This window comes from Mesoplodon mirus, assembly GCF_964341445.2.
Source record: "Mesoplodon mirus genome assembly, chromosome: 14".
NCBI lineage: Eukaryota > Metazoa > Chordata > Mammalia > Artiodactyla > Ziphiidae > Mesoplodon > Mesoplodon mirus.
The window spans coordinates 14,726,386-14,787,333 of NC_138990.1; the positions used below are offsets into that span (position 1 = coordinate 14,726,386).

The 60,948-nt window shown below is 55.9% G+C and overlaps 3 protein-coding genes across 3 annotated transcripts; all 3 read right to left on the minus strand.

Moving 5' to 3' along the window:
• Window positions 1–11,048: 11,048 nt before the first annotated feature.
• ADRA2B (adrenoceptor alpha 2B) lies at window positions 11,049–14,140 on the minus strand. Its single transcript, XM_082642516.1, has one exon. The coding sequence runs from the start codon at window positions 13,901–13,903 to the stop codon at window positions 12,560–12,562; it is 1,344 nt and encodes a 447-aa protein (XP_082498642.1). The 5' UTR covers window positions 13,904–14,140; the 3' UTR covers window positions 11,049–12,559.
• A 7,845-nt stretch (window positions 14,141–21,985) lies between these two features.
• On the minus strand, window positions 21,986–37,672 carry ASTL (astacin like metalloendopeptidase; the record flags this gene model as incomplete). Its single annotated transcript, XM_082643008.1, has 12 exons — window positions 21,986–22,317; window positions 27,828–27,982; window positions 28,077–28,158; window positions 30,828–31,009; window positions 31,778–31,895; window positions 32,320–32,410; window positions 33,667–33,728; window positions 35,659–35,784; window positions 36,476–36,595; window positions 36,702–36,805; window positions 37,361–37,458; window positions 37,571–37,672. 12 exons carry the CDS (start codon window positions 37,670–37,672, stop codon window positions 21,986–21,988), a joined length of 1,572 nt encoding a protein of 523 aa, XP_082499134.1.
• Window positions 37,673–40,292: 2,620 nt separating this feature from the next.
• Window positions 40,293–42,609, minus strand: DUSP2 (dual specificity phosphatase 2). The gene is made up of 4 exons (XM_082642403.1): window positions 42,113–42,609; window positions 41,913–42,025; window positions 41,242–41,461; window positions 40,293–41,121 (listed from the first exon to the last, which is right to left on the minus strand). Exons 1-4 carry the CDS (start codon window positions 42,498–42,500, stop codon window positions 40,907–40,909), a joined length of 936 nt encoding a protein of 311 aa, XP_082498529.1. The 5' UTR covers window positions 42,501–42,609; the 3' UTR covers window positions 40,293–40,906.
• Window positions 42,610–60,948: the final 18,339 nt, after the last annotated feature.

Sequence of the window (60,948 nt, forward strand, 5' to 3'; positions counted from 1 at the left end):
CTGCCTGGCTGGCGTCAGGATAACAGCAGGGCCCTCTTAACACCCTCCAGGGCCATCCTGAGGGAGCTTCCCCAAGGATGAGACCCAGACCCCAGTATCTCCCTGAAACAGCCCCTAGAACCTGGAAGGGCTAGCCAGGGCCGAGGCCTGACCCAGGTGGGAGGGGAGAGAACCAAGGGGCTGGGGGCTCCCAGAAGCTGCTTACTGCTGTGGAGTGGATCCGTGGGGGAGAAGGAGCGTGTGTGTGTGTGTGTGTGTGTGTGTGTGAGAGAGAGAGAGAGAGAGAGAGATCACTAAGGGAATTGACTGCAGTTGGTGAGGCGGGGCTGAGGATTTTAAGCCTTTCTAGAGAATTTATCAACAGACTTGACAAAACAAAGGAAAAGAAGAGGAACGGGACGAGGAGGAGGAATCAAGAAGATAGAATAAAGGGGCTGATGTCCCTGCACGGGGGTCCCTCTAGTGCCCCCACCCACCATGCAGGCCCGTCCCTACAGGTGCAGGTGGCACAGAGCCTGGCCTGGCCACCTAGGGGGCTCACGGCACTCTCACAACTGTGACGGGGGGCGGTGGGGGTAAGGTGAACAGCCCCAGGCACCCAGGGGAGCAAGAGCGGTCCTGCATGGAGCTGCCAGGGCAAGTAACTTCTGCGTGGTCAGGATTCACCCCAGCGGAGACTTGTGAGTGAGGATGAGAAAGGAGGATGGGAAGGGAAGCGGGGTGTACTCGTCACTGGCTGGATCCTAGTCTAGGGGAGTTGGTATACAGAGGGGGGCAAGGAAGCCTGGGAAGAGTAAGAGGGGGCTGCATCTTCTGAGTCCCCACCCCAGGCCAGAGGTCAGGGCACCCAGAGTCAGGACACGAGGGGCTGCATCCATATCACGCCAGTGAGCCCTGCAGCCAGGGTGAGAGGTGGGCTCCACACTGTCCTCGCCCCTGAGCCGAAGGGCCGAGGGCGCCAGGCTCACCAGGTTACCCCTCGGCATCTGCAGAGCCACTCCCAATCCCCAGAGGGCAGGGTAGAGGGGGATGCGTGTCAAGGACAAGCCAAGCCCTAGAGGGGTCTGGAAGCCTGGCGGGTGGGCTGAGGTGGGTGTCATGTGAACCCTGATGACTTGTGGGGCGGTTGGTGCCAGCCTGCCCTCAAACCTCCACCCACACACACCGGCCTGGTACCACGACTGCGGACCAGCCCCTCCTCACTGCCTGCCCCGTCCCTGCCCCTTCTCTAAGGGCACATGGGCGGTGGTTGTGCCGTATCTGAGCTGAGCTCCAACCTCCACAGAGAGCCATGACCTGAGTTTGGGAGACCTGCTCTGATTGTGGCTCCAGGCATTGCTGGCTACGTGATACTTCCTAAACCGGCTGGCCCCATTTCTGCACCTGCAGGACAGAGGGTAGAGATGAAATTGACACCCCAGATTCATTCTTTTCCTCCTAACAGGGTCTTTGTAACCTGGTCCCTTTCTCCTTCCTTCATCCACGCAGTTCCCACCTCCTGGTCTCCACTGACTGGGTCTCAAAGGAGTACATGGGAAATGGGGTGCTGGGCATGCAGCCAGGGGTCCGGGGACACCCACAGGCCCACAGAGACCAGTGACACTCACCCAGACCCCGGGAGCAGTGGCCTGAGGGACTTCTGGGCCGAGAGAAGAAAATAACCCAGCCTGTGAGCTGCCTCCCGCTGTGACTGTGTCTCCCTCCCTTTGCCTCCCCCTCCCCGTCCTCCTGACACTCATCTCTCTTCCCCACTTCCTGGAGCCAGGACACCCGACATCCCTACTTATTTTTAGTCCATGGCCTCTGGAGCAGGGCTGTTGGCCCCAGGCCGCCCCGGCCCTATCCCCTGCCCCTGGGGGGCAGCCTGGGGGGCAGCCTGGGGCCAGAAGGCATCTCAGAGCATGAGGGAGCACACACCCAAGCCATAGGCTGGACAGTACCCCACCCCTGCTCACTCCCTCCTGCACCCCCCTCCTGCCTGAGAGGGCAGCCACTGGTCTTCTGTGGAGTGTGGCCTCCAGCAGGCCTCCTCCCAGCTTCCTGCCCCCACCAAGGCTCAGCCCCTGCTGCACTCGGTCCCTCAGTGCTCTATAACCTTGTACTGGAGACCTGTCCGTTGCCCACTGGACCCCTACACACACCGCCGCTCCCAGGGTTCAGGGTGGTGTTCAGCCCTTCAAACCTGGTACAGAGCTCAGCACACTGGACAAGCAGGGCAGGAAGGAACCCAGATGTCCAGGCCGGCTCAGCACAGGGCCCTCCAAACTGCTTATTTTGGACTGTCCATCCCAAGACCACAGCCAAGATGGTTATGGGGGGCAGCAGGCATCACCGGGGGCAGCCTCTGTCCACCTCCACAGTCCCAGCAGTTCCCTTCGGCCCCAAACTTGCACACTCCACTCACAGCCAGCCTGCCCAGCTCCCCAAAGACGGCTCAGCCAATGGCCCATATCTCTCTACTATTCTTCCCTCCCCAGGAGGAGTTCCAACAACTATAGCTTTCTCCACGTCACCACATCTCCAGGGACGCTTTAGCACCCTGGAGACTGGTGTCAGGGCAGCTGACCAGCCAGCCCTTACATCTTCACTATTTGCCAGGCACTGTCAGTCCTGGGATATGTAGTGAAGAAGACAGACAAATAAATATTCCAGCCCTGGTGGAGCTTATCGTCCAGGAGGGGACAAAGATGAGGAAGGATAGGTAGGTGAAATAGCTACTATGCCACTGGAGATACGTGCTGAGGAGAAAACCTATAGCAGAGAAGTGAGATAAGTGCTTGGTTGGGGAGGGGGCCGGGAAGGTGCAGTGGGTAATGATGCTCATTGATGCATGGGGACTGCCAGAGTGACCCATTGCTGTGGAGCACTGTCCTGGTGAAGAGAATTGAGGCTCAAATTCCTCTCCTGGAACACAGGGAGCAACAACATCTGCTCAGACCAGGTGATCAGACTCACAAGCACCACAACAGGCCATTCAGCTACTGGGGCTGCGTGACTCTTGAACAATCCTTGCCTTACTTTATACACTCCTGAGCGAACAAGACCTCCAAGTGCCCCCAGCATCCCTTTCCCGCTCTTCCTGCCCATCTGCCGCCCAGGTCAAAGTGTGAAGGCCCAGTGGTTAGGACTCGGCACTTTCACTGCCAAGGTCCTGGGTTCGATCCCTGGTTGGGGAACTAAGATCCCACAAGCTTCAAGGTGTGGCCAAAAAAAAAAAAAAAAAGTGTGAAGGCCCAGGAAGTCCCCAGCCTCACCCAATCCCCACCATGATGCCTGGCCTTGACCCCGGCAACCTGCCCCCAGACTTTTCCTCTGCTGGAACCTGTGTTTCCATACGCAGCTTTCTCGGAATGTCCGGGGTCCCCCTGGGAGCTGACATTTGATACCTGGGTACCCCCTACTGCAGCAGCAATGCAGGAAGCCTAGAGGTCTCCAGAGATGTGACTCCTTTTATCATCGCCAGTAGCTCCCCTCACATCACACTGGGTGGCCCAGTCCCCCATGCCCACAGAGGACAAGGCCAGGACTCCCCCTAGACCTAGCTGCTAGGTTTGCACACTAGCTGCTGCTATAGTTTGAGAATGCCTTCCTGGCACTCCCTATAGCCTCATCTCAGCTCATAGAGAGAGTTCTGGCCTCTGCTACTGATGTCTGCCATAGGCACAGTAGTAAGGGTGTAGACACAGATGTGGTGTTTTTGACATTTGCCTGAGAACACTTCCCTCCCAGCAACACACGGAAGAAAGCCTGGCAGAAGCTCATGGAAGCATGGGGTGACAATAGGCCGGTAGAGGAGATTCCATACACAGGATGAGGCCATCTTCCAGGGCAGAGTTCACCCTCCTTCTATCAGGCCACTGAGCAGTGAGTCAGGGGACACCTGGGAGACAGGGGCTTCTGCCAGCTCACCTTGGAGAGGACCTGGGCTTGAGAGGAGTAATCATAACGGCTCTGCCATTTGCGGTGCCCTCTCTGCGCTCCCACACTCTACTAGGACATTTTAGGTATTATCTCTTCCTCTCAACACACCTCTCCAATCTTAAGGTAGTTAGCTTTATCCCATTTTAAACATGAGGAAATGGAGGCTTGGAGAGGTTATGCGCTTTGTCTGAGGCCACATGGCCAGTAGGCGATGGAGCCAGGTTTGACTGCAAATCCAAGTACTGCTTTCATGCTGCCACTGGGATGACCCAACCAGGCCCTCTCCCTGCCTGTCACCTCTCTGTCCAGCCCCTTCTACTCATCCACACTCCGGGATGGGTCCCTGCTATCACCTCCCGGGACACCCCGGTGCTTCCCCAGCTCTGCGGGACAGTTCTCCCGCCTGTAGCTCAACCAAGGCCAGGATGGAATCTTCCAACAGAATTTCTCTAGGAAACTATGGGAAAACAAAACAAAACAAAGCAGAAAAATTAAACACCAAATCAGAGATGCATTCCTGGAGCACACGGTTCCCAGCCTTAGGTGGCTAAGGCCAAGGCTGTCCCAGATTGCTGGGAAAACTCACTCGCTCAACAGATGTTCCTGTGTGCCTGCTCTGTGCCATGCTGTACCTTTAGGCGAGGAACAGGCACCAGGCAGAGGAGTCCCTGGTGCACATGCGGCCACAGCAGGGGTTACTTAAGAACCACAACTTCTCCTTGTGTCATTCTAGGCCATGACCCCATGGGAGCATGTTTTCCCCAGGAGGCCCCCCTCCCCTGCCTGCCCCTCTTGGAGGACCTCAGCTCACTTCCTCCTCCATGACCCCCCAACCCCCAGCTCAAGTCCCCTTCCAGCATTACTTTACACACAATGTCAAGCACAGGCTCACTGCTGCCGCCACCAGGCACACGCCCACCCCTCTGTTCCACCAGCCCCCAGCCTGCCTTGGGGGAATATCTTTCAAGATGGCCCTTCTGAGGGCTCCCCTGGTGGTGCAGTGGTTAAGAATCCGCCTGCCAATGCAGGAGACACGTGTGCGAGCCCTGGTCCGGGAAGATCCCACCTGCCGCGGAGCAACTAAGCTCAAGCGCCACAACTACTGAGCCTGCGCTCTAGAGCCCGTGCTCCGCAACAAGAGAAGCCACTACAATGAGAAGCCCACGCACCACGACGAAGAGTAGCCCCCGCTCGCCACCACTAGAGAAAGCCCGTGCGCAGCCACAAAGACCCAACACAGCCAAAAATAAAATAAATAAAAATAAATTTATTAAAAAAAAAAAAAAGATGGCCCTTCTGAGACTTCCCTGGTGGTCCAGTGGTTAAGACGCCGCGTTCCCAATGCAGGGGGCCCGGGTTTGATCCCTGGTCGGGGAACTAGATCCCACATGCATGCTGCAACTAAGATCCCGCATGCCGCAACTAAAGGATCCCTCATGCCTCAAGGCACAACAAGACCTGTCACAGCCAAATAAATAAATAATTTTTTTAATTAAAAAAAATAAAAAAGATGGCCCTTCTAAGGTTCATGCCACCTAGATTTCCCTGGGACACAGATGTCATGGACAGGACAGGGAGGTGGCTGAGGGGTGTTACATGAGCCTCAGGTGGGAAGAGGATGGAGGCCATAAGTGCCAGCCGAGGAGGAAGCCTGGTGGGCAGGTAGGGAAGCCGCTTCCTCAACAATACACAAGCAGAAAAAGACAGGGGTGAGGTGGGGGCCAGAGACCACTGACTCAGTTCCCCCTCCTCTCTCTGCCCCCGCCCAGGGGATCCTGGGGAAGCACCCAGGACATCACTTGAACCATGCTCTAGTCCAACTCCACCAGACAATGAGGAATTTGAAGCTCAGAGAGGTGAAGGGATTTGCCTAACATCACACAGCAATTTGGCAGCCTGGCTGGGACCATGACCCGAGCCTCTGGACCCTGGCCAGTGCTTCTGAACCAGCTGAGGAAATCCTTCAAATAGCTGCCAGCCCTGTGCCCACCCTAACTCCAGAAGGGGGTGGAGAGGCCACAGCTGGGATTTGCAGCTACGACAGCTGTGTCAAAGTAGTACCTGACAACGGGCCCCTAGGGACTTAGTGGGGCCTGCTGCCTGTGACCACCCGGCCCAGCCCTCTCCTGCACTGGCCCAGGCAGGGCCGGGTTTAACCCTCGCCTGACCCCAGTGTCTAGGGACTCCAAGCAGCAGGCTCAGGCAGCCTCTCACGCTCCCTCCCTCCCAGCTGCAGCTGGGCTGGGGTGGGAACTGGGATGACACAGGGACACCCGGGCTCCCCATTGCCAGAGTCCAGCCCTTTTCCTTCTTCAAGCAGCCCAGGTCCCCATCCAGGTGGAGGTAGTGGCAGTCCATCTGAGCCCTGGCTGCTCTGAGATCAGAGGGGCCCACCCCCGCCAGCTCCAGAAGGGGCATGCCCCCTCCCCAGGGAACTCAGAGGTCAGGGCCTTCACACCCTTGGTTGGGGCCCAGCATCTCCTCTGCCTGCCGGGGAGCCAGGAGCCCCAGAAGGCTGCAGCAGGGCCAGAGATAGCCCCGACTTGCCAGGGAGGGAGGCTCTTTTTTGGTCCCCAGTGTGTTCCGATCCCCTTGCCATCACAATGGTCCACGGAGCCTGCCGGCCCCAGGAAGAGTAAGGACAGTCCCCAAAGGAGAAGCAGAAGTCAGAGGGCCAGGAGGAGGAAGAGGGGAGGCTGAGAGAAGGGGGAAGGAAGGGCCAGGGGAGGGGAAGGGAGGGGAGAGAGGGGAGAGAGGAGGAAACAGGGGTGGAACCCCAGGGGTAGAGGGTGGGTGTTAAGAGGGGTCGCCTCTCCCTTTGAAATCACTGCTATCACTGGATGGTCACAAGCCAAGCCAAGGGCAAGAGACTTTGGCCAAGGGCCAGGCGAGGGTGTAAGAAGATCAGAGCCAGCAAGCCTGGGGAGGGTGCAAACTAACCTCCAGACTTCTTCCAGCCCTGGCCTTCTGACAACAGCCTTCCTCACACTGCCGCCACTGCCGGACAGAAGGACAGACAGATGCGGGAGCGCAAAGAATCCCAGAATCTAATTTTAGCTGAGTGCCCCCACCACCCCCAATAACAGCCAGCAGAGCCTAGAAGGGTGGGAGCTCCACACCACCTGCCCGGTGCCAGCAGCAGGGAGACTGCCCCCAAGCCGTGGGGTCTCTGCAAATGAGACCCTCCAGCTCACACAGGGCAGGGACTTTGTTGGGCTGGGGGCCCTGGGGCCTGCTCTCCTGTCTCACTGGTGAGGCCAGTGAGTGCCATAGTTGAGAGTAGGTTGGGTGGGTTTGTGTGACGGCTCTGGATGACCTCAAAAAAGTCCCTCAACCTCCCTCGGTCTCAGTTTCCTCACCTGTCAAGTGGGTACAGCAATCTCTCCAATTGATCTCAGATGATGCATGTCAGGCACTGGCCCTAATGACTCAGAGTGGTCATTATTCCTCTCGCCACTGCCTGACTCAGGGGGCCCTGAACTGATCGGTCATTCCAGACCCAGTCTGCATCTGCACTGAGGTACAAAGGTGAGGAAAACAGACCTGATCTGCCCAGGAGCCTGACTCTAAGGACAACTGATTAACTCCAGGAATCTCTATGTCCAGACCTTCCTGGGAGCTGGGCTGGGGGCGGGGCAGAGATAAATCCTCAAGCTGGGGAACCCGGGGACCACTGGGGTAATCCCTTGTGGGCAAACAGGGACACTGAGGCTCCGAGAGGGACCCGGCCCTGCCCGGGGGCAGCTAGACAGATGACGGCAGAAGCAGGGTATGACCCCGGCCTCCCCACCACCTCCCCAGTGATTTTCACTGGCATGGAAATCCCACCCCAGTCCTGCCGCCCACAGCGACCAGGCCCTCTGAGCAGAACTCCCGGCCTGCACAAGGAACACAAAGTTGCCTAGTGTCAACCCCAGCTGGGTAGATGCCTCCTCCCCAGCCAGCATCAACCTCATTTGCAAGTGGTAGCTGGACAAGGTCTCACACCCGCTTCCCAGCAGCCCCCCACCAAAACACACAAGATGGAGATCATGCGGAGGAAGGGGAGGTGCAAGGGCCTGATGAACCCACAAGCCCCCCTCCACCTTTAGTCTTACTGGCAGGTCAGTCAGGCCCTCCTGCCACGAGTACCTTCTGAGCCAATGGGTCAGGAGTGCATCTTGCAACAATGCTCCAAAGAGCAATTCCCAGCACCCTGATTTCTCAGCAGCTGGCCTGAGGCTGGGGCTGTGTCTGAACTCTGTTTCAAGGGTACCCCCTGTGATCTAAGACCCAGATTCCCACAGAGTGGGTGCAGTTGAGGGGAGGGGTCTTCCTAAGCCCTCCCCTGCCATGTCTTCTCTAATGGCGCCTCCGCCTCCCTTTGGTCAGGGACATCTTAAGAAAGGGGCCTCCAAAAGGTAGAAGTGCCTGGCCAAGACGGCTCACCTGCTGGCTTTCTGTCCCAGCTCTCACCTCCAGGGCTTTCACCAGGATTACTCCTGGGAGAAGGAGGGCTGCATCCTCACCCCATATCTCTGCTGATCTGAGCCCAGCTCATTGACCCACTAACTCTCAGATGGGCTCTGGGGGAAATCAAAAGTGGGTGCTACTTACACAGAACAGCAGGAATGGGCTGTGAGAAGAGAAGGCCAGAGTGGGAGCCGGGGGTCCTGGGATCCAGATCCACCTGCACCACATATTACCCTGGGCAAGTCCCCAGGACTCTGTATCTCAGTTTCTTCATCTGAGAACTGAAAAAAGTAGCAAAATGGGGATGAGCCTAGCACAGGACCTGGCATGCCACAGATGTCAGCAGATGTTTCCTGAATGTGAGCCTGTTATTCTTTGAGTCTGGTTACAATCCCTTCAGTATGAAGCTGTGGTATGGTGGGCACAGAGTCAGACGACCTGGGTTCTAGACCCGGCTCTCCCACCACGTGGCTATGGAGTAGGGGGTGGGGAGGTCCAAAGCAAGTTATCTTTTTCTGGTCTTTTTCTCAGTCTCTTCTTTAATAAAATTCAGGGATTGGACTGAGCTGTCAGGAATGGAAACCCTGTGACACACATACCATCACTCACTCATTCCCTAGCAGTGACAGACATGAGCAGTCTATCACAGCACTGCTGCCAACTGAATCCATCCAGATGCAGCTTCAGAATCCCCTAACACCCAGCGCCAGCCCCAGTTTCCTCTTCTGTAAAATGGCCACACCCAGGAGAGTTAGGAGGACCAAACAAGACATATATTCAAAATGGACTGCCAACAGCTCAGCTCTAGCAGGAGTAATTTTCTGCCACCATCTCCGGAGATTGGGGGGTGAGCTCTTCTCCCATGCCGACAGCAGAGAGTGTGGTCCAGTAAAAGGAGCTTGGGCATGGATGACCTCAGGCGAGCCCTTGCATCCTTTTAAGCCTCCATTTCCCTGGAATAAAATGGGCTGATACTTACCTTATAGGATGAGCATAAGGATTAAATGAGGTAATCAGAGGAAGCAAAAGAAGATCCAAGGGCACAGTAAACGAGAAGACGTGAGCTACCTTGATCCGCCCTCCTCAGGCCCGGGGCCTTAGTGGTGGGTGCACAGGCTGGTGGGAGGCGCTGGGAGCTCCTCAAGGCAGGGCCTGGCTTCCTTGTAAAGTCCTCAGTGAAGCCCTGTGTCCCCAAGTCCACCAGTGATGGTGGATACATTGGAGTCTCTGGTCATTGCCTCTGGCAGAAGCCACGGCCCCCTTCAAGTGTGAATGCTTGGCTGTGGCGGGGGTGGCCTCCCCCCACCGGATCTGGGCCCTCGCCGCCCGGGCTTCATCCTTCCCTGGGGTCTGCCATTGGCATCTGCCCTACCCCACCCCCTGCTGCCTGCTCCTGCCAGCAGCCTGCTGCCTGGCCTCCCCTGCCCACAGAACCAGGCCAGCCTTGTTCGGGGGCCAGAGACTACCTTCTCTGTGGTGACAGGAAGCCCGGTGGACTCAGCTCCTAACCCAACTTACAGGGTGCCTTTGGGGCCTCAGACCCTTCACCTGGGAAGTGAGGAGACTGAGAGGAACTGTCTGCAGGCCTTCCAGCTCTGAATCTTAGTGCTGGAGAGCCTGACACAAAGCATCTCCATCCCACTCTCCTGCCCCTTGCTGAAGGCAGCAGCTTAAAACATTCCTCAGAGTGACCCTCCCTCCCCCCTCCCCTCCCCCTCCCCCGTTCCCCTCCCCCTCTCCTCCTCCCCTTCCCCCTGTTCCCTCCCCCTCTCCTCCTCCCCCTCCCCTCCCCCTCCTCCCCCTCTTCCCCCCTCCCCTCCTCCCCCTCTCCTCCTCCCCCCTTCCCCTTTCCCATGTTCCTCCCATCCCATGTGGGTGGTGTCTGACCACCTCTGCCGGCCCCCAGCTGTTGTGCCTGCCCGCCCATCAGGGCTGGCTTCAGGCTGACTCTTGAACTGCCACAAATTCACCAAACACAACAGGTTTTGCCTATGCTTTCTCCCGCCCAGAATACCTTCCCGTCTTCCCTCTTGGTATACTCCTGATCTTCCCCCAAGACCCTGCCCAAAGGCCATCTCCTCTGGGATGCCCTCCCTTCCTTCCCTTCCCGGGCAGCCAGTCTCAGGCTCCCCTGGCGACTCTCGCCCCCACTGACTTGTAATGATGGATGAGGGATGCTGAGTGGACAAAGCAGGCAGGCAGGTGTGTGGGTACCAGCCAGCCGCACCCAGAGGAGGAAAGGGCAACTGGCCCTGGGAGGGCGCCCATGCCCAGGGTCTACTACTCAAGTAGGTGAGGAATAGCTACTCCTGGCAGCCCTTGGACAATGAGGACGCAGCTTGCTTATTACAAAATATCCTTTATTGATAAAATAGCTCAGACTTAAAACAAAAACCCCTGCATATCACAACGAGGGAGTCACAGGCAACACTAGCAGGGGTCCCATGGGGCCCACACAAGGCCAGTCAGCAGATGTCATAAGCCAGCCCCTCCCCTGGGCCCAACTTCCCCAGCCCTGCCCAGAGGCAATGCACTGGCCTCACACTGAGACCAGGGAGTGAACTGGACAGCCTCCCGCCCCAGGAGGGACTCTCTTTGGCCCCCTCCATCCTCTCCACCCCAGAAAACCCCCTCGGCAGCCCTCCCGGTCTAGCCAGGCCCACCAGCGTGTGCCTGTGCTGCTCAGCCCCGCCCCCAAGACAAGATGCTCGCTGGCGTAATGGTGAAGCCAGGCACTCACATGGGGAAGACTGCAAAACATCCTCCACATGCTCCCAACTGTTCCAGGTGCCGGTTCTGTGTGGGGGAGGGGACCAGGAGGGAGAGGCCCCTGGAGGCCCATCAGTTGGGTGGAGCAACATGGCTGGGTCTGAGATGGACAGACGGTACCCACCCGGGGTGGAATCAGTTATGCATCAAAGGGGTCTATTTGGGGCTTGGAGCCCTGCCCAGGAAGTCCAGTGGGAGGCTCCCCTGGGAGTCCACGGGGCTCCTTCTCACCTGCTCTAGCCCCAGCACCCCACCACATGCTCTCATCTCAGACCGCTCCCATGCGGTGGGTATTTTTAGCGATACTGGGGAAACAATGTGCCTGCTTGATGACAAAAGACTTCTCCCCCATTGGGGGGTCCAAGCCAACGAAAACCCTCTTGGTGTTGCAGGTGAAATGTCGAGAAGTTGTCATGCAGCGTAATGACTCCAACCTTTGCGGGCATAAGAACACATTCTCGAAGAAATCCTTTAACTGAAGTCGGTGGTTCTGTCTGCTACTCACCACTTCCAGTTTGGGGTAGGAATTCACACCCCAGGCACAGAACAAAAGTCTATAGGAAAACAGGCGTGGTAAACCCAGAAGAGGGGGATTTTTATATCACCGAATAATCACATTTTCTGGTTCTCTAGTGCGTTCCCCCACGGAGCTCAAAACTTTCTGCGAAGCCTTTCATCTCCCTGCAGCAAGTAGGCGGCAAGCTATTGTTGCCCTGGGTTTTGCAGGCGGTGAATGCTAGTGATCAGGGCTCTCCTGTGGAGGCAGAGGCCAGACCCCCAGATCACCCCCACCCCGAGGCAGCCACGCACCCACCAGCCTCCCAGAGGGGCGCCGGGTGAGGAAAATGATCCACAGTTCTGGAGTTACAACTCCAAAAGCAGGGGGAAGGAGAAGAAGAGGCCAAAGATGGTGCCAGCCCATAACCCCCCACCCAGGGTCTAATGGGGACCACGGGCACACAGCACGGATGCCCATCATCGTTTCTGCCTCTCCTCAGCAGCAGGCCCTCCTGGAAAAAGCGGAAGGCTGGCTTCCTGCTCTTTTCAAGGGGAAGATGAGAAAGATACAAAACACCACAAGCAAGTGATCAACCAGAAAACACAGGGTCCTCAAGGTTTGCAGGGATCTGGGGTTCTGCAAGGGAACCTGGCCACAGCTACATTCAGGAAGGTCCAAGCCTCATCCATCTGCCTGTGCACAGGCAGGGGGTGGAGAAGATGGCCCCCCACGGCCAAGCCAGCAAGGGGAGGCTTCAAATAGACCCTGCCCCTCTGAGGGGGTTCCTGGGATGAGGCCTGCAGGACCAGGGAAGGGGCCAGAAAGCCCTAGGGAGGGGGCCACATAAAACAGGGCAAGAAGCAGGGCGGCCCTGGCACCACCTGGCACCAACCCCACACGGGGAGCAGGCAGGCGGGCTCACCAGGCCGTCTGGGTCCACTTGCGGCAAAGGATCCTTCGGAAGGCACGACGGAAGTCCTGGTTGAAGATGGTGTAAATGACAGGATTCAGCGAGCTGTTGCAGTAGCCGATCCAGAAGAAGAACTGGAAGAGGCCGTGGGGCACCTTGCAGTGCTGAGGGCAGATGGCACCCAGGCTGTAGCTGAAGAAGAAAGGGAACCAGCAGAGCACAAAGACGCCGATGACCACGGCCAGCACGAACGTGAACCGCTTCTCCCGGGTCAGCTGCGTCCGCCGCCGCCACCACTGCCCCCCCGCAGAGCCCTTGCCCCTGCCCAGGAGCACCTGGCCACGTAGGGTCGCCAGCAGCCGGGAACCCCGTGGTTGCTGCAGGGATGGGCTGCAAGCTGAGGCGGGAGACGCTGACAAGGCCTTTGGCTCACACCCCTCCTCCTCCTCCTTTACAGTCCCCTCCTCCTCTGGAGATGTCCCACAAACACCTTCCTTTTGACCCTGGCCTGAGCTGGGGCGGGCAGGCCAGCTGGGTGGCACGGCGGGGGTCCCAGGGTCTTCAGGGGTCTCCCCCTCGTCCTTCTCCGCAGTGGGCTGGGAGCATCCATTGGCCTCTCCAGCAGTAGCCAGTTGAGAGGACAGAGTTGGCAATCTGGCTGAGGCTGAAACTTCCCCAGGGACAGGGTGGGCCTGCTTAGACCCACCCTCCCCAGGACCCCCCTTGGCCCTGGGACCTCTGCAGTGGCTGCGCTTGGCGATCAGATAGATCCGCAGGTAGACAAGGATCATGATAAGGCAGGGTGCAAAGAAAGATCCAATGCTGGAGGCCAGGATGTACCAGGCCTCTTGGTTGAGCTTGCACTGAGGGCGCCCTCGGGGCTGGGGACCCGGGTCGCCCTTGTAGATGAGGGGCGGCAGCGAGATGACAGCTGCGATGAGCCACACGGTGAGGATGATGCATTTGATGCGGCGCGGGGTGCGCTTGGAGTTGTACTCCAGCGCGCGGCTCACGGCCCAGTAGCGGTCCAGGCTGATGGCACACAGGTGTACGATGGACGAGGTGCAGAAGAGCACGTCGAGCGCCAGGTACACCTCGCACCAGGTGCGCCAGAAGTACCAGTAGCCCAGCAGCTCGTTGGCCAGCGAGAAAGGGATGATGAGCGTGGCCACCAGGATGTCGGCGGCGGCCAGCGACACTAGGAACAGGTTCTGCGGGGCTCGCAGCGAGCGGCTTGTCAGCACAGCCAAGATGACCAGCGCGTTGCCGAAGATGGTGAAGAGGATGAGGAAGGTGATGACCGCCGCGATGGCCGCAGTGGCCTGCACGGAGTAGGGCTCCTGGTGGTCCATGGCGGGGCCGGACGCGGCCAGAAGGGGCGCTGCTCGCCCAGCGCGTGCACAGCCGGCGACAGCGCTTTCCCACCCAGGTCGGCTAGACCAGGGGGTCGCCCCCCTGGCTGCGCTGAAGGTGCTGGAGCCCCATGGCCAGGCCGAAAGGGGCCAAGAGGGCGGGGGACGCCCGGGGCCGGCCACCGCCCTCCTACATCCTCTTGCACCAGCGCCCGGGCTCCCTGCCGTCTGCCCCGGATAAGTTTACCAAGATGTCCCGCTGCCGTCCCCGCCCCGCCCGGGACCGAGGGAAAGTTGGGCGCCGCCGCTGGGAGGCTGCTGGACTCACGCTGGGGCGCGGGGCCCCGGCCGGACGGGCAGGGGGCGCGCCGCCGGTTCTCGGAGGAGGCAAGGAGGGCGAGGCCCGCTCCGCTCCGCCGGCTCTAGCCCGGAGCCGCGTCTGCAGGCAGCCCGCCGCGGCAGGGGAGTGGGGAGGAGAGAGAGCGCGGCTGGAGGAGGGAGGAGACTGGAGGCGGGAGCAGGAGGAGTGAAGGGAGGCGGGGCGGGCGGTGAGACCCAGAGTGGGTGGGAGGTGCGCCTCGCTGAGGGGTGGGCGGACCGCAGCCTCCCGGCGCCCCCGGCCTCCGCCTTGGCACCCCCACCCCATTTTCCTTCCGGCCTCCGCTCTGCGGCAGGTCAGAGGGGCCCGGCGTCTGGGGTGTTCGGGACCAGGGGAAGGATGCTGGCAGCAGTGGAAGGGTCGGTGCACGCGGGGAGCTGGGACGCGGCGCTGGCGGGTCCGCGGGCGCCGAGGCGGGACGTCTCTCCAGCGGACTGCGGGGCTAGGGCCGAGCCCCCGGGTCTAGGACGGTGGGCGCGAGCAGACCTCCCCTCCCACCACCCAAGAGCCCCAAGGAGAGGGTGGGTGGGTGTGTCGGGGCGCCGGAGCATAATAAACCACACCCCCTGACCGGAGCCCGCGAGGAATGAAGCCCAGCGGAGGGCGTGAGGTGAGCCGAGAGACCGCTGGGAACCCCTTCCCCAAATGCCTTTCCGCACCGACTGGACTCCGTCGGGCCTGCGGAGCCCGAGGAGGCGCGCGTGGCCAGGTGGCGAGCGCCCCCTGCCGCCACCTGCCTGCCGAGCTCGTCCGCGGCCAGCCAGAGACCCGCCGCCTGCCGCGTCCCGGGGCCACTGAGAAGGCTCCCAAGCCCGGGGCGGGGGGCAAGCGAGTGCTCAGAGCCTGGGATTGACGACTTCAGCTTTCCCGTTTCTCCTGCAGCTGCCTCAGTTTCCTCCATTAAGGGCAAAGAGGTAAGAAAAAAAACTGGCTTGGACCCAAGTCTCAGCAACAACTGAGACTCAGGCGGAGGCGGGGGCGGTAAGCGGGTGGGGGGGGGGCTTGCAAACTCCGACCTCGTGACCAGTAGGAAGAGGATGTCCCCAGGTGCAGAGCAAGGAGACCTAGTCAAGGGCGGGGTCTTTTTGACACAATTCAGAGAAAATATTGGTCTCAGGGGCAGCTTCGAAGGGAAGAGCTTCCCTTTGCATTTGTAGGGACCCCCTCCCTGCTCCAGTCCTGCTGACTCCGCCCCCACCCCGCAGGCTACGCACCCGCCTTGGAGTAGCCCTAGAAAAAGCAGTTGGGGTGAGAAGAAATTCCCAACTAAGCACACACCGCACCCTAACCTCACCCTGGCCTCAAAGAGCTGCGCAGGACCAGCGGTTGTCACACACCCTCCCCCTACCCACGCTCCCTGTGGCCACTGCCACCAGCGCCAGCCTGGGCAGCCTCAAGGGCGCTTTTTTCACCGTTTCCGGAGCCCCTAATGCTGTAACCCCGGCCTAGACCCAGGCCTTATATTGCTAGCCCACAGCTGTGCATGGCATCCTCTGTATAAAGCATCAATCCACTTCTGAAAGTAAGTCTCCTCCAAAGGACATGATCTTGATCCAGCGTGCCTGCTCCATCTTCATGGGAGCAGAGAGTATGACCTCAGGGTGCCCAGAATGTGTCACCCCTACCCAGGCTCAGAGGGGTGGTACCCACCCACCCCCCAGCCACATGGCAGAGCTGAGGGACATCCTCCTTGATCCTGGGCTCTCCCTGCCTCTTGCCAGCCTACCCAGCTCCCCTGTTAGATGAGAGTGCCTACAGCCTGGTGGGGTAGGTACTACCTAGGCTAGGTTTGGAGAGGCGGCCAGCCTCCCTTGCCCCCTCCAGAGACAGGTTTCATGAATGCATCCTTCGACTTGCTGGGCTTCCACCCCACGGTCGCCAGGGATGGAGAGGTCTCAGAAACCCCTTCCCTGAGGAAGGACAGAGGGGTGGCCTTTGGATCTGGGGAAGCAGCCACTTAAGCAAGTTCCTTCCTGTCCCCATGGTTCCGTCCCACGGCAGGGAATCTCAACACCCTGGTGGCCCAAATGGGCTTTGAGAAGGACCATTTTTCACCCTCTCCCACCATTCTCAGGCTGGGGGGCCAGTGGGTATCTCCCCAGACACTGCAATCAGCAGCAGCCTTTTGTCTGTTGGCTTGTTTTCCTTGAAAGGCCAGGCCTCCAGGACTCTGCAGGAACTGAGGCCAGAGCTGCTCATACCCACCCCACCCCATCCTTTCCCCCCTACAAGTCAATGCTGATGCTCACCTGGGCCTTCCCTGAAGGGGCAGCACCGGGCCCGGCTGGGTACCAGCCTAGGTTGAGGACAGCCAGAGAGAGTCTGCAGGAACCCTTGAGGCTCAGCCACCACCCAGGCTCTGTGCCGCCCGCTGCTGCCGCCCAGCCCCACCCACCCCCAAGGCCAGCGGCTGGCTCTCGGGGCAGTGGGCACTGTTATAACTCGATTCCTGTTCCTCTCTGTGGTCTTCATCTCCCCACACACCCACAGTCCCCAGCTGCCTGCTCCACCGAGCCCTGCATGAATCAGAGCCTCGGGCCCCAGCAGGGCTTCCTTCAGCGCTTCCCAAACTAGATCTGACCTTCCCTCATCATCCTGCTCCACCAGGGCTGGCAGAGTCAGTCCCAGATCTACAACCAGCCAGCGGCAGGAGCTGCCTAGATTACTCTCAGCCATGTTTAGGGGGAGGGGGAGGCAGTGTCAGGCACTGGCCCACCTTCCGGGCCACACCAGGCTACGTGCTGGTCCCTGGACGTGCCCTGAGCTCCCATATCTCTAGTCCTTTCCAGGGGCTGTTTGCTCTGCCAGAAACGCCCTCCTTACCCTTCCTTCTGTGCTTGGTGGACCCCTACTCTGTCTTCAAGGTCTGCTCACCCATCACCGCCTCTCAGGCAGAGGGAGTTACCCTGCCCTCCCTCGGTGCCAATTTCACGCTCAGAGCGAGATGGAGTCCGATGGTTCGTTGCACCACCCCCTCCATCAGAGCAGACATCACTTCTCTCAGTACCTGGCCGAGATTGTTGAAAGGTGAAGAGTAATGGTAGCAGCCATCAGCAGATGACATACACATGAGTTTTTCTTAGACAGGTGGTACCCACATGAAGGTGCCCCCAAGGGATGTCCTTGGAAAGAGGGGACATGGGGGGAAGGTGACCTGGTAGCATCTTTTCCAAAGAAAGGGGAGACAGTTGTCCCATCCCCGGCTGTGAGAGCACAGCAAGAGATGTGCCATCTTTTTTTTTTTTTTTTTTTTTTTTTTTTTTTTTTGCGCTATGCGGGCCTCTCACTGTCGTGGCCTCTCCCGTTGCGGAGCACAGGCTCCGGACGCGCAGGCTCGGCGGCCATGGCTCATGGGTCCAGCCGCTCTGCGGCACGTGGGATCTTCCCGGACCGGGGCACGAACCCGTGTCCCCTGCATCGGTAGGCGCACTCTCAACCACTGCGCCACCAGGGAAGCCCGAGATGTGCCATCTTAGTTGAAAGCCGTGGAACCACTTCTCCAGGTCTGAAAGGTGAGACTGGCCCCAGTGCCTCCTGGGCCAGGATTCCAGCAGCTCAAGGTGCTGCCCTCCCTGCCCTGAGGGCCCATGGGGATGATCCCCAACCAGGGTTCACCCCCACCCCAGCTTTCACCAGAAGCTCCAGCCTTTCAAATCCCTGGGACCCTTACCCCAGACCACCCTGTATGACCCAGCCTTCGCACCTCCCCAGACCCTTGAGTCGTGCCCTCTGTGATGTAAGTCAATCATTCTCTCTCCCTCCATCACACCTCTCCTGACAAAACCCCAACCCTGGTCAAACCTAAATCATCCACCCTGCCTTAGACCAAGCAGCTGCTTTTTCCAGAGCAAAGCACGCACTGCATCGACCGGCCTCGCTTTAAATGCATGACCGCAAATCTCCAGACTTTCCTAGTATGCTCACTTACCCGTGCTTCACAATCGGCATCCCCCTCCTGCCCGCCCCCTACCTGCAAGCTGTAACTTTGCTTTGTACTTAAGAGAAAATGGTAGCCATCCGGCAGGCACCAATCCCCCAAGTGCACCTGTACCCGAGCTGCATCTCCACTCTTAGGGCAAGTCCTTGGCTTATGCCCTGGACCCCAACCCCTCTCATGTCCCCCAGGACTCTGCTCCTTCAATTACCCCCTCCCCAGCTATCACTCCCCCACTCTAAGGGCCAGCCCCCTCCTTAAGAAGCCCTCCATGCCCCCCTGCAGCCGCCACCTTCTCGTTTGCCTGGTCATTGTCTCTAATCCGTCACATTCTCCCCTTCACCCTTGTAGGGCATCTGCACCCCACCCTCCACTGAATCTACTCCTGGTGGGTCATTTGTGACTCCACGCCACCAAGGGCCAGGCTCATTCTGAGTCCTGCTCTTACTGTTTCTCAGCAGCATTTTCTACGATGGACCCTTCCTGGGGGACACTCAGCTCCCTCCTCACAGGCCATGTCTCAGTTTCCTTTCCTTCTCCCAAATCCTAAATCAGTGATTCTCACAGGGTGATTCTTGCCCCTTCCCAGGGACATTTGGCAACTTCTGCAGACATTTTTGAATTTAACCACAGGAGGAAGGGGGCTGCTACTGGCATCTAGCGGGTAGAGGCCAAATATGCCACCAAACATCTTACAAGGTCCAGGGCACTGCCCCCCACACACAGTGAAGACTCATCCGTTGCGAAGTGCTGTTAAGGCTAAGGAACCGTGCACACAGTGATGCAGCGCCGGTTCAGCCCTGGGATCCTTTCCTTCTGCACCTGAACTCTCCTTGGGTAATTTCCTCCAGCCCCTGGCGCCCACCTGGATGCTGATGACTCTCCAAAGTATCCTCCGCCCTGAACTTCAGGCTCACTCAGCCCACACACTCCCTGACCCACCCATTTGACATCTAATAGCCTCAGACTTCACACGCCCATTTCCCCTGAACCAGGTCTCTCCCCTCAGTTCTCACTGCTGGGATGCCCTCACCCCCTACATCCAACTGCAAGTGCACTTGCCTCGACCTCCAAAACGTACTCCCAAAGCACCCACTTCTGCCCCTTTCCATGATCCCCATCACCTTCACTTGCACAACTGCACTGGCTACCAGCTGTTCTTCCCGATTGCAATTCGTTTTCCAGGGAGTATCCGGCATGACTTTTTAAATTTTAAATCATCTTGTCACACCCTTCCTTATAACCTTCCAGCAGCTGCTCCCTGTTGCTCGTGAAATAAAACCATCGATTTCTGGCTGACCAGGTCCTGCCTGTGTCTCCCCCCGACCTCCACCCTCACACACATCCCATCGCACTGGCCTGACACACCTTGCTTCTTCCTGCCTCAGGGCCTCAGCACTGGCTGCTCTTTCCCTGGATGTTCCCAGGGTAGCAGCCTCCTGCCATTCAGGTCTCAGGTGAAATGCCAACAGCCTATAGAAATGCTCGCCCTCCCCCATCACTTATGAATCCCAGATGCTTTATTTGACTGTTTACTGTCCATCCCTCTCCCTGTCACTGAATAAACTGAGAATAGAAAACATGCCTTGTTTCCCAAGTTATTCCCAGTGCCTCTAACAGAGCCTGCCTGGCACCTAAATTCAATAGATGTGTGTTGGATGAGTGAATAAACTGATGTGCGAGCCCACATAGCTGTGTGGTTGGGGATTGGAGAATAGGCTCCAAGACTCTGGGAGGTGGCGGCTATCCACCAGGCTCTGGTTGACACCCCAGGGCCCCATATATATCACACCCTCCATGCTGGGGCTCCAGGGGCTGGACCAGGGCTGGACCATCACAGGAAGGATGGGGCTCATGGAACAGGCCTGGGCCCAGAGCTGGCCTGGGGCATGGGCTCTGGAGTGATAGGGAAGGAGAGGACAAGGACCACTTTGTCCCTGATCACCCACAAAGAAAGAGTAAGCAGTCTTCCCCATGAGCCATCAGGATCAGCCAGCCCCACCTCCCTCTCTGGAGAACCCAGAGTCCGAGATCAAAAGCCACATCTTAATGGAGGCAGCCTCTGAGCTGGGAGGGCCTCCCAGCACACAAAGCACATCACCTCCTCTGACCCAGCGTGGCCACCGAGAAACCCCAGCTGGCTATCAGAGGCCTGGCTTGGCTATTCAGAGACCCACAGGTCGTGATACAGCCACACTTATTTCTGATAAATGGGTATGTGTACTGTATCTATCCTAGGGTTGGCCTAAAGTCTTTGCTTGGGAATCTCCCAGGGGAGCTGTCACCCTGCTGTGGCCAGAGCCTCCGCTCCCCTACTCTAAACTCTGACACCCCGCGTCCCACGTTTGGGAGCAAGGCTATAGGGAGAGCACCCCCAGCCATGATCCTTCCCTGACACTAACACCTGAGGTCAGGCCCGTGTTCAGTCTCAGAAAATCCTTGGCTCAAGACTGAAACCCAAGATAGACTGAGGACAGGGGCTCCAGGTCCCCTGACACAGTGAAGAGGTTGGCAGAGGGCACGCCTCAGCCCTGCACGGCTGCACAGCCGTGTTCCCTTGGGCACAACCATTTGCTTCCCTGAGTCTCGTCCCTCCTCTGGAATATGGGTCTCACCACCTGAGGGTCCCAGGGCAATCGGGAGGGTTCAAGGCACTCGGGTATGAGGTAGTCAGCACAGTCCAGCACCAGACTCCTGGAGCAAGTTCCCAACTTTATTTCTACCTTTTCCCAAGACACCTGAGGGACCTGGTCCCACTGGGATGGGCACGGGCTCCTGCTTCCCTTCTACCCCAAGCAGGCCCCCAGAACAGCACCACTGGGGGGCTCCCAGCTTGCTCACTGGCATCCCTGGAGACTTGCTTTGCCCCGAGAACAGCCCTCACGGGGGAGGCCAGGAGCTGATGAGGAGTGGGCTTGGCTGAAGGCAGACCAGCAGGGGGACCCTACAGCCCCTTCCCACCTTCCGGGGCCTCCTCGGGCCAAGTCCCCAGGAGGGGCGGGGCGGGTGTCGGATAGAGACAGCAATGCAGGGTGACAACAGCTTTTGAGTCCCGACTTCAGGGTCCTCGTGTTCTGGCCGTTTCCCACGTGCAGTCCTGGAGGGCCGCCACCCCTTCGTCTCCCTGGGCGGCAGGGGAGGATGTTGGGCTCTGAAAGCCTCCTGGAGAGCAGGGCTGGAGGCTGTGGCTGCAGAGCCACGTTCCCAGCACTCAGACATCAGGGAGCGAGGCTGCTCCCAGGGTCCCAGCCACTGGGTGCCCCTCCCCCAAGGCCAACCCGAGGGAGAGGGAGAGGTACCCTTAGCCCATGCTGGGGGGCTGGGCCTCAACTACAGGAGGGCTCCCAGGGGTCTTCAGGGAGGACCACCGCTCCAGATCCCTGTCCCTAGAGCCCTGGAGAGGTCACCTCCCATTCCCAGACTCCCCCAGGGCTGGGGCAGGAGATGGCAGCAGGCAGAGTCAGGAACCCCCCGGCAGGCCTGCCTTCCCCCGACAGACCTAGAGGGCCCCTCTGTGCCCAGGAGCTCTTGGGGGAACATGACAGGGAAGCAAGGGGCAGAGGGAGAGGCCTGGGCCTTAAGGTAGCCAGAGGGGCTGGAGGACAGGGGTGCTGCCTAGAGGGGCCAAGGGTTATACAAGCTGGCCACCCTGAGCACAGAACGCCCTTCCCACTTGGGGGCAGAAGCCACAGGCGTGACCTCTGGGTGTTCTTATGAAGTGTTTTCTGGGGGCACGGGCTCCTGGCAGAGCAGGGTTCCCCAGAAGAGCCTAGACGATTGCTGGCTGGTCTTCTGCTTCTAGAGATGGGTTTGGGGGTACAGCGGGCACTTGGGCCTGCCAGGACTGCTCCAGGGCAATGCCAGGAACCACTGCTCCAGGTCTTGACCTTAGGGAAGAAGCTGGGGGCTGGGGGGGCCTTGCAGAGTCCTCCACACCAGAACTCCTCAGGGCGGGGGGCTTCCACACACGTGGGCTCTCTTCAGCCCTGAAGCCACCGGGGCCAGGGCTCCCGGATTCTGCCAACAGTGCCTTCAGGAGCTGCTGCAGGTATGGTCTAGATGCGGGAGTGGGGCTCCTACCATCGCTGTGGGTCTGGAGCCCTAGAGGAGGAAAGATAGGTCACGTCCCAGAATCACAGAGGGACAGTGTATGGCAGCTGAGAGAGCCAGAGCCCCATTCAGCCTCATTCACAGTGACCTAGAGCTCAGCTCACGGGATGCAACAACCGGCCGTGCTCCTGCTATGCTACTACCCAATGCCTTCAAGACCCTAGCTCCCAACTCCCCCTTAGAGACAAGGACCACAGAGCCATCCCATTCCCTCCCCGCTTGGCCCCAGAGGTCACCAGCAGAAGGTCAGGCCACTGGGATCTTCCATGACCTCCCACCCACACCCCCGGCTGCTCTGATGGTCAAACCCCAGATCTAGCATTGCAGCCCTCGTCACCCAGACCACCCGGGGCTGCTCTGTACAGGGCAACACCTCACCTCTCACCCATATCCGAGGCCTATTCCAGAACTTTTCCTACACTTGCAGCTACGCCCAAACCCAGGGCGTCAGCAGGACACACGTGAGCACCACCAGGCCCGTGTGCTCAGTGGGGTGGGTCTTGCTGGCCCTTCACTGCCCCTCCCAGACCACAGCTGGCTGCCACCGGCTGCTTTGTAAGACTCTTCATTTCAGGCCCAAGTTCTCTGGCCAGTCGGTCCCATCCCCCCTTCAGCACTGCCCTCATCCCTGTCACTCCTGCCCACCCACCAAAGGCTTCCCAATGAGCCATATCTTCCATGCAAGGACACTGACCAATCTGAGCTGCCATGCTCCAACCAGTGACTTCACAGCCCAGTCCCTGCCTGGACCTGCCAAGACCACACCCACTAAAGTCACGGGTCCTGGCTGCCCACCCTCTGACAGCCGCCTCCTTTACTTCCAGCCCACTCGCTTCAGTATCACGATCCTTCAGCCCCACTGAGCCCCCAAACCCCTTCTTGCCCCACAGCCTCCTCATTTCCGAACCCCCCTCATCACCTGGCATGGGTTCCACAGCCCTCGGTGCAGCCTCTCCCTTGGAGACATCCCCAGGCACCTCCCCCTCTGTCAGAACTGCCCACAACACCCCAGTCCTAGAGGACCAGGTGACTAACCTACACCACACCTCCGCCAGCAGCCCAGCACCACCCGTGGCCCGGCCACGTGTCTCTCGCGGGTTTCCTCTCCTGCTCTCCAGTCAGCAGCTTCACACCTTTTCCTTCACATCCATCCTCTTCTCCCCAGCCTCTCGGCTGGAGACCTCACCTCACTCTGTATGCCGCCCGAGCCTGGGACGGAGCCCCTCATCTGCACATCAAGATCTGCACGTGAACTCGCATCTGTTCCTGTCTTCTTCCTTCCCATTAGGTCCAAGGAAGCTCCCCAGCTACCAACAAGAGCAACTCCACCCTGAATGTTCTAGATAATTTTCTGCCCCCCCACCATATCCATTCCCCCTTCTCCACTGGGTCATTATTTCAGTATCCAAACTTGCTGTGTGTCCACCATCTTGATAAACTTTCCATTGACCCATGACCCCTTCTAGCCACCTGTCAATTCTGTTCCTCATGTTAGTCAAGCCTCAAATAGTTACCCACAAAGCTCTTACCACGTCTCCTTTTATTTTTAAAAAGGTATGTAATATTTGATATTATATATAGGAAAGAATAGTCTACGAAATGGTGCTGGAACTAGACAGTCACATGCAAAATACATAGGACTAAATCTACATGACCTCGAGTTAGGCAAGTCCTTCTTAGATATGACACCAAAAATACAGTGATAAAATAATAGATAAGTTGGACTTCACATCCAAATTTTAAATGTCTATATTCAAAGGACACCATCTAGAAAGTTAAACTATAACATGTGAGGAAATATTTCCAAATGATATATCTGATAAGGAACGTGTATCTGGAATATATAAAGAACTCCTACAACTCACCAGTAAAAGACAACCCAACTGAAAAACGGGCAAAAGACTTGAACAGACATTTTTCCAAAAATATACAGATGACCGATAAGCACATAAAGAGATGTTCAAAGTCATTAGGGAAATGCAAATCAAAACTACAATGAGGGACTTCCTTGGTGGTCCAGTGGTTAAGACTCCACGCTCCCAATGCAGGGGGCCCAGATTCGATCCCTGGTCAGGAAACTAGATCCCGCATGCTGCAACTAAGAGCCCGCACACCGCAAATAAAAAGAGCCCGCACACAGCAGCGAAGATCCCCCGTGCTGCAACTAACACCTAGCACAGCTAAATAAATAAATAAATATTAAAAGAAAAAAAACCAACAACAATGAGATACCACTTCACACCCACTTGCGGTGGTTATAATCAGAAGAGTAAGTGTTGACATGGGCTTGCAGAAAGTGGAACCTTCATACATTGCTGGTAGAAATGAAAAACAGTACAGCCAATTTGGAAAACAATTTAGCAGTTAAATATGGAGTCACCAAAGGACCCAGAAATTCCACTCCTAAGTATATATCCAAAGGAAAAGAAAATATATGTCCGGGGCTTCCCTGGTGGCGCAGTGGTTGAGAATCTGCCTGCTAATGCAGGGGACAGGGGTTCAAGCTCTGGTCTGGGAGGATCCCGCATGCCGCGGAGCAACTAGGCCCGTGTGCCACAACTACTGAGCCTGCACGTCTGGAGCCTGTGCTCCGCAGCACGAGAGGCCGCGATAGTGAGAGGCCCGCGCACCGCGATGAAGAGTGGCCCCCGCTCGCCGCAACTAGAGAAAGCCCTCGCACAGAAACCAAGACCCAACACAGCAAAAATAAATTAATTAATTAATAAACTCCTACCCAAAACATCTAAAAATATATATATATAATGTCCACATAAAATCTTATACATAAATGTTCACAGTACCATTATTCATAATAGCCTAAAAGTAGAAATAACTCAAATATCCTTTGATAAATGGATAAACAAAATGTGGTATATCATTCAACAACAAAAATGAAGTATAGTTGACCCTTGAACAACACGGGTTTGAACTGCATGGGTCCACTTATACGTGGATTTTTTTTTCCAGTAATTCACAGTACTACACGATACATGGTTAGTGTATCCAAGGATGCGGAGGACTGACGGTAAAGTTATAGGCAGATCTGATTGCACGGAGGGTCAGCACCCCTAACCCATGTTGATCAAGGGTCAACTGTACTGATACACACGACAACATAGACAAACCTTGAAAACATGATACTAAGTGAAGAAGCCAGTCACAAAAGATCACATACTGTATGATTCCATTTATATGAAATGTTCAGAGTAGGCAAAACTATAGAAACAGAATGTAGATTAGTGATTGCCTATGGCTGGAGCTGGGGGTACACACATGCAACAAGACCTAGGAGTAGGGTCACAGGGTATATACACTTCAACTTCATAAGCTATCAGATTGTTTTCCAAAGTGGTTGCAGCAATTTACACCCCTAGAGCAGAGAATGAATGTTATCACTGCTTCATAGTCTTATTAGTATTTGGTAGTATCTGACATTTAAATTTCTACCAATTTAGGGGGTATAAAAAGGTACTGTGGTCTTTATTTGCATTTCCCCAATTATTAATGATGTTGAATATCTTGTGTTTCCCAATTTGGTTTCTTCTGTGAATTGCTTGTTAAGTCTCTTGCCCACTTTTCTACTTTGTGGGGTTTTTTCTTACTAAGTTCTAAAAGTTTTTTTTAATATACTTTGAGTACAAGTAGTTACAAAAATTCTCTTCTGATCTGTAACTTGTATTTTCACGTTTATGTCTTTTAATAAATAGTATTTATTATGATCAATGTAGTTGGATTTTTTCATTTTTCCAGCTTTGTCTCATGTTGCCTGTCTTATTTTTAAAAGTCCTTACCTATTCCAAGGTCATGAAGACATTTTACTATATTTTCTTCTAAAAAGTTTTAGAGTTTTTTTTGGTTTACATGGAAGTCTTGTATACAACTAGAACTTCTGTGCATGATGAATTAGGAATTCATTTTTTAAAATGAATAACTAGGGACTTCCCTGGTGGCGCAGTGGTTAAGAATCCGCCTGCCAATGCAGGGGACACGGGTTCGAGCCCTGGTCCGGGAAGATCCCACATGCCGTGGAGCAACTAAGCCCGTGCGCCACAACTACTGAGCCTGCACTCTAGAGCCCACGAGCCACAGCTACTGAGCCCGTGCACCACAACTACTGAAGCTGCGCTCTAGAGCCCACAAGCCACAACTACTGAAGCCCACGTGCCACAACTACTGAAGTCCATGCACCTAGAGCCCATGCTCTGCAACAAGAGAAGCCACTGCAATGAGAAGCTGGCGTATGGCAACAAAGAGTAGCCCCTGCTCGCCACAACTAGAGAAAGCCCACGCACAGCAACAAAGACCCAATGCAGCCAAGAATAAATAAAATAAATTTTTAAAAAATAATTAAAAAAGAAAATGGATAACTAGCTGTCTTTAGACCTATTTAATGGCTACCCTATTCTTTCCCTAGTGATCAATGCCCTTTTATCAAGTGTCCACTTCTGAGGAGGATTCATTTCTGAACTCTCCATTCTGTTTCAGTGGGCAATTATCTACCCTTGTACCAATGCTACACGTTTATATAAAGGTATTTTATATACATTCTGTGTACATATATGAATATATGCATTTATACATTTATATGCTATATATATATATATATATATAAAGACATTTTATAATCTACATAACTTCATGTCTGCTAGGGCAGTCCCTCCACTTTTTTCTTCAGGAGTGTCTGGCCTATTATTGGTCTTTTGCATTTTTAATACAGATTTTAGACTCATTTGTCAAGATCTCCAAACTTATTGGGATTTTCAACGGGAATTTATTGAGTCTGTAGATCAGTAGAGAATTACATTTTTATATTGTCTTCCTTTTAATATGATACATCTCTGTATTTACTTAAGCATTCTTTAATGATTGTAATAAGGTTTTTTTCCATAAAAGTTTTATATAGCTTCTGTCAGATTTACTCCTTAGGACTTTATCTTCACTATTATAATGGTATCTTTAAGAATTGTGTTTTCTAACTATTGATATACAGAAATAAAGCTGATTTCTATATATTGATTATATTTACTTTTTTAAATTCTTGTTAGTTTCTAGTAATTTGTTTATAGATTGCTACTTTCAATGTAGTCATATATGAATAGTGGCAATTTTTGCTTCCTTCCCAAGCCTCAGACTTTTAATTTTGTCGTACCACAATGGCTAAGACTTTCACTACATTGTTGAATAGATGGGACAATAGTGGAAAAACTTGTCTTGGTCCTAATTTTAATGTTTTGACATTAAAAATGAGTTTTGCTCTGGGTTTTTGGTAGGTACGTTAAAGTTAAGAAAGTGACCTCTATTCCTATATCTAACAGTTTTATAATCACCAGTGAGGGTTAATTTTTTCACGTGCATTTCCTGCATCTCCTGCGGTGAGGCCCTGGTGATCTCCCCGTGCTCACCTCTACAGCCTCACCTCCTAGCACCCGACCCTTGCTGACACCACCTCAACACAGGAGCCTCCTTTGGCTCCCCAAATCACTCTGTCCCCTGTCACTTACCTTTTGCACTGGGGTCCTGGCCAAGCGGGCTGCAGTCATAAAACCTGAGGACCCGTGCGATGTCAGAGGTGCTCAGGTTCCATCGTTGGCCAATTTGGACACTGGGGGCCCAGAGCGGCGTGATGGTGGGCCTCCCGCGCCGGCTGAAGGCGAGCCTGAAACCCAAGCAGGCAGGGGCCTGAGTGCAGACCACGGCAGGAGCTGGCATGGCAGCGCAGAGGGAAGGAAGCAAGGAAAGGGGGTCCTCACCTCCCATAGTGCATCACTGACGAATAGTCATAGGGCACCAGCATGTTGCTGCTCCGAGATTTGATGAAGTTCATTTCAAAGCCTGAAAAAATACTTGGCGATGTGGGAAGAGGGCCAGGGGAGGAAGGGTAGGTGATAGAAGCTTTCTGGAAATGTACAACCTACCTGAGCCTAGGGGTCCAAAACTACAGCCAGATGTGCATCTCCCCACCCCCGCCACTGATCCCTGATCCCTGTCTCCTCCGTGCCCTGGGAGGGTTCCAGACCTGCACCAGCTGATGTGCAAGCACAGGGACTTGGTGGTGGCCTGCCATCGCCCCCTAAGACTTCTCTCCACCTTTCTCCTCCTCTCAAGCTCACCTTGTATGAGACTATCTTTATACGACCTGCAGCTTCCACGAAGTCACACGCTGCTAAGAGTGTCTTGGACGCCCCCTACCGGCGAGATAAAGTGCCTACTCCCCACCCCAGCCTTAGAGGCCCTTGAGCCCATCGTGTGCAGTGGGGACAGCTGGTTCCCAGAAGCAAAGCCACCTGCTCTCCCTGCCTCGGGCCAACAGCACCCGCCCCCCACCCCCTACCCCCACCTCCAGGTGTGGAGTCCAGCCCTTCGCCACCACCGGCCAGAGCACCTGCTTCTCCCTGGCACTTGGCTCCTCCAGGCCTGCAAGGGGCTAGATTCCCTCTGTCAAGTCCTGCCCTTCTCAGTGAGCCTCTGAAAGAAGAGCTGCGCCCTCCAAACCCCCGAGGCCCAGCCAGCCACCTCCACACCCACCCATGGTCACCAGCAGCCTCCTTACCACTAAAATGGAATTCCAACCCCTTTATATCCCATCACCTGCCTGAAAATACCTGCCCAGTAGAGTGCTTAGTTCTTCCTTTTAAAACCCTTTAAGTTACTAAACATAATTTTGAATAGGCAATAGATTCAAAAATCAGAAAACGTTAAGATTCATAATAAATCTCCCACTCCGTCCCCCTCTTGAGTCCCCGCCTCCCCACCTCCAGTTAATTACTGTTATTAGTTTGCATATTTTAGCAATCTGTTCTGTACATATTAACTAAGTACAAATGTATTCTCATTTCTGTCCATTCTTAAGCAATTTTTTCCATTAGGGTAGCTGGTGTTTAACTTGTTTTATCACAAAACAGCTTTTCAGTTTATTAGTGTTGTTAGTTTTCTAACTCATTAATCTCTGCTTTTACCTTCAGTAACTCCCTCCTGCTTTCATTTTTTTCTTAACTTGGATTGAAATGCCTAATTTGTTCCCTATGTTTATTGATGTAAGTATTTGTCTACATGTTTTCCTGTGCATTGCTTTAGCTGTGAACCATTGGTTCTAATGTCTTTTCATGTTTTAAGAATTCCTGCAATTTCTTTTACTTCATAGCTGAAAGAAAGGTTTGTGGTTTTTTAAATTTTAATTTCCAGGTGGATAAAGTTTTTCATTTTGATTTATTATTAGTTTCTGCTTTTTACGTCATGATCAAACTGTTTGTATTAACTCTACTTTTTCAAATTTGAAGTTTTTACAAGAATTCCACGAGCACTTAAGCTTTTTTTTTTTTTTTTTTGGTCGCACCATGACCAGGGATTGAACCTGCGCCCCTGAAGTGGAAGCGCAGGGTCCTAACCACTGGACCACCAGGGAAGTCCCTCCATGAGCACTTAAAAGGATTATCGTCTATTTTCAGGCTATGGTGTCAGTGTCTCCTCCCCACTTCCCCAGACTAATCTCTGATCTCAAGCTCCAATCTCCGTCCCACTGAGAGGTGCTACCCATCTTCCCATCCCCTTCTCGGAGCGGAGGGGCATCCGTGCATGCATCTTGGGCTCCAGCCCTGACCATTTCACCTGGCTAACCCCACAGCAGCAGCAAAGGCGCTCACACCAGAAGCCTCCGCTTACAGGAAGCCTTCCAAACCTCCTCCTGTTTCCATAACCCCCAAACCCAAGTCATCACTTACCTCCTCTGCCCCCCTCCCTCACAGAGCGATTGTCTGGACTCCCCTCACCTCCTGCAGCAGGCTGTCCCCCTCTGCCAAAGGTCAGGGTCCCCACATTGCTGGAGTCAGATCCCCGGCACCATACCCCGCACCCAGCGGCTGCTCCCTGGGATTCAGTGCAGTGGCCCACTCCCCAGACCAGCCTCAGCTTTCCCACTGCCACCTCTTAGAGCCTGGCCTCCCTGTACTTTCTGTCCCAGGTGCCCATCAGCACCCGTCTCACACACACCGAGCCCCACAGGACTGCCCTGCGCCTCTTGCGTCTGACACTTGGCCCACTACTTCCAGGACTTCTGTCTTGGCTCAGTGCCCCAGCTGGAACACAGTCCCTGCCCTGAGTCCACTCAGCAGTGTCCAGAGCATGAGGGGCTGCTAGCTGAGTACGAGTGAGCAAGATTCCTAAGACCATCAACTCCATCCTCAGGTAACTGCCAGTGCCCGTGAAGAGAAACGAGGCACACAGCAAATTGCTGCCCTAGCTCAGGGTAACTGTGGGTGGCACTGAAGGCTCAGGGCCCAGAGCTGCAGCATCTGGACTATTCTCCAGGTCTCGGAGGCAAGCAGGAACCCCACCTTCCCCATGGGAGACAGGCGGGGAGTGGGGAAGATGGACGACCACTCCCAAATAGTTGGGCAACTCCTCAGGCCTGGACCATGCCTCCTGCCACCTTCTCCCAGCAGGACTACCTCTCCCACCACCCCACCACCCCCTGGCCTAGCCTGGCCTTTCACAACCCGGCTCACCTGGGAGGATCTCGTTCCAGTTCACACGGATGTAGCGGTCCCGGTCGGCTCGCGAATGCTCGTGCCAGAAGCCCAGCACATGCATGAGCTCGTGCAGGACGATGCCCGGGCCCCTCTGGAGACAGCTGGGCCCCAGGGATACCACCTGCATCCCTCCACTACGCCCTATGCTCGAGAAGCACCTGCAGGGCCATGAGAGTGCTGGGTGGGCACCAGCCCAGAGAAGCCACAGACCCAGGACCCTCACCCCTCCTCCCAAGACCTGGGATAAGTGAGCACCAACAGCTAGTCCCCATCCTGGGCTCTAGTCCCAAGCCTGCTGGCCCCAAGTCCCCTTACTGCCTGGCCCTCTGCCAAGGGGGGGTGTACTGGAACCCCCTTTCCAGCCTGCACGAGAGGAGGGGGTGGGAGCCGATACTAATGTGGGTGACGGAAGCAGCTCATTATGTGAATGTCCCCACGTGGGGAGCCCCAAGTCAAAGCTCTCACCCACATTCTCTTAGGCTCCTAGCAAGCTAGGAATGCAGTATTGCCGTCACCCCCACTTCAGAGAGAAGGCAGAAGGGGCTCAGAAGTTAAAGGACTTTCTGGAGTCACCTGGTTCCTGCACTGTGGAACCCAGATCTGAGGCCAGGTCTGTCTCATGAAACCTGCACTCAGTCCCCAGGCCACAGAATCTCCCCAGAGATGGAGTTGAGGGCTCTTTAAAGGACAGTCGAGCACCTCCTTGCCCACGTCTCCTCCACCTCCTTCCCTGAGTATCTGTAGGTCCAGCTCGCACTGGGCAAACCACTCAGACGGGCAGGGGTACTCTGGACCCAGGACAGAGGCCCAGACACAGGTTTTTGACCACAGCTTTGTTAATTCCAGGCTGAACTGAAGACAGCGGTGGCTCTCACCCCGCACATGCACGAGTATACACACTTGCACACATACCCAGAAGCACTTACCCAGACATGGGGATGATGGAAATGAAGTCCCTCTGGCCCTCGTAGGCAACAAACCTGATGCACGTGAAGCGTTCAAACTCAGCAAACGCCTCCAGGATGACTTGGCGGCTGGGCTTATCTGGAGAGGAGACACCCTGGCTGACGCCCCAGCCCAGCCCCTAGAGCCATCACAGCCCCTTGGACGTCTGCACTTGGGGAGGGAACCAAGCTTCAGATCACTCCCCCAAAATGGAATGTCTAGAAAGGGCAGTGCGATGGTGTGGGGAGAAGAAAGCAGGGTTCCAGACAGACCCCGGCTGTGTGACCTTGGGCAGATCACTGTCCTCTGGACCATTTGGTCTTGAAATGGATCAGACAGTCCCTAGATGTACCTCTCCCATCAGCTCCTCCAGGATTTTAGCCTCCCAGCTCAGGGGCCAGCAGGGATAGAAGGGCTACTGGGGTGGTAGCGGTAGGAGGGGCGCAGAGATGCAGGGGAAGCGGGAACAAAGACCCAGAGAGGAGCCTGGGCTGCATTGGGGATGAGGGGCTGGCCCACTCACCATACTTGCTGGAGAGCAGGAAGGGGACCTCCACCACCCCGCCGCTCTTGGGCCACTTGTTGTTGGTCGCTGAGAACAGCCGGAAAGGGCTCTGAGGAGAGAGGGCGGCACAGGGACCCGGATCAGCCAAGCTTCCCTCCAGCCATGGGAGCCCTAAAGGTGTGAGCCGCAGACCCCCCTGGGTACATGAGCGTGGCTGGTCATTACAACTGGGATAGAAGCTGGGAAGTCGGCGGTCCAGTTCCATGAGTTGTGACGCACAGCACAACCCTTTCTTCTACATAACATAGAACTTACAACTCATTCTATCAAGAAGAGAAACAAGACAAAATGAAGAGGCTGGCTAGGAATCCCAGCACCCCAGCGGGCCTAGTTCAGAGGGGCTCAGCTCCACCAGCAGCCCCACCCCCACCCCAATTCCTTCCTGGAGCACAGCAGCCCACAGAGCTCCTCTGAACATGCAGGTGGGAAGATGGGGACACGGTCTTCCTCGGGCTGATTCTAAGGCAACACCCATGGCCTTAGCAACTTCCTTTATTCTTCCACCAACTCTGAAGCCTGGGCTTCAGAGCACCCCAGCGCGTCCTGCCCCGCCGGTACCAAAGGTTTTACTGGATTCTGCTTTTACCCCCGGCACTCACTGGGTGACTGGGAACAGGGGCCAGCCCTGCCCCGGGGGTTCCTGCCCCCCCCCAGGCTGGCCTTCAGTCTTCGGCCCAGACTTATGCTGGGCCACCAGTGGACAGCCTCAGACCAGGAGCACAGTCTTGCTCACACCAGGCCACTGTCCTATTCAGGAGCCTTCTGCCCACCCTCACCCCAATTTAGGCAAGTGTCTCCTAAAAGATGGCAATGCAAGTCGCCCCGATTCCCATCCAGGCTTCTCCCTTTCTGAGCCTGCCCTCACCCCTGGGCAGGATGGTTCCTGTGTTACTTCTTGTTCTGGCGTCCCGAGACCATCGCCCCCACACCGATGTTCCCCGCAGACACCTCCCTATAGCCGCACCAGCCACTCTGCCCACCTGTGCTTACCTCTTCCTCTGTCCCGATACTCTCTGAGCACCTCCCCCGGGTAGGGTAACAAGCTGGGTCTTGAAGGTCCAAACCCCCTCCTTCAGGAAGCCCTCTCAGCCTGACGGCTGCCGCCACTCCAGAAGTCACCCTCCCTCAGGGTGGCTTATTCCTAATAGAACATTCGCTCTGACTTTGGCAAGAAGAGCTACGAGCAGCAATGGTGGGTCCCTCACACGTCACCCCCCCAAGATGCCAAGGGGTGGACTCAAAGGCCTCTGACACTACCTGTGAGGTTATTTACACCCACGTGTGTGTACGCGTGCTCACACTCACCGGCCGGAGGATGTCCCCCTCGAGGAGGAAGCTGCTCTCTGGGGTTTCCTCTGGGATGAGCCCTGGGAAGGAAGGGAGGGGCGTGTGTGGGTCCAGGCCCTCCACAGCACAGACGCGAGGACAGGCCCAGGAGAGACCTTGGCTGCCAGGCCAAGCCACCCCAGGGGCCGTCCTCCTTCGGGCTTTGAGGCTGTCACATAGGCAAGTGACCTCAGGCAAGTCACACAGCCCCTGAGTCCCAGTCTACAAACGTGTGCAATGCTTCTCAGCCTGATTGCACCCTTCCCTGGCTCAGACGGTGCACTTCTCCTGAGATCCACACAAGCCAGGTCCAGGGACTTCCCTGGCAGTCCAGTGGTTAGGACTTCACGCTTCCACTGCAGGGGGCATGGGTTCGCTCCCTGGTCAGGGAACTAAGATCCCACATGTGAGCCCATGGCGTGGCCAAAAAAAAAAATCCAGTCCCAGCTCCTGCGTCTGAGGCCTTCTGCTCTCAGGAAGATGCCATTTCTTCCAGCTGTCTTCATCCTCCGCTCCAGCCCAAGCCACACTCCTCAGAACACGCCCTGGGCTCTCCCAACCCACCTCACCCCCTACCCATCGGTGTGATACTCAGGACCCTTACAGTGGCAAGTGACAGAAACGCCAGCCTGCACCACCACAGGAGGGTGGGTACTGGCTCCTGCCCCCCCCCTCCCCCTCCCTCCAGCCTTGTTTTCTGCCACAGCTGGCAGCCCTCTCCACAGCCTCTTTACTAGGATATCAGCCCCAGCAGGAATCTTAGAAGAGCTCCTGGCATCCTGGAGGTTGGGTTCCCTGGAAGCAGAGCCTGAGCCAGGGAGCCATCTGCAGGTGGTTGATGGTGGAAGCAGGGAGAGGTGGAGAGCGCTGGGGAAGAGCCCCAGCCGGACCCCATAGGAGCTCTGGACCCCAAGTGGCACTACAGACTTATCCCACCTGGAGGCATGGGGCCAGACCCACATCCTGTATGAGTCGCTGTGGCTGGGTCGCCCTGGGCAGGGCAGGGCATAGCTTCCCAGGCATCCCTGGCTAAGGGTCTCCAGCTGCGAGGCCTCAGCAACCAACATTCCCAGCAGCTGGGGAGGGTGTGAGCCTCCTGGTCAAGGGCTTTATGGCCGGTACTACACTAGGCTCACAGGTCGTTGGGCCACCAGCAGCCCTAGCAGAGAGAATCCTCCACAGTAGCTGGAAAGCAATGCCAAGGAAGCCTCAGATTGGTCTGGAGATGGCCAGAACCAGTCACAGTGACTGAAAGGTGGTGAACAGCCCTGCTCAAGCTTTTCACAGAGGAAGGGGAGGGGGAGACCACATCCGGCAGATTCCCATCCCCTACCTCTTACCCCCCAACCCCGTTCTGAACTCCAGTCTTTATTTCTACTAGCTTTGTCCCAGGTTATCTATATGTTCTCATTCTTCAGCTGAAATCCCCAGGCAGGGAGGTCTGAGACTCACGTTTCCTGGTCTTTGGACCCCTCCCCCAGCGCCTCACACCTGCAGGTCATCCTGAACCAGTTGGCTGACCTGTTTCCAAACAGCCACTAATGACCTTATTCAAAACCAGACCTGGCCTGATAAAAGAACGGGGCTCTCTTTTTTTTTTTTTTTTTTTTATAAACCTCTGGTTTTCCCCCTTCTTATAAAAGTAACAACCCAGTAGAGAAGATGCAGAAAAATAGACTTAAGAAGTTGCCCGTGATGGTGGTGGTGGGATGAATTGGGAGATTGGGATTGACATATATACACCAGTATATATAAAATAGATAACTAATAAGAACCTGCTGTATACAAAATAAATAAAATTCAAAAAAAAAAAAGAAGTTGTCCGTGGAACCATGACTCTCCAAGACCCACTAAGAAAGCCAGCACATTTCTTCCCAGCTTTTTCTGCTCTCTGAGCATTCAGCAGAGTTTTCACACGCCACATGGACAACTTCATACCCCAAACCCCAAGAGAAGACACAGTGCCCTCACCTTGGTTAATTGCAGGAATGTCCTTATCCCAAGACGTCTGGGTCCCCTCAGGGGTGAGGTCTTCTGAGAATCTGGTCTCAGAGATTCCTGGGCAGTGAGAGGCCGAGGGCACTCCTAGGATGAAACCTGGCCCAGACACACAGGTATATATGCACGATGGCCAGAGTGCCCCCAATGGTGACACAGGATGACAGGACATGGGGTGGGGTGGGAGTGGGGTGTCAGACGGCAAGACCCAGGCCCTTCACAAAGACAGGTCTCCAGGAGGGAGTCCTGGGAGCCCGCCTGGCCTCCCCAGTCAGCCCCACCTGCTGCTGAAGCCTGGACAACTTTGAGGAAGGAGCTCCCTTAGCGGGACCAAGACTGGACTTCAAAAGGCAGCCCCAGGCTCCAAGTGTCTGGGTGTGTATGAGGCAGGGGAGGGAGGAAGAGGCAGGAAGGTCAGGACAGACCTCAGTCTCCAACGCTGACAGCGGGGTGCGGGCTAGCCCCAGACCCTGCCCCCTGCCCCCCTCGTCAGCCCAGGGGTCTGGAAATGGGCTCAGCCCGGGCAAGCCTGGCATGGCCAGCAGCCTGGGGTGTCACTCCTGCTCTCTCCTGCCTGGCAGGCCCTCTGCTCCCAGCGTCCTCCGGAGGTCCTCCCCGGGCCCCTCAGGAGCCGGCTTCTAGAAACATCCCTGGAAGCCCATTCTCTGAGCCATGCAGATCAATACACATCCCTTGCGGGCTCCAGCCACACCCTCGGGCCGCCCCCAGGACTCCGCAGGCTAGAACCAAAATGACGGGGGCGGGCAGTAGGGCGAGGCAACCCACTTACCCGGCAAAGAGATCAGAGCTAGCACCCACGGCCGGAGGCCTCCAAAGCTCATGCTGCCGGAGATGGGCCGCTCCGGCCCCGCAGCTAGCAGGAGCACCAATTCCCACGAGATGAGGCAGCCTAATTACAAACTTATGGTCAACGCCCCCCCTTAAATAGCAGCTTTTCCAGCGCTCACCTGCAGCCCCTCCCAACCAACCCCACCTGCAGCCCCGCCCTCTGCTACCTGTGCTTCCCCTCCCAGCCCAGGCCCGAGCCTTCTGGACCCAGATCCTTCCCGGCTTGGCTGAAGTGGGCGAGAGGGTGGGGAGAAGCCGCGCACTAGGCAACCTGCGGGGGGGGGGGGTCCCACTTGGGGCTGTTATCTCTTCTCAGGTCCCCTCCCACCACCAGGGGGCAGAGAAACGTCGCAGAAAAGTGGGAGACGGCAGTGCTGGGTGGAACCTCATCCTCAAACCTGGGAGACCCCTTTCCTCACCCTGCCCTGTGCTCAGGTGTGGGGAAGACTACCTGAGACCCTGAGGCGCCCCCAGTCTGACTGTGAAAGGAGGAAAAAGTCACTACGTTTTTATAAGCTTTTATTGTAGTATATGTACAGAACAGTAAACAAGCACAAGAGCAGGGGGCAGTGAAACCCACAAACTGAACACCAGGGACAACCAGCGCCCCCAGAGAAGCCTGCCTTGTGGAAAAGTGGAACTTCTGGGGACCTATGCCCTCACATGGGGGCTACCCCCGTCACTCCCACAACAGCCTTACAAAATCAGCATTTTATCCCCATTTCACAGGGGCAGGAATTAAAGCTCCTTACCCATATTCCCCCTCCTCTGTACCCCTTGGCCTCTCAAAAGGCCCATCCTCGGAGCCTGGTCACCAAGGGCCCACCTGGATTTCAATCCCGGAGTTGAAGGATCTGGGGACACCCTCCCCACCAACGTCCAGTGAAGGGAAACGACAGAGCCGAGGTCGCTCGGCCTCTTGCCCTGGATGGAACCCAGCGTTTCTCAAAAGGTAGGGGTCAGAGAACGTGAGGAAGACAGGTGGCCCGGCTGCCCAGGCAGGGCGTTAACATTCGTGGCGGTGGACAGAGCTGACCGCTTCGGACGAGCGCTCGGTCAGACAGTCATGACCATAATCACCCTGCTCGGGTAGAGAAACAGACTCGTAGTTAGGAAAGGCCGTTGGTCTTGAGGGCATCGTGCTGGGTGAAGTAAGCCAGTCACAACCGGACAAATGGTGTATGAGTCCATTTACATGGGGTATCTGGAGAAGTTAGATTCAGAGGCAGGTGGTGGAACAGTGGCTGCCAGGAGCTGAAGGAGGGGGACATGGGGAGTTGTTGTCTAACAGGTACAGTTTCAATTCTGCAAGATGGAAAAGTTCTGGAGATCTGTTTCACAATAATGTGAGTGAACATGCTTAACGTTACTGAGGTGCACACTTAAAAATGGTAAAGGTGGGGGCTTCCCTGGTGGCGCAGTGGTTGAGAGTCCGCCTGCCGATACAGGGGACACGGGTTCGTGCCCTGGTCTGGGAAGATCCCACATGCCGCGGAGTGGCTGGGCCTGTGAGCCATGGCCGCTGAGCCTGCGCGTCCGGAGCCTGTGCTCCGCAACGGGAGAGGCCACAACAGTGAGAGGCCCGTGTACCGCAAAAAACAAAAAACAAAAAACAAAACAAACAAAAAAAATGGTAAAGACGGTACATTTTGTTACATATTTTTTACCACAATTTTTTAAATTTTAATAAATAAATTTAAAAGAAAGGGAGGGAGAGAGGGAGGGAGGGAAAGAAAAGAAGGGAAAGAAACGCAGTTTGCTTGAAAGGCCAACTTAAAAACACAGGGAGGGGAGGGTGCAGTATGGTGGGGTGGAGACAGGATGCGATGAGGCAGGGGTGAGGCGCGGTGGGCAGCGGCCTCAGCCACCCATCCTGTTTCGTGTGAGAAGTACCTGGGGCGCGGGAAGGCTCCGATAACTCAGGGCCCCAGATGCCCCCCACCCTCCCCGAGCTGGGTGTGGGCCTTGTGGACAGGTCCAAACAGACCCACTCGGGGCCTGCAGAAGCCCTGATAACAACCCCTAGCTCTGCTCAGTCCCCGCCAGGGAGCACCCCACACACCCCCAGAGCAGAGGGAACAAGGCACAGCGGGCAGGCTTCATCCCTCATGCAGCCGTGTGGAGTGGGCACCCACCCCTGCCAGACTCTGGGCACAGGGCCAAGCAGACCACAGGCCCTGCCCTCACCAGCGTCCAGGCTGGTCGAGGTGCACAACTACACACCTGAAAACCTTCGCTTCTCGGACCTTCAGTAACTAACATTTCCTGGGCTAAGCCTTTACCTGGATTGACTGGAGTAACCCTCAACACCAGCCTAAGAGGTGGGAGCTAATGACAAAAGCCCATTTTACAGACAAGGAAACTAAGACACAGAGAGGTAAAGCAATACCAAACAAGCACCCTAACTGTCAAACTATACTGCCCTGCTCAGGCGTGCCCTGCCAGGCGCTCAGAACACCCGGAGCAACAGTCGCCATTCTGCAGGGGTGACGCCAGTTTGGAAGGACAAAATAGAGTGAGCCAGATGACACTCCGAGTGGCTGGGAGCATCAGAGGCTGATGCAGGACCTGCCATCACTGAGCTGTCCTCAAGGGCCTCAGCACCCCCAGCTCTCGGGCAAATCACAGCACCCCCTTTCCAGCACCCTCCACTTCTGGCTCAGGCTGGGCCCATGTCTCCTCGGCGGTCCACGCTGGCCACGTAACCAATGTTCAGCGAAGACATGGTAGTTGATGGGTGTGAAAAACAACTAAGCCCATCCCAGGTGACCTGTCCTCTGTACCAGACACCAGGCCACATGCTTTCTGGGGACAGGAAGGAGCTCTGGATCAGGGGCTGCCATGACCCCCGGCAGGGGCAGGCATTCTGAGGCCTGGGGACCCAGCCCGGAGGTATGGGAGAAGAGGTGACAGGCTGCACTGGCCCAACGTGGGCGCACGTTACACACAGCCCAGGGAAGCCACACGCACGGGCTCAGACATGCAGGCATGTAGGAACATCCGGGACATATAGGTGTGTGCAGGCCAAGGACACCCACACCCAGAGGAAGAGCCACACACGTGGCTGCACGCACACACACACACACACACACACGCACACACGTCCATCCACATGCTCCAAAAAGGAAGTGGGGTCTGACCAGGGCAGTGCTGAGTCCAGCTCTGAATGGTAAACACAGTCTTCTCCCCCACAGGACCAAAGCTGGTAACTGGAATAAGGCTGGAGCCAGCCTCCCAGAAACCATCACTTTCAGCTCTGGAGACAGAAGGCTGCCTAGGAAAGGACACCAGCACAGGGAGGACCGGGCTGCGCGGTGAGGTCACCCCTGCACCTTCCTCCTTCCACTTCCCAGACCCCGCCACACAAGGGAAGGGAAGGTCTGATTAAGAAACAGCTTTGGGGGACTTCCCTGGTGGCGCAGTGGTTAGGAATCCTCCTGCCAATGTAGGGGACACGGGTTCGAGCCCTGGTCCTGGAGGATCCCACGTGCCGCGGAACAGCTAAGCCCGTGCGGTACAACTGCTGAAGCCCGCACGCCTTAAGCCTGTGCTCCACAAGAGAAGCCACCGCAATGAGAAGCCCACGCACCGCAACAAAGAGTAGGCACCGCTTACCGCAACTAGAGAAAGCCCACAAGCAGCAACGAAGACCCAACGCAGCCAAAAATAAATAAATAAATAAATTTATCAAAAAAAGAAACAGCTTTTGAGCACTTCCCCAGGCACTGACTTGAGATCAGACACTTGAGAAGTTGTTTCTTAAACAAAACAATATTTTATTGACACATCCTGAATGTCCCGTATAAATATAAAGTGCTAAGTTTCCCACCCCCGCCCACAGGGCTGGGAGGAAGTGGGGGAGGGAGTGTTAAATGTCAGTTGAACACAACTTTCCAGCGCCAACACAGGCGTGAAACGCTCACGTACACACGCAAGCAAGAGGTCCAGACACGGCATCCGCATCACTTCCCCGAGCCCCACACAGGGCTCCTGGTTGTCACAGCTTGTTCCTTAGAGTCCTCAGGCTGCCAAGGGCTCCAACATGGTAATCGGACCAGTGGGAGTGGTGGGTGTAGAGTCCAGTTGGTTTGTCAGAGGACAGGGGAGGAGGGAAGCAGACCCACCGTCCATCCTCCTTCCGGGATGAGGAATGAGGGCCGGCCCTCAAACCCCCAGCAGAAGAGCACCAGGTAAGAAAGTCCAGCATCCCTGCACCCAGCGTGCCCACCTGGGGGCTTTTTGAACTCCAAGGAAGGGACGGGTCTCCCTGAGGTGAGGGTGACAGTGGGGAACTGGGGCCCCCACTGTCCCCAGGAATCAGGCAGCTCTGTGTGCCTCTGCCCTGGGGGAGCCAGCATGGTGGGACCCAGCCTCAGTGACACAGCACCTGAGTCTCAAATTGCAGCAGCTGCCCCATGAAACCGAAGTTGGGGGAGATGACTCCCCGGCGCTGCTTAACAAAGTCGAAGGCCTCGTCCAGCCTCACGCGGTGGCTCTGTATCAGGTACGCCAGGCAGATGGTGGCGGAGCGCGAGATGCCCGCCTGGCAGTGCACCAGCACCCGGCCTCCGCTGTTCTTCACCGAGTCTGCAAGGGAAATGGGAGGGGTGGGGGGTCAGACGGGAAGGTGGGCAGGGAAGGAGACAGGTGCCCCAGCCCCTTCCCCTGGAGCTCCACCAGGTCCTGGGGCTGAGGCCCGCCTCTTACCAATGAAGCCAATGGCCTCCTGGAACCAGGCGCTGATCTCCACCATCTGGTTGTCCTCCACCGGGATGCTCTTGTAGCGCAACAGGCCCTCAAAGTGGTTGGGGCAACTGGCTGAGACGTTGAGGACGGCTGTGATGCCGCAAGCCTGCAGCCCCTGCAGGTCTGACGAGTGGCTGCAGCTGCCCAGGTACAGGTAGGGCAAGATCTCCACAGGGCCACCCTGCACGGGAAGGGGGAGGGACAGTGGTGAGGTCTCAGCCCAGGCCTGGAGGGCTTGAACACCAGCGGGACAGAGACAGGGCAGACTGGCCCAGGCAAGAGGAGCTCTTAGCCAGGGATCCCTGACTAAGGATCAGACTCCGGAATACCAGGAGGACCCAAGGGGACATACGGAGATACACACACAACGATACACACATTCCCCTCAAACCCCCAAATTATGCTGCTCACAGGACATACGCAGACTCACAGAGATGCACACCAGCAACGCCCGCCAGGCACACACAAAGGTGTGCTCCCACTTGGGGGCAGAAACACACACACACACACACACACACACCCCTAGGTGACCGTGGACATGGACAGGCTCCTGCATCCACAAATGGCAGACTCTTTCCCCAGAGGCGCCTTACCCTGCATGACACTGACAAGGAGCCCTGATCTCAACTCACCTGGTCATACGAGGGACCCCTGGGGTCGGGGCGGCTGTTTTCTGGTGGCATCGCGGGGCCGGGGGACTCAGAGCACAGATCGGGGCAGCAGGCTTGAAAGCTGTCGAAGCCTCCTGCAAGGAGGACCAAGACACGGTTAGCCCGGAGGGCCCGGCGGGGGTCGGGAACGGGGCGGGGGACGAGGGCGGGCCGGCGCTCACCCTGCAGGAAGCACACGGCGGTGGGCCCGGCGCCGGTCTCGTGCAGCAGCGCGGCAAGCAGCGCGTGGGCCGGGCCGTCGGGCTGGATCTCTGCCACCGAGGCGCTGCCCTCGTCCAGCACCACGGCCCGCGCCAGCTCCCCGCGGGCCAGGCGCGCCCGCAGCGCGCGGTCAGGCAGCAGGCAGGCGAGGGTGGCGGCAGGGGGGCCGCGCGCGCGGCGCCGCAGCAGCGCGTTCCAGGGCACCGGCCGCGCGGCGCGCACGTGGCGGCGGCAGAAGGCCAGGAAGGGGCGACAGTCGAGCAGCAGCGTGCGCTCAGCCTCCCGCGGCTCCCGCAGCAGCGCGCCCAGCGCCGAGCAGTCCAGCTCTCGCGCCGCCTCCAGCCCCATGTCTGCCGGCCCCGGGCAGCCTCCTCTCCCCTCTTCCCGCACCTCTTCCTCTCCTTCCCCCTCTCCCCGGGAGCGCTCCGGACTCCCGCGGCGGCCACGCTGCCCGAACCGTCTGTTCTGAGCGCTCTCTCCAGCGCTGGGGCTTAAGTAGCCGTGGGCCGGCCTCCCGGGTCACCATATAAGGGCAAAGCAGGAAGGCGCCGGCGCCGCCCCCGCGGCCTCACGCGGGGCTCAGGCTGGGCGGGCCCGGGACTAGGACCGGCTGGGGGGAGGGGGTGCACTGGGAGAGGAAGCCGGGCACCAGCTCTGAAGGGAAGGTGTTTGCCCAAACGCCCCCCTCCCACCTTTGCGCCCCAGGACTCTTCCCGAGCGCTCCCACCCTTGGACCTGCTTCGCGCCGCTCGGTGCTCGGGCACCCGGCTACTCAGATAGATACACGTCCGCATCCCCAGAGATCTCGGAGCCCGTGGTGCCCCTCGCCCTGCTTCCTCTCCCTTTCCCCTGTTCCCTTACCCCTCCTAGGGTTTCCCCCCTCCCAGGAATCTGATACAACAAAAATTGACTTCTGTCTGTTGCCACGGATGATTTCCGCACTGGAGGATGGGGAGCCGTGCTTTGATGTACCTTTTCTCTTCTGCTTAGAGACCCTGGGCCGGAGGGGCTTTATTTCCCCTCCCCCTCCCCCGTTTCATGGCTGAGACCAGCACTCGGGGTTTTGCAGCTGCTCAGTGGCCAAGCTAGGCCAGAACGTCGTCCTCTGAGCCCAAGACCCTAAGCACTGGCATGAGGAGGACCTCTGGGCCTTGGCATGGTGGGAAGCAGGGGGCCCGTGACGACTTTCCAGTTATTAACAGGACAAAGCTTCTTCCCCTGGAGCCCAGGGAAACCCCAGGGGCCCAGGGTGAAGCACTTCCCCAAGTCGCAGGCCAGCTCTGAAGGGGAACTCTGCTGACGCTGCTGGGCTCTCCCTGGGGCCTTGTGGGAATTTCAGGAGCCTCACCAAGAGGAAGAGGGAGAACTACCAGAATCTGCCTCCCCCACTCTCTCCGCCCACCATTCCCCCACCCCCACCCCAGTCCTCCCTAGGCCTGCAGTGGACCCCCTGGACAGCAGGGACCCAGGACTGGACTGGAGCAAGGCGATGAGCAGTTAAGCCTACCGGTTCGTAAGCCTACCGAATGGACAAATAAATATACAAATCTGCCCCACGCTCTGGGGCTGGCACTGGATGTCGGACGCTGGAGGGAGACTATCCTAGTCCAGAAGAGTCTCTGAGGTCATATAAATATAGAATAATTTATAGCAGTAGGTCAGCATTAAATACAAGTCACTGAACTTTCATAACTTGTCTCATAGGCTGAAAAAGTTGTGTACATCTGACGTGTAGAGACAGTCCCTCCCCAGCTGGCCCAGCCCATCAGTGCACAGACCTGGGAAGCGAGTTAATCCACATCCCTTCTGCCTGCCCCAGACTCAGCTGCCAGCCCTGGGGCCCCCAGGTGTGTGGGGGAGGATCTGGGCCCCTGCACTGGGGCAAGAGATGTTGGCAGCTGAACTCCTCCGAAGCAGGGACATTCAGGTACGTGGGGACAGTGCCCTGGAGTGGGAGCCACCCCCATCCCCGCCTTAGCTGCATGGGATTTCAGAACCCAACCCCCAAGGCCCCCACTCCCCTGAGTCACTACTCTGTGCCCTTTGTAAGACTCTTCCAGCCCTACTGCAGACCTCTAGGTCCAGACTGTCTTGGAGGGCTACCACTAGGAGCCGTCGTGGACCCCCAAGCCCTGCACTTGGATTGTGTAAACTGTAAACTCTTCCCCATAGTGTGTTGATGTGTCTGTTTGTGTGTGTTGGAGCATCATCTGTTGCTGGAGACAGAGCTGGTAGCTTGTGTGTGCTGCGAGGGAGAGGGGATGCGGGGGAGAGAAGCCGCAAGGACTCCAAAGAGTCCTGGGGCAGTTCACCCTCTCAGGCCTCAGTGTTCCCACCTGTAAGATGGGAGTGTATAATAGGCCATCTGCTCATCTACACTGGTTCCGAGGCTCTGAGGCTGTGGCAGTGCCCGGACACCTGCAATGTTCCATCCCTCCCTCCCAGGCCAGTCTGGAGGCTGATGCGGCAGAGCCCACAACAGAGCCAAGGAGTCTGGGCCACAGGTCCCAGCGACTGATTCGGGCTCTTATCGTTGGCATCAGCCCGGCAAATGACTTAATGGCTGGCTCCAGGGATAAATTACAGAGCACACAAAAGGATAGCAGGTCCAGTCTTGCTGACCCATGGGGCTGCTCTGCTGGGAGACATGGGCTTCCAGCTCCACGGGGAGGAGCAGAGAGGACTGGCCAGCTGGGATCCTAGCTCAGGGGTGAAATTCAGTCCAGCTGCGTAGGGGCTCCAGACCCTGGACTCCCACGCCGGGCTGAGCCTCTTCCCCTCCTGGGGAGAATGGCGTGCACCTTGCCGGGAAGTCCCACGTGGGAGTGGGAGTGTGTTGGCAAAGGTTTGTGCTAGTGATACAGTGCCCAGTTGCCCTGTCCAGCGCTCTGGCCAGGACCAGTGATTTCCGCCCAAGGTGACTACATGTATGTACCCCCATCAATGCCACTGGCTTTGGGGTGTCCCCTTTTCAGCTCTGGAACACAGGCTCAAGGAGGCCTGACTTAGCCATGAAGGAGGGGCTCCCCTTGGCCTCTTTCCCCTATTCCCAAACTAGGGAAACGCCCACCCTCATAACTGGGTGAAAGTCCAAGCTCGGGGTAAGGAGAGAGTGGGAAGAAGATGGAACCCAAGTCCCACGCCCACTTCTCTGACTAAAGATCCCCCCACCCTTGGTGAGTCATGGCCCCGGGATGTCTCTCCCCCTCTGCCACCTCCTCAAGGACCACCATTTCCCAGCAGAGATGAGGCAGGGTTCTGGACACGTGGGTGGAGAAACGGGTGAGGAGGGGTCTCCGTTACACTGGCTGCCCCACAGGTCGCAGGTCCCGGAGGGATGACCCCACTCCTCTTCACCAGGTGGTAAAGGGACAGCAGGGGCCAGGGATGGGGGATGGTGCCATACTCGGGTTTGGGGGGGCTTTGTTTCCCTGGTCTGGCTGTTACAGAGCTGACACTATCAAGCAAGTTTGGGGCTCAGCTTTTTTTTTTGAATTAAAATACCCAACTGGAACAAATGATGATTCTGTGTCATTCTTGTTTGTAACCATCTATTTTGATGGCTGTTTACGTGTCACTAGCCTCCTGCCTTTGGGTTTCGGGGTCTTTCCCTGCCCCCACCCCGCCCCCAGCCCCATGCAGAGCGACTTCCCTTCCACAGAAGCCCGAAGCGTTGTGTTGTGTTCTTGTGTTGTCCTCCCTCCTCCTTCCAAACCCATACCCCAAGCAGATGCTCCGGGGAGAGAGGATGGGATGAATGGTGTGACTATGATCCTTAGGTCAAGGCAGGTGTGAAGGTGAGAGTGACAAGTGACAACCATCCCCAGCCCGCCTGAGCCATGAGTCAGGATGACGTCAGGCTTCCTGTGCCAGGCCTCTGCCCAAGTGGCATGGTGGCCACTCCCACAGGCTCCTGCCAGGCGAGGACAGTGACTCCATGCTCTGCGAAGATGGCCCTGTCCAGCACAGCGGGGAAGGCGGGGAGGGGCCGGTAAAGGAGAGAGTCCTCTTAGGCAGCCAGCCCTCAGCAAGGTAGACTCAGAAGTGGCCACATGTGGCTGAGGGGGCTGGTGTCTGTCCCCACACGCATGTGTCCCATCACTGGGACAGCCTTGCTGAGGACCCTCTCCTGGACGATGGATACATGCAGAAGAAAATCTCCTGGAGAACAGACTTGTGGTTGCCAAGGGGTGGGGGGATGGGGAGGGATGGATTGGGAGTTTGGGATTAGCAGATGCAAACTATTATATAGAGAATGGATAAACCACAAGGTCCTACTGCATAGCACAGGGAACTATATTCAATATCCTGGGATAAACCATAACGGAAAAGAATATGAAAAGGAATGTATATATATATGTGTGTGTATATATATATGTATAACTGAATCACTTTGCTGTACAGCAGAAATTAACACAACATTGTAAATCAACTATACTTTGATAAAATAAATTTTAAAAAAAGAAGAAGAGGGCTTCCCTGGTGGCACAGTGGTTGAGAGTCCGCCTGCCGATGCAGGGGACATGGGTTCGTGCCCCGGTCTGGGAAGATCCCACATGCCGCAGAGCGGCTGGGCCTGTGTGCCATGGCCACAGAGTCTGCGCGTTCGGAGCCTGTGCTCCACAACGGGAGAGGCCACGACAGTGAGAGGCCCGCGTACCGAAAAAAAAAAAAAAAAAGAAGAAGAAGAAGAAAATCTCCATTTGGGGCTGGTGTGGCTTTCATGCCTCTCAAATACTCGCTTTTCCTCATTTTTAAAAAAATATTTATTTATTTATTTGGCTGCGTAGGGTCTTAGTTGCGGCATGCGGGATCTTTCGTTGCAGCACGCAGCCTTCTCTCTAGTTGTGGTGCGTGGGCTCCAGAGCATGCAGGCTCAGTAGTTGCAACACGTGGGCTCTCCAGTTGTGGCGCAGGGGCTTAGTTGCCCCATGGCATGTGGGATCTTAGTTCCCTAACAAGGAATAGAACCTATGTCCCCTGCATTAGAAGGCTGATTCTTACCCACTGCACCACCAGGGAAGTCCCTGCTTTTCCTTGTTTTAACAAAGGCTCCAAACCTTCTCTAAGCATCCACATCCAGGTCACACATTCTTTTCTATATTTATTAATTTACTCGGCCCTTCATTCAAAAAATATATGTTGAGTACCTGTTATATGTCAGGTACTGTTCTGGGTTCTGGAGATACAGCAATAAATCACAAACCACTGCCCTCAGGGAGCTGATGTCACTGTTTGAATATTAATTTGGGGGACCATCTTGTACTCATGGTTATTCACCAAGAGTAATGATATAGTTTCCTTTAAAAATAAATTTTAGGTTTGTGAAAACTGAGTTGGATGGTACAGATGGTACCCAAAGATGTTAAAAAGTGTGATGCAGGAAGTAGACGCCAGAGTCTTGAGGGCAGCCCTGCGGTCCCTTCCAGCTTTGGCGTGATGCGCTTCTGTGGGGTCTGGTTCTCCCTCCTGCCACAGTCTCCCATCAAGAAAGGAGGCTGGGGCTTCCTTGGTGGCGCAGTGGTTGAGAGTCCGCCTGCCGATGCAGGGGACGCGGGTTCGTGCCCCGGTCTAGGAAGATCCCACATGCTGTGGAGCGGCTGGACCCGTGAGCCATGGCCACTGAGCCTGTGTGTCCGGAGCCTGTGCTCTGCAACGGGAGAGGCCACAGCAGTGAGAGGCCCGCATACCGCAAAAAAAAAAAAAAAAGAAAAAAGAAAGGAGGCTGACCATTGACAGACGAATGGATAAAGAAGGTGTGGCACATATATACAATGGAATATTACTCAGCCATAAAAAGGAACAAAACTGAGTCATTTGTAGAGACGTGGTTGGACCTAGAGAGTCATACAGGGTGAAGTAAGTCAGGAAGAGAAAAACAAATACTGTATATTAACGCATATATGTGGAATCTAGAAAAATGGTGCAGATGAACCAGTTTGCAGGGCAGAAATAGAGACACAGATGTAGAGAACGAACGTATGGACACCAAGGGGGGAAAGTTGGGGGGGGATGAACTGGGAGATTGGGATTGACATGTATACACTAATATGTATAAAATAGATAACTAATAAGAACCTGCTGTATAAAAAGAAATAAATAGAATAAAACTCTAAATAATTTTAACTTAAAAAAAAGGAAGAAAAGAAAGGAGGCTGAGGCACAGAGGGGAGAGGTGGCCACAGCCCTGAGGAAGGGAATCTGGGAGAGCCCAACCCATTGCCAAGGCCAGAGATGGCTCGGCTTGTTGGGGTCCCTGCCTGCTCCATGGGCATGTCCATCAAGGGGATCTGGGTTTGGCTGCACCCCTAGATGTGCCTGGGGTTGCAGCTAGAGGAGACCCCGCCTCCCTGGTCTCTCCCCCGTCAGGCACCCACTCCCAGCACACCCCTGGCCCCCAACCCATGGCCACCGCCGTGATTAAACTGGTCCCGTTCCCACCTGTCAGCCAGAGGGGCCCTTGGCTTGAGCCCAGGTAGCCAAGAAGGGGAGAGGATAGGTTGCTAAGGAAGAGCTCTGTCACTAGTGGTAACGATTGGGCAAGCGGTGTGGGATTCTCAGAAATGTGACCACACTGCGGTCACAGGGCTTCCCCACAGCCAGAGGTGGGTGCAGTGTGAGAAGGAGCAAGGGGACTTCGAGGCCCAGAGGATCCAGAGACTACTCCTTCCCATCCCATCACCCCTGACACCTTTACCTCCATCAAAGACCAGGCTGGGCCACTCCCATGAAGACCAGCAATACCATGAACAGTGGGGCAATGGCAACAGTGGTGTGCATCAGGGAGCCACGGGGGCTCTGGAGCCACATTGCCTTGGCTCAGACACAGCTGGGCTGCTTCCTTGCTGTGTGGCCTTGGGCAAGTGATTTAACCTCTCTGTGCCTTCTTAAACAATAGCAATTACTAGCACTATTCTAGGTGTCTTCTAGGCATGACTGCCTCTAAGCTTCAGGGCTTGGGGGCGGCATCGTTACCCTCACTTTGCAGATGGGGAAACCGAGGCCTAAAGGGGTTACAGGTGGCTGAACAAAGGCCACCCAGCCTGTAAATGGGAGCACTGTGTTTGGAACCTGGGCTTCAACCACTCGATTGCCCTGCGTCTGGGCCCACTTGTGTCTGCATCCACCCCTCCACCAGCGCACACCTCCTGCCAGGTCTCGTCTCTCTTTATCATGACAACCACACAGCTAACACTCATCAGCGCTTGCCCTGTGCCTGGCCCCGTTCTAAGACCTTTACAGGAGTTACTGCATTTAAACTGCAAGGAGCCCTAAGGGGTGGGAATGATTGGTACCCCAAATACAAATGGGGAAACCCAGGCACCAAGGGGCTAACGGACTTAACCCAAACTGTCACAGTTAGTAGATGGCAGAGCCAGAGTTTGAACTCACAATTCTGTGTCCCTCCTGCCTCTGGAATCCAGGTCCCCACCCCGCCTTCCCAGGCTCTTCCCATCCACCTTCCACCCTCACCCAAGCCCTCCTATCTCTGTGCTGGGCTCTGGCCACGCAGGCTGTGCTCTCACGGGACCTTGCTATTTTTAGGTCATCAGTGCTCTCTCCTCAGCTCAGCTACAGACTCCTTGGGGATGCACAGGCCATGGGGAAGCACAGAGCACAGCTCACGGTGGGAGACCAATGATGCATCTCTGGAGATGTGGTGACTTGTCCCTATGCCCTCAGCTAGCCGTCAAACAGGAAGTTGATTACAGTTGAAAACCCACAACGTTGGACAAAGGTCAGTGTCAGGATGGGGCCCTGCCGCACCCTTCACCCCCAACTTGCCCTGCTCCAGGGCAGAAGAGATACCCTCAGGTCCCCAGAGCAGAGGATGGTTCCAGAGAGTAAACATGCCAGCATGTGAGGGGAAGAGCCCCCTTGTAACTTGTGCAGGGAGCTAGGTGTCCTGGGTTCGAGAGGGAGCCCTGTCATCTAAGGGGGAAGGGGGTGGGAGAGGGTTGGATTGGGAGTTTGGGATTAGCAGATGCAAACTGGTATATACAGAAAGGATAAACAACAAGGTCTTACTGTATAGCATAGGGAACTATATTCAATATGTGATAAACCATAATGGAAAAGAATATGAAGAAGAATGTATATATGTGTAACGGAATCTCTTTGCTGTACAGCAGTAATTAACACAACATTGAAACTCAACTATACTTCAATTTAAAAAAATTAAATAAAAAACAAATAAATAAAAGGCATTCTTCACTAAAAAAAAAAAAAAAAAAAAAAAGAGCGAGCTCTGCCAGCACAGCTCAGAGGCCCTGGGCTCACAGAGTGCCGCTGGCTTCCCTCAGGTCCCAGCACTCATACGCTCACTGGGTATTCAGAGCCAGGCTCCGTTCTGGGTGCTAGGGCTGCACCACGAACAGGACAGATCAGTTTTCTGCCCTCATGGGGCTGACCTTCCAGTGGGGAAACAGAAACGAGAGTGGTAAATTTAAAATTTAATAATAAAATAAAATTTATTATTAAATAACAGAAATAAAAATAATAAACTAAAATAATAATAAATGTTAATAAATTTAATAATAAATTTAATAAATAATGGGGGGAGGAGAGAAATAGGTGAGGGAGGTTAAGAGGTACAAACTTTCAGTTGCAAAATATATGAGTCACGGCGATGAAATGAAGAGTGTGAGGAACACAGTCAATAATTTTGTAATATCCTTGTAGGGGGACAGGTTGTAACTAGACTATGGTGGTGATCCTTTTGAAATGCATAGCGATATGGAATCATTCTATTGTGTAAGAGGAACGAACATCATGTTGTAGTTCAATCATACTTCCAAAAAAAACACACAAACAAACACACAGAAAAGTAGATCAGATTTGTGGTTGCCAGGCGTGGGGAGTTGGCAGGGGAGGGGATGAAGACAGTCAAAAAGTACAAGCTGCCAGTTATGATGTAAATAAGTGCTAGGGAGGTAACCTCCAACATGATAAATGTAATTAACGCTGCTGCATGTTATACATGAAAGTTGTTAGGAGAGTAAGTCCTGAGTTCTCCTTACAAGGAGAAAATATATTTTCTCTGTTTCTCTAGTTCTATATCTATATAAGATGATGGATAGTCACCAAACTCACTGTGGTCATCTTTTCACGATGTATGTAAGTCAAATCATGAGGGTGTACGCTGTAAACATATACAGTGCTGTATGTCAGTTATGTGTCTATAAAACTGGAAGGGAAAAAAAAATGAGCTAATGTCATATAAGGGTAGGTGCTGTGGATATAGCCCCAGAGGGGAAAGAGAGAGAGCAGGGGGAGGCCTCTGGGGGGAGTGGCCTTGGAGCTGTAATTTGAGGGATGAGAAGGGGTCGGTCAGGAAGGGGGCAGGGAAGAGCAGTCCAAGCCAGCAAGTGGAGGTACGGGGAGAGGGGAGGGACAAAGGCCCTGGGGTGGAACAAGCTGGCAGGCCCCAAGAGTTGCTGGGCGGATGACTGGAGAGACAGGTCCCAGCAGCCGCACAGCCAGCTCCTGTTGGGTCTGGTCAGCCTGTGTGAGTCTGATTTGATTAAAAGGACAATAGGAATCCTTGGAGGGTCTTGATTAAGTGGGGCAACCCAAACAGAACAGCCCCTCCAGCTGTGGGTGGAGAATGGCTTGTGGCCACAGGGAGGTCAGGGGACCGTGACTGCACAGGGCTGGCAGGGAAAGTGGAGGTGGAATCCAGGGTCAGGAATTATGAACAGAGCAGAGGAGGAGGGCTCCCGGCTTTGGGCTGACTAGGAGAAGGAGGAGGCCCAAGCTTTCCTCCCCTCCCTCCTGCCCCCGGCCCTGCCTGGGCACCCACTCCACACGACCGGGGACTCAGGAGCCGGCGAGGGATGCCGGCTGCTGCGTGCACTCCCGCCACCCCACGACTTGGTTTTACAACTGGAAGAGGGACATTGTGAGGGCAAAGGGCAGAGAATTGAAGTCGCCCACGGGGGCCACAGCCAGAGAGGAGCTGTGGGCCGAGGCTGGGGTCAGAGCAGCACAGATGGCTGGGGGTCTGAAGCCAGAGAGAAAATGCCCGGAAAGGATTAGGGAGGATTAGGTCCCCACATCAGATTACGCTGCCCTTGAACATGACAGCTCCTGATAAAGCTGAAGCCATCACGGCTCAGAGAGTCGCCCTGGATATCCACAGGCACATATAGACACACAGACACACACTAACACCCCGTCCTTGTACACACGTTGTCACACGCATCACACATGTTCAAAGCCAAGCCCCTTCCCATCACCCATGGACACTTGCACACGCCACTGGGAAGCGGCTTCCCAGCCCCAGGACAGCCCCCAGAAGCCCCTCCACGAGCGGTCCTGCCCCAGTGGCTCCAGGGGCCAATCCACAGACCTGGCTCCGGGGCCTACTGCGTCGTCTCACAGACACCCACATGCCTGTGCTGCCCGCCAACCTTCACACCTGACCGCACCCCCCGAGACTTGCCCCTGCCCACCGGCACCACGCCCCCTTTAACACGGAACACCGTCTGGTCTGGATACAAGTGCCCAGGATCATTTCTCACTCAGATAGTTCAGATGTATGTGACAGTCCCCTTCCCTGCCTGGCTGCCCCACCCTGTCTGCGCTGCCACAGAAAAAAGCTGGCTCTCCTCCTGGTGAGGGTCCAAGCAGGGCGATTCCTCTCTGGAGCCTCACACACACACACACACACACACACACACACACACACACACACACACACATACATTCACACACACACTCACACACACTAACACACACATTCACACTCACACACACATTCACACACACAACTTGCAAGGTGGTCCCATCATCAGTGCTGTTCTTTGGCGGGGATGTCACCTTGAGGTTGAACAAGATGGCCCATATTAGTGGTAAGTGCCCCCCTGGGTATCAGGCACTGTGCTAGGTGTCCCAGGGACACCTCACTATGAGCTGGGCTTTGTGTCATCCCTACCAACGCAATCCCTTGGAGCCCATCCACTGCCCCAAGTCAGGAACCCTGGCTCCAGGGAAAGGGCGGCCCAGCCAGAGCTGCCCAAGGAGCCAGGCCGCGGCCTCAGCAGCCCCTTCTCGAGCATCCCATCCAGGAAAGGTTCTCCCTGCTGCCCCTGCTCCCTTCTGGAGTGTAACTCTCACCAGCATGACTCACACACAGCCAGGTCTGGGCAAGGAGTGCCTGCCTCAGTTCCCCCAGGGGCAGGGGCAGGGGCAGGTCTCCAATTTAGTCTGAGACAGGAAAGGCCCCTGGAGGCTAGGCCAGGCAGAGGCAGGAGTGACCTAGGCCAGCTTCCCAGAGCCTGCAGGGGCCAGGCACGGCCAGATGTCCGGTGTTCCTGCCATTATGCGGCTGCAAGATCACCTGGCAGTGGGGAGGGCAGGAGGCCAGAATGCGGCCCCAGGCCCCAGGGTGCAGCTCCAAAGACAAGAGTAATTAGGCCAGGGACCCAGGCAGCTGGAGCTTCCCCACTGATGGTCTGGGTGCTGAGGGCGAGGGAGGGACGCCAGGGACACAGGAGGGCCAGGGAGGATGTGCTGTCCCTGCCTGGACCCCATAGGAGGACCCACAGAAAGGCAGGGGCAGTGCCCCGGGGAGGCATCTCGTGCAGCATCCAGAAGGGCCTGCAGCTGGGAAGCCACCTGCCTCTCTTCCTTCTCTCTCGGCTCCCTTCACCCATGCTAGTGCTCGGGCTTTCTCCTCTCAGGCGGATCTCCCCTACTCCTCCCCACCCCTCCCCTCCCCGCCCCCTCCTCCCCCAGCCCCTCTCTCCTCCCCGCCTCTTCAGGCTGCTTGCCATCTTCAGTCTTTTTACTAAATATACCGTTTCTGGCAGAGGCGGCCGAGGGAGGTGGATGGGGCAGTGAGCTGAGGCACAGCCCCTGGTGCTGGCAGCCTGGCTCCAATCTCAGCGGGTGACCCTGGACAAGCCCCCCCCCCAGGACTGCAGCCTCCTCGTGTGGACAGGAAGGGCTGGGGCCCCTGATGGCAGCACCTGCCTGGGTGTGGAGCCCACCTCTCCCTGCTCAGAGACCACGTGCGGTGACGGGCCAGACCCCACTCCTGGGCCTGGCCTTGAGGGCTCACCATGACCCCGTCCCACTCTGCATCCCCACTTCCAAACTCTGCCCTTGCTGTTCCCTGTCCCCAGATCGCTGACACCACCTTCTCCGGGAAAACTTCCCTGTGCCCTAACCCAGCCCCTGCTGATTTCTCCTCGTGCCAGGGTCTCTGGGAGCACCCTCCATCCTGCCCTGCGGCTCCACACCCATTCCAGACCCAGCACAGGTGCCTCTCCAGCCTGGGACACACACCTTGTGGGCAGAGGCGGTGGGCAGCCTCGGCCAGAGCAGGACCTCAGCCACCGCTTCCTGGGCACCAGGGTCCACCCCAAGCTCAGCCCCAGCCAGGCCTACCCTCATCCTGAGGCACTTGTCCATTAAGGCAGAAGGGGTGAGAGGAAACCAGCACCATGAGAGACCAAGGTCAGAATGCAGAACTTTCCCCGCCCCCCCATAGGGTAGTTGCCCCAGAGCCTTTTCCCTCTGGGCACTGAAGCCCCTCCTTGAGGCAGGGGGATGGCAAACATGACCTAGACAGGATCCGGCACAGGATGCTCACCAGGTAGAACAAGATTTTTGGTAGCTCCCCAGGCCCCAGAAGTACACTCCCCTGCCCCTTCTCCACCCACCAGGCCCCTCTGCCCAGGCCTCAGACTCCAGACCAGAGCGTCCACTTTGCTGATGGGCCCCACTGGGAGCCACCCAGAAGCTCTCCCAGACTCCCCAGGTCCTGGAGGCCAGACCGGCGCTGGATACGGCTGGTGCCTGCCTTCTGCAGCCCCACTCGAGACCCCAGGGGCTTCCTTGACTCTCTTCCAGCAGCCCCAGGCATCTGGGCGTTGCCTCATTCTGGCTGAAAGCAAGAACCACTTGGCGGGGACCTTACCCCTGGTGGTCCAGCGGTTAGGGCTCCGTGCTTCCACGGCAGGGGGCCTGGGTTCCATCGCTGGTCGGGGAGCTAAGATCCTGCAAGCAGTGTGGCACAGCCAAAAAAAAAACCACTTGGCAATGTTTTCAAACTCACACTTCTTGTGACCTACCATGTGCTAACTAGCCACGTTCCACCACATCCTTATCGGTTTTACATCAATTTAAGAGACAGGAATTACTCATTCTCCCTGTTTTGCAGATGAAAAAACTGAGGCTCGAAGGTTTTCCCCCGTGTGCTCGGGCTGGGATGCCAGCCCTTTCTTTCCGCACAAAGTCCCTGTGCTCTGTGCGTTGGCCCTGCCACTCCAAAAACAGCCAAGGTGGGCCTGGGCCCCGACCCCCCGACCCACGGCCTGCAGGAGATACTGCCCAGAGATGGGAGCAGGCCTGATGCACTGTCTTTCCCCGTGGCCCCTGGCAGCCTCTGATCTTGTGGACAGCAGGCACTCCCCTTACCCACCCGAAGGGAGCGGGATCTCACGCGTGATTACAAATGAGAGGGGCCAGATTCCATCCTCCAGGGGCTGGGGAACCGCCTCCACCTTGGCTCAGAGGGGAGCCCACCTCACCTCTGCCTCCAGGAAGCCCCCTCGGTAACCCTAGGGGAGAGCTGACTCCCTCTCAGGAGCCCTGCTGAGCCCCCAGGGCCTGCTACCCACTGGAGCCCCCCACTCCCCGCACGCGGCTGTCGCCGGCCCACTGCCCTCTCTGCCTACCGGTGCCACTGGGCATAGGGCCGGGGTCAGGGAGGCTGGGGTGACATGACTCACCACGCCTGCCCACCGCCTGCCCACCACCCGCCCACACAGAGGGGCTGCCCAGCAGCGCTCACTGGAAAGGGGAAGACACCCGCCCTGCTGTGTTGGTGGGACCTCACAAAGTGCAAAGTCCTGCCTGCCTTTCCCTTGCCCAGGCCTCACCCCAGGGATTTTCATCAGATGAGGAAACAGAGGCCCAGAGAGGGGAAGTGAGTCCTGCAAGGTCAAGTCCACAGCAGGGGCCGCTGGGGAGGACAATCTTGTTCAAGCAGCCCAGAGCAGCACTCCTTCCCGCCCACGTCTTTGCGGAACTCTCCTGCCCCAGGGCCAACCCCAGAGCCCCATGAGCCTCTCACAAAGGGCCCCAGTCCTGACCACAGGGGTGCCCCACACCAGAGCCAAGCTGGGCATCCCCCTTGTGGGCAGGCTGGTGAGTCACGTCACCCCAGCTTCAGCCGCATCCTGGGAAGGGCCCTCGTCTGGCTATTGTGGGAATTGAATGAGCCGCCATCCAGGAAAGCAGTTTGGAAATTATGAAGGGCTGTCCCTGTGTAATAATGTAAATAAGTACGGAACAAGAGGCTCATGAGTGTGGGAAAGTGGGCTGGCCTCCTAGGCCACCCTTCCCTCTGCTCTGGCTCCCTTCACTTCAGGGAAGTTGCAGTCACTTCTGCTTATAGCCCTATGGCCAGACCGTGGTCACTTGGCCACACCTAAGTGCCAGGAAGGCTTTGGGTTATCCTGGGCAGCCGTGGGCCTAGCCAACACCCCAGTCTCCACCACACCAAGAAGGCTGGTCAAAAACCTGATACCATTTAACACTCATCCAAGATAACAGGAAATTCTTAGAACAATAGAAACAGAAAACTACAAGTCTTCTTAACTCCAGCAAACCTCCTACTGAATAGTGACACTCTGGGATCATCTCCATGAAGGAGGAACAGGATAAGCAAGCCCCCCAGGACAGCCGCTGTGCCATGTTCTGGGGGTCCTGCCCTTTCAATGGAACAAGAAAGAAATGTAGGGAATGCCCTGGCAGTCCAATGGTTAAGACTCCACATTTCCAGTGCAGGGGGCCCGGGTTTGATCCCTGGTCAGGGAACCAGATCCCGCATGCCGCAGCTAAGAGACCTAAGAGCCCCAAAATCCCGCGGGCCACAATTAAGACCCAGAGCAGCCAAATAAATAAATAAATATTTAAAAAAAAAAGAAGAACAGAGAGGGGAGACCCATCTCACTTGATAGAAAAATAAACTACAAAAGTCTAGTGGTTTTAGGCTTCCCTGATGACGCAGTGGTTGAGAGTCCACCTGCCAATGCAGGGGACACAGGTTCGTGCCCCGGTCTGGGAAGATCTCACATGCCGCGGAGCGGCTGGGCCCGTGAGCCATGGCCACTGAGCCTGCACGTCCAGAGCCTGTGCTCCACAATGGGAGAGGCCACAACAGTGAGAGGCCTGCGTACCGCAAAGAAAAAAAAAAAAAAAAGTCTAGTGGTTTTGAAAGAGTGGTTCTGGTATAGTAATATACAAATGGATCAGTGGAATCTATTAGAAATCCAAACACCCAGTAATGATAAAGGCAGCATTTCAAACCAACAGAGCAAAGATCGGACTCTTCAATATACAACAAGAGTAGAACTGGCTGTTCAAGTAAAAAAAAATTTTTGATCCATATCTCATACCATTCACAAAAATACATTCCACGTGGAATAAATCATTCAAAATACTACCAAAATATAAAAGTCTTAGGGAAAATATACACCAGAATATGCTTATAACTTTGGGGTAAAAAAGCCTGAAGCAAAATGCAGAACACAAAAGCCACATGTGAAAATACTGAAAGATTTGACCTCATCAATTAAAATTTTCTGTACACTCAAACTCACCATAAATGAAGGTAAAGAGCAAGTAGCAGACATGGAGAAAATATCTGAAAAACAAATAACAGATAAAAGGTTATTATTCATTCATCCATCCATTCATTCATTCACAGATTAATTAGGAGGTGCCTACTATGTGCCCAGCGCTGTCCTGGTGCTGGAAACGCTAGCATGAACAAACGACAAAACCCCTGCCCTCCTGGTTCTAACATTCTAACAGGGCAGGGAGGGACAGGCAATGAAGAAATAAACATATAATATGTTGGATGCCAGTCATGGAAAAAAATAAAACAGGGAAGGAGGAGGGGGAGTGTGGGGAAGGCAAACAAAGAAGTGAGGCCCTGTACAAATGAGTAAGAAAAAATCGAAGAACACAATAGAAAAAGGACAAAGAACAGCTACACAGAATTCACGGACCAAGACCAAACACAAATGGGGCTTTCCTGGTGGCACAGTGGTTAAGAATCTGCCTGCAAATGCAGGGGACATGGGTTCGAGCCCTGGTCCGGGAAGATCCCACATACCGCAGAGCAACAAAGCCCGTGCGCCACAACTTGCGCTCTAGAGCCCGTGCTCCGCAACAAGAGATGCCACCGCAATGAGAAGCCTGTGCACCACAACAAAGAGTAGCCCCTGCTCACCGCAACTAGAGAAAGCCTGCGTGCAGCAACGAAGATCCAACGCAGCCAAAAATAAATTAATTAAATAAATAAATTAAAAAAAAAAAAGAAACACAGATGTCCAGGAAGCATGTGAAACTCACGCTCTCCCCACTGAAGGGATGTCAGGGGTTTATTCGCCCATCAGGTTGGCAAACATTCAGTGCTGAGAGGGTTGGGTAGATGACTAACCTTGTATCTTTTTGGTGGGAGTGTAAGTTGGTATCCTTCTTTAGAGGGCCATTGCGCAGGACCTATCCAAATGTGGGAAGCACATGCCCTTTGACTGCACAACCCCTATTCTTGGTATCACTCTGGAAAGAGAATTATACAAAGATTCCCAGTGCAGCATTGTCCATACTGGGGGAAATGGGATACACAGTTTGCATAGTTCCCCTAAGAACTTTTTTTTTTTTTTTTTTTTTTTTCTGTACGCGGGCCTCTCACTGTTGTGGCCTCTCCCGTTGCAGAACACAGGCTCCGGACGTGCAGGCTCAGCGGCCATGGCTCACGGGCCCAGCCGCTCCACGGCATGTGGGATCTTCCCGGACCAGGGCACGAACCCGTGTCCCCTGCATCGGCAGGTGGACTCTCAACCACTGCGCCACCAGGGAAGCCCCCTCTAAGAGCTTTTGAAAAGACCTTTTGAAAAGACCACACTGATGAAAAACAAGATCCAAGACAAGGGGGGAAAAAAGTGAGTTGCAAATGAAGGTCATGCGGTATGATGTCATTTCTATAAAAAATAGAAAGTTCTGTATTCTATATAAACATAAATATGTATGAAACGCTCTAGGAGAGAAAAATCTGGTTGCAAACCAAGGAAAAGCGTTGAACCACCAGGAGGTTGATGTTGAGTTGGCGAGAGCCTCAGGGGCGACGCCACGACGGCTGGGCCAGGGAGAGACTTCTGGGGGAATGTGGGAAGGGGGGTTGTGCTGACCAGGAAAGAGAATGCTGGTGAGTGGCCAGGCCAGAGGGGAGATTGCAGGCCCTGAGCAGGCCAAGCAGGTGGGCTCTGGCCAGGTGGGCCAAAAGAAGCCCCTAGTGACACTGAACCACGCACCTTAGGCCAGGTGTCCCCTCAGCACCCTGTGTTGGCTGACCCTGCGTGGGATGCCTTTACCCGGGCTTCAAGCCTCCCCTTAGGTCTCACTTCCTTCAGGAAGCCTTCCCAGATCCTCCGGCTGAAACCAGGGCCTCTCCCAGGGCCTCCCAGAGCCCTGGCTCACCTCTGCCCTCCCAATACTTGCACCTCCCTGAAGTCAGGCAGTGGGCCCTGGCAGTTTCACTTTCCCTGCTTCTGGCTCGGGCTTGGCCCGGGCAGGTCCTCCATCAGTGTGGGCTGGGTGGAGGAGTGAACTGTTCTCCCTGTCCCTCCTTCATTTTTGCTTTCACCCTTGAGTACCAGGCCTCCCTGGGGGAGCTGGAGGCCCTTGTTATAAGATTGAATCCCCATCCTTCCAAAAGGCCACAATCCTGTGCTTCTCTCACCCGGTCCCCCGGCCGAGGAGTCAGACTCTGCCTGTCAGGGAGCCAGGTGGGTGGGGGGAGGCCTGGCTGGGAGCAGGATGTGACGACTGCCACGCAGCCCAGGATCTTTTTCCGTGATCAGAACACGCTGTACCAGGTGGCCGCCTTCGCCGGGAGCCACCTTGTTCTCACGGCCCCCTCTCTGCTCACATCCTGTTTCCACCCCACTGACACCCAGGGCCCCAAGCCCTGGGCCCCCAGCCCCGCCTCCTGGGTTTTCACATTGCCTTTCCTGGGTTGCTCTAGGGGCACCGGCCTCTTCTTTTCAACCCCCGGGGGTTTGAAGGATTTTACACCTGAGTCTGCTGTCCTGAAGGGACAGTCTTACCATGTCGAATGTGGTCTTGCAAGGCAGGCTCAGCTGAGGCCAGCGCCCAGATCGGGGGAAGGAGCGTGTGACCTTGGGCCAGGCCCTTAAGCGACCCAAGCCCCGCTTTCCTCAGCTTCCAAGTGGGAATCCAAGGGGGTGGCCTCCCCAGTAAAAGGCGGTAACAAGGGCGCCCACAGCAGGGGCCTGGAGGCCCTTGAGAATCCAAGTCAGGGCGAAGAGACCCCAAGTCTTGTCTCCCCCGGGACAGGGGCCTCGTCCATCACACCCACCCTGCACGCACTTGTCACACAATAGTTGTTATTTTCCTAGCTGTCCCAGACATCTATTCACACTGTAGAAAACATAGAACAGGGAATTCCCTGGTTGTCCAGTGATTAGGACTCCGCACGTCCACTGCTGAGGGCCTGGGTTCCATCCCTGGTTGGGGAACTAAGATCCCACAAACCGCGTGGTGTGGCCAAAAACAACAAAAAGAAAAAGAAAAAATTAAAAAAAAAAAACAAACATAGAACAAACAGAAAAGAAGGGAGAAGATAAAAAAAAAAGGGAGAAGACAGTAAAACACTGCCCGTAACCCACCTTGGTTCATTCTTGCGGTCCCCTCCTCCATCTGTGTGAGCCCCTGGCAAGGCCCTCAGTGAGAAGGGCCAGGAAGGGGAATCCAT

What these genes read in the sequence shown, in the direction of transcription:
- DUSP2 (XM_082642403.1), bottom strand. Translation starts at nt 42,500, where the DNA reads ATGGGGCTGGAGGCGGCGCGAGAGCTGGACTGCTCGGCGCTGGGCGCG. An exon ending in CGCCGTGTGCTTCCTGCAGG is followed by an intron (nt 42,026 to 42,112) that starts GTGAGCGCCGGC and finishes TCCTCCTTGCAG; the next exon opens with GAGGCTTCGACAGCTTTCAA. An exon ending in GGGGTCCCTCGTATGACCAG is followed by an intron (nt 41,462 to 41,912) that starts GTGAGTTGAGAT and finishes CTTCCCGTGCAG; the next exon opens with GGTGGCCCTGTGGAGATCTT.
- ADRA2B (XM_082642516.1), bottom strand. Translation starts at nt 13,903, where the DNA reads ATGGACCACCAGGAGCCCTACTCCGTGCAGGCCACTGCGGCCATCGCG.